The 72,089-nt window shown below is 40.4% G+C and overlaps 2 protein-coding genes across 2 annotated transcripts; one reads left to right on the forward strand and one right to left on the reverse strand.

Moving 5' to 3' along the window:
* The first annotated feature begins 29,223 nt into the window (after nt 1-29,223).
* Nucleotides 29,224-30,978, forward strand: LOC145114229 (uncharacterized). Its single transcript, XM_079050233.1, has one exon. It carries the CDS (start codon nt 29,224-29,226, stop codon nt 30,976-30,978), a length of 1,755 nt encoding a protein of 584 aa, XP_078906359.1.
* Nucleotides 30,979-39,334: 8,356 nt separating this feature from the next.
* LOC145113991 (uncharacterized) lies at nt 39,335-40,656 on the reverse strand. Its single transcript, XM_079050017.1, has one exon. The coding sequence runs from the start codon at nt 40,529-40,531 to the stop codon at nt 39,560-39,562; it is 972 nt and encodes a 323-aa protein (XP_078906143.1). The 5' UTR covers nt 40,532-40,656; the 3' UTR covers nt 39,335-39,559.
* Between the last annotated feature and the right edge of the window lie 31,433 nt (nt 40,657-72,089).

The following is a 72,089-nucleotide window of genomic DNA, read 5'->3' on the forward strand; positions in this document are numbered from 1 at the left end:
GGAATGGATCGACAAGATTATCTTTCGATATGAATCATTGACTATGATGTCTTTACATTTGACTTACTATCAAATGTGTTGGTACTTACTGAGTATGTTTCATGTGAGCTCGTATGACTTGGGATCCATACTCGAGGTAAGTTCACCCAAAGTCACAAGAAACTTCATAAGGACCATCAATGATTGAATTTCAACAAAGATGTCACTAATGAATCTCTTTCAGTCACATTGTCCACTTTGCAATTTAACCAACTACAATATACTCTAAGTATGTTAAATCCACTATGGTGTATTACCTGGTACTCTTTCAAGCTAATATATCACCATTCAGTAAAAGCACGAATTCCGACTGCAAACGGAATTGCCTTTATTAGTGCGGAACTTAGCATCAATGTAACTCTTACAATGATCTCTTCCATACTGTCAAGATCATCTCTTCTGTCCTCCAAGGACACTTAAGAATGTTCTTGATCTTGATTCATTGATTCTTGCCAAATTGATCTAATCAAACTTGTCATGTTCAAGGCATACGAGTCATTAGATCAAGTACATGTCATGGCATTTATAATCGATCCCATAGCAGAAGCATGTGGGACACGACTCATTTGCTTTAGCTCAATAGAAGAACTAGGACATTAGCATTGCTCAATGTCATGCCAGCCTAAACTCCTTTTTGAGTTCTGCATGTCGAGTTTCCTCAACATTCAATGTACTTTGGCTTAATCCAATAAATCACTTTGATCTATCTCCATAGATCCTTATCATAGTGAAACAGTTCTCATACCAAGCCATGCTTTTACACCTGCTAAGTTAGAATATAGTTTCCTATAAATCGTACATTGTCTATGTACAATACAAGGGTGACTACAATGCTCCCACTAGCACTGACATATATATGGCTTATCTATGTTTCTCGAAATTCAAACTCCTTGAACTTTTCTCATTGAAACAAAGATTTCAATTACTCCCACTAGCTTTGACATATATATGACTTATCTTTATTTCTCGAAATTCAAACTCTTTGAACTTTCTCACTGAAATAATGATCCATCTTGCGAGATGCTTATTTCGTTCCATAAATGAACTTGTTAAGCTTACACATCCTTCAAAACCTATCTTAGTTTAATTATGTGTTTGTTCCTATCCATGATTGTCTCTACTTGAAGATCCACTTGCACCTTAGGGTTAAGGTCAAGTGCTAGATCTACCAAATAACAACATACATGGATTGAATCTCGCTTTCCAATTCCTCTTTCTATGTTGTAGCCTTTAGGGCCTACCATAGCTTCCGATAGCTGGTACACTCTGATTTCTATCTACCAGTGACTCAAATACCTTAGCAATATAAACTCTTATATAACTAGGTCCATGAGGTCTTCTATCATATCTATATGGAAAAATGGAAATATGTCAGTTTCCTTAATAGCTCTTTCAATTCCAAATTGAATGCTATGTCCAACTTTAGGCTCTTCGTTGGTTGACTCTTGAATCTTACCAAGATCAATGTGGCTCCCACTAGCCCTTTTAGAAATCAGCTCCCTCTCTTGGAAGACTGCCTTTTGAGCAACATGCACTTTGTTCTCAGAAGGTTGTTAAACAATTATCCAAAATGCTTGATGGGCTCTCCAACGAGATAACACATCTTTAATCAAAGTCCTAGATTGTCGAGCGCTTCACGACAAGCGTAAGCCTCATAATCATAGACTTACATATATGGCAGTGAGGTTAGAATCCCACTTCACATATCATAGAGCGTTTCAGGAACCTACTTAGTTGGCACAAGACCAAAGGACTTCTTGTAACACTATTCATGGTACAATCCACGAATTGTTAGCAAACATAGCGCGACTCACCTGGCACAAAATCAATTAATGATTTGTTTCTCTATCCAACTAACACTTCCTAGCAGTAGTGTTATGGGTGGAGATAGATCGTGAAACTCTTTCACAATTCCTTAGATGATCGATAAAGTTTGGACTGAGATTCTCACTATGAGTGTCTCATCCTATTGCTCAGTTGATTCTTAACCTCGCTTTATGAGAGCTCTGAACACCTGAAAGGTTCTAGACTCACATTCATACGAAGTTGGTCTCACCATGTATTGCAGTTAATCTGAACGGTCGATTAGTGTGAACTAATTCCAACAGATACTCACATCACCCAGTGACGTATTCATCATCTATCTTGATAAATAAGATTTTCATTTATCATAAGACTCGAGGCCAAATGATATCCAAAATCCGATCCAACTGGATACTTGGTAATGCATTTCTCATTTATGTATCCAATACTATGATTCCACAAATACATTTCACCCAAACATTTGGATGTATTTGAATAAGTACTTATTGTGGTCAATCTTAACGATCAATTAGGTAAACTAATTTTAACAGATATTCACAATAATACACCTTATTCAAATATTCGAATCAACTTTGAAATATTGCTATTATACTAGTTTCATAGATTTCATGACTCTCTTTTAACATGTTAGAATGCTCCACATTTAAATAAGTCATAACTATCTCTTGAATCATGGTATAAACAATTTCAATTATAATACCATAGACTAAACATTTGAAGAGAATTGTCCTTTGATCCCATGAATGTAGCAAGGGCTTGGCATTCATGATCAAATTATCTTCTCCATGCATCAATCTTTTTACTTCATTTTAGCAACTGCACATTCTTGCAAATGTCAGTAAAATACTCAAGGCTTAGAAGTAATGTTTTGATGGCATTATAAATCCATATATTTGATTGAATACAAAACATGGAAGAACTAGTCATATTTTGATCCAATGGAAAGTAGCACGGGCTCGTGATCCATGATTAAATTTAACTTCTTCAGTTCCAGTCCTTTCACCTCAAATATACATTTGGGCAAGTTTGATTTCTTAGTCCTTTTCTTGTTATGGAAACGAGCAACTATCAGAACATGTCTTAGAATAAGCCTTCCTTTGTCCTAGGTATTAGGGCCTAGATTAGGTATACCCACACTAATCGCCTTTTAAACCGTGTGCAATTGGCTTTCTTCTTCTTGATACTTCTATTAATGATAGTAAAATATGGGAGTGTTTTGAAGTTTGAGTTTCTATGACTGCCATGTTAATTCCAAAAGGAAACTTTAACATGCTCCACAACTCCTTCATGGTCATTCCAAGTTGTTCATATCAAAATCAAAATGAATTGATTATATGTACATGTCAGCTAGTCGATTAATCCTAGTCAACTCCTAACTCAAGGAAATTCCATTTTACTTCAATATGTCATTTTACAACGTACATTTGACAATTGCTCTTTCTAACACTTTAGAATGCAATGTTTGAAGTAACCAAGGAATAGCTTTAACAAAGGCATGATCTTTCTTTTCGTTTATGAGAACTACTCCCAAACTACGAATTTGACAAGATTGATCATCCTCATAGCTAATCCTTTCAAAGGTTTTATAGCAGTAGATTTTAGTGGATAAGGTTATAGACATCATTCAATAACAAATTCCATTATAGTTTGTTTTACTTATCCTTAGAAAATAATCACCCTAAATAAAATTATTTTATAAGGCTAGGATCCATATTTGGCTCCATGATGTGTAAAGGGATGCCGTAAACACACCATAAAGTTATTTAGGTAGGCAAAGCCCTTTGCCAATTTCGATCACCACGAAATTCCTAGATCTTTGAGATTCATTGACTATCAATGGCATGTTAATCTCGAATTATGTTAATCTCAAATTCAATGACGGGGTCGCCGCGGATCATTGAACAGATGGTGAATCGACCATACAAAACCGCATGGTCCCCGGCTCAAGTTACGCTTGAGATTCGCGAGTTCCACATCATTCTCTACTTATACTCTCCAATTGACGTGCCGGTTAACCACGCGAGCTCCATCAACAAGTTATAAAGAGAATGTGCAACTTTTATGGATAACATAAAATTCACATTAAATAGATTGAGAATTAACCTTGCAAAATTGCATGGTCCCCGACTCTTGCGAGTTCCATATCATTCTCAACTATACCCTATATTGATGTGCCGGTTAACCACACGAGCTCCATCAACAGAATATAAAGAGGATGTGCAATTTTCATGGATAATATAAACTCACATTCTATTAATAAAACGGGATTTTGTTTTATACTTGTATTTAAAATACTTTTAGATTGACCATTATCACTATCAAACCCTTTCGGTAACTTCATTCACAAAATGCAATTGGGCGGTGAGGGTGGTAAGCGCGAAGCATATTAAAAACCGACCTCATTAGGAATCAAAGAGACCTCCTTAAACCCCTACATTAGAACGGGTGAGCCTAGTCGATGTAAGACTGACAATGTCAATATTTAAACACGCGAGGGCGCATGTTGTAACTTTCTTATACATATAATAGACACAATTCTAATATATATAAATATAAGGGGTAAATTTAAAACTCTTTAAATTTAGTTGTCTATTATTAATTCTAATTAATTGCGAGGACGCAATGTAACAATTAATAAATCAGAAGGGGGTAATATTCAAATTTATAAATCTCTTTTATAAATAATATTAAATATTTAAATAATAGATAAATATTCAAATTCAAATAAACACATAAATATTCAAATTCAAATAAACATATTTAAACAATATTTATCTATTAATAAATATTCAAATTCAAATAAACACATAAATATTCAAATTCAAATAAACATATTTAAACAATATTTATCTATTAATAAATATTCAAATTCAAATAAAACATTTAAATAATATTTATCAATTTCCAGATTTAAAACATTTTAAAATTTGGTAATTATCCATATTTGATAAAGCTTCATATTTGAAAAATGGAAAAAATCTGAAAACCCTAATTCTGCTGAGCTCACGTCGTGAGCTCTAAGCTCTCACGTCGTGAGCTGCGACTAAGGTATTATCAATTACGAATTTTTCAATAATCCTTCTACCATTCAATTTCAAATAAAGTTTTACAGAAAACATGGATCTAGGGTGAACATAACCATGAACCAATGGCTCTGATACCACTGTTGGGTTTTCTACGCATCAAATACACTCTAAAACTAGGTAGCGGAAAAATCGAAACAACGATATACCTAAGTGTACATGCAACCTATGGATCTATGGCTTCATGCTAATTACATCAACCCTAGAAAACTAAAACATAAGTAAGAAAACATACCTCTTATGTAGCCCTTGATCTCCATGCTTGAGATCTTGAACCTCCATGAAGTTGCTTGGATGAAAGGATCCAAACCAGAATCCCTCTAATGGTATCACACCCAATGACACCAAAGAGTGGAATAAAAATAACTAGGAGAAGGGTTAATTTCACAAACCCAAAGGGGTTAGAAATCGTCCCTAAGAGGGGGAGGAAGAAGGGATGGCGAAACTTCAAGCCAAGGTGCAAGGAGGAATGAAATCCCTAAGGCCCTATTTATAGCCTTGGATGCCTCCTAGGGTTTAGTACTCCTTCCCATGTGGGATGGAGGCCTAACCACGAAATTTCACTCCTTTCCCATGTGGGATGGAGTGATTTTCATCCAACCCTAATTCCATAAGGTTCTGGAACATTCCTGATTAACCAACTATCGATTAATGAACATTCAACTCTTTAATTAATTAATTCCCAAAATATATTTCCAAAATATATTTCTAATTAGTTTCTAATTAATTATTAACCATAATAATTAATAAACCAATTTCTCCTTTATTTATTCTACTCAATTTGGGTCTTGAGGGCAACCCAAAAGGACCCTGCTATTATTAGAAATATTAGCAATAGTTAATGACCTTGGACACTATTCCAACAAAATGACTCCAAGACTCCAGCCTTTTGGAGTTGGCCTATGTGCTTCTTGTTGACATGTCCAAGATGACAATGCCACAAGGATGCTTTATCCAAAATATTGGAAGAATCGATATGCAACACATTATTTCCTAAGTTGTCTACAACCGACACAGTTTCATATACACCATCACAAGGTAATGCTTTAAAATAAAGAAAATTATTATAAAAAGCATTAATACCACCACATTCATTATCAAATGAAAAAGTAAACCCTTTTTTGTACAAACCGTGAAAAGAAATAATATTTCTCGCCATTTCAGACGAGTAACAACACTTATTCAAATATAACATTAACCCACTACTTAGAAACAAAGAATAAACTCCAATCTTGGTGACAGGTGAAGCTTTCCTATTCCCCATGATCAAGTTTATCTTTCCGTGCTCCACATCCTCACTTCTTCTTAGGCCCTGCAAATCAGAACATATATGAATACCACAACCTGTATCAAGGACCCAAGAATTAGTATGCGGTGAGTTATTAGACAATATAGTGTAAATACCTTCATCGGTAGGTTTGACCTTCCCATCCTTAACATCTTGCAGGTACTTGGGGCAGTTTCGTTTCCAGTGCCCCTTATAATGACAATAGAAGCATTCAGTTTCCTTTGGTTTGGAAGAAGGAGTGACAGAAGCACCTTTGGCTCCACTTGAAGAGGAGCCATCAAGAGACTTTCCCTTGGTACCCTTCGAAGGGGTCTTCCTCTTCTTCCCTCTACTTTGCCCGATTGCCAGAACAGGGGCGGTGTTAGGAATAGGAGTAGTAACAATCGGTTTACCATTGAGACCACTTTCGACGGTCTTCAAAAGTCCTTGAAGCTTGCTGAGTGTGACCTCCTCCTTGTTCATATGATAGGTCATTCGGAACTGATCATAACAAGTAGGTAAGGAGTGCAGTATGATGTCAATAGCCAACTCCTCGGGTAAGTTCACATTCAACTTCAGTAAACGGTCCACAAACCTTTTCATTTTCTGCATGTGGCCCGTGATGGGTTCACCATCCTTCATTCGGGTTGTTATCATGGAAGAGATGATTTCAAACCTCTCTTGACGAGCACTCTGATGGTATTTTTCCATCAGTTCCATGTGCATCTCAAAACGGTAAAAGTCATCATAGGACTTCTGGAGTTCAGTTGTCATTGTGGCCAACATGATACATGCCAATTTGGTGGCATCTCTCTCATGAGTCCTAAAGTCAGCGATCTCCTTTGGAGTAGCAGTAGACTCATCAATTTCTTTCAACTCCTTGTCAAGGACATATTCCTTGTCCTCGTAACGCGTGACCATCCTGATGTTCCTGATCCAATCATTAAAGTTTGAACCATCAAAGATGACTCTCCCACAAAGGTTCATGAGAGAGAAGGATCCTTTTGGGTTTGAGCCAGAAGCAGCATTGTTGGAAGACATCTGAAAAAGAAGAAAGACAAGTTTAGATTAGATATAGAATCCTTAATAAGACACCCAAATGTAATATTAAGGCTAGGACCCAACACAATATTTCATAACTTGGAAGAGGGATGCCGTAATCCAAGCTATAAAATATTTGAAGGTAGGCGAATGACGATTCACCAATTTCCACCATGAAAAACGAAATAAATTATTAGGTTTTAATTGGAATGAAACTCCTAGATTCTTTTGAGATTCATTGAACTTTTCAATGGCATGTTTAAATCTCAATTGTGCCATATCAAGTTTGTGACTGGGATGCCGAGGATCACAAACAAGGTGTGAATAACCATGCAAATTATCTAGGTACCCTTAACATTATCACCTAATCGATGTGCCGGTTAACCACACGCGCTCCACCGATCTATGATAAACATTAAGTTACCCTTTGCCACACTTACTAGTCCATGTTAGTGTGTCGGTTCACCACACACGCTCCACTAACGACTTGGTAAGGTACAAAGTGTAATTTCATGGGTTAGCATCAAATTCACGTTTTCCTAAAGTAACTAAGATTAGGAATTTATAAAAGGTTTAGTTACTTTATCATTATACTTTTAATGATAATTATAGTCCTCATCCTACCCGTTCGGCTAACGACCCTCCACCAGTCAAGGAAGCGGTGGGTGAGAGTGGACACCCATTAAGCTGCCATTTTATAGGCAACAACCTTATACCCCCCTTATAGACCAACTTCATCAATGAGGCCTACTAACGGTAAGACTGACTTGATCTTATACATATATATATATATATATATATATATATATATATATATATATATATATATATATATACATATAGTATAAAGTATAAGGGTTGAATTTTAACTTTTAAAACTTTAGGGTTTGGAATTAAAGTGTGTGTAAGACTTTACAAATTCCAAGACTTGAGGGCAAGTTTTGAAACTATTCAAGACTTTTCATTTCTATAACTTATGAGTTTTAATGGTTTTAAAGAAGAGACTATTGGAATTCCATAACTTGAGGACAAGTTATGGAGTCCATTAATTGACATTTAGATCTAGAATTACACTAACAAACTATTTGCAAATAATTCCTATGATCTACTAAAACTCATAAGCATGAACATTCATCTCAACAATTTCAAGAATCATATAAACATATATAAGACTTGAAACTTTGATAATAACCTTTGAAAATGGATTAACATAATCATTACCACATCAAAAACAGATTTTATAAGTCCAAAACAGTTTAGGGTAATGATTCTAGTCCATTTCCAGTAACAAAACTCGAAAATCAGCACTCTGGGCCTCCTACTCGCCGAGTGCAAGAACCTACTCGACGAGTAGGATGAGTTTTCACTTGGACTCATCGAGTCCCCCATAGACTCGGCGAGTCCACTGAACAGTGAGCAGATTTTCAACTTTTTTTCAGCAATTTGCATCAAGTATAATGAAAACAAGCCTAGGCTCTGATACCACTGATGGGTTTTGAGCATTCTAACACTCCTATGATGTACATGTAACCCTAGAAACCTTGGATCTATGTTCTCTCTAATATACATGCAAATTTGATTTTTCCAAGGTTCTCAACCTAACTAGCATGTTATGGGGTACTTGAAACATAAAATCGAGTAGAAGAACATACCTTTTGCTTGTGGTTGATTGCTTGGATTTTTGAGAGCCTAGCACCAATAATGTGGATGCCTCAAATGGAATCACAAATCACCACACAATTTGGAAAACTTGGGAGAATAGTATGCACTTGTAGAAATCGGCCCACCTTTGTTCTCACACACACACTAGTGCCATTTCATGTGCCAAAGACCTCTTTATATAGTATGGTGGATTAGGGTTACATCCATGTAAACCCTAATACCCATGACCTTTCATTTCCATAGGATCCATGGGTTAAAAGCTCCATGGACTTCCATGCAAGCTTAGCCCATCCTAAATGAACAATTGCCCATTCTATATATATATATATATATATATATATATATATATATATATATATACATATAAGAGTCCATATTTAATTAGTCTCTTTTGATCACTAAATTAATTCCAAATTAATTCTTGATCAATACTAATTAAATAATATGATTTCATATTAATATATTATAACTTATAATATATTAATAAATCATAAATATACTATTCTCAAAAGATTATCCATACAAATTGTTTTGGTGAAGTGCAACCCAAATGGACCATGTCGGGTCGGGTCAAGTACATACCAAATATAGTTACAAACTTAGACACCTTATCCAACAAGGTTGATACATAGGAATATGAGGACCTTTTTCAACAATCTTACACATCTCATAGTCCATGGTTTCAAGAACCGCCATGGCCTTTGTTTTCCACATAGAAAAAGTTGTGTTCATCTAAGGGAGGAATTTTGTTAAGACCAAAGGATTTGGGATTATTGGAATACGACATGATTACTTGAGTGTATCGAAACCTACTCTGATACCAATTGAAGGTTTGTATCGATCAGATACCCTTCAAGTAAAAAGAAAAAAAAGTAAACTAATCTAAGAAAAACAAAGAACAGAAAAGTAAATAACACAGAGAGTTCTCCAAATCGTTCTTTCACCAAGAAAGGGGTTTGTCTTCACCAAGAAGACAGGTTGTCACAAAGATGATAAATGACACCAAGCCGTGTTAACATTAGGTTTTAACCATAATGTTCAATATATACTAATCTATACAATTATATCCCTTAGTTGAAGGGATTGTATCTTCTTTGTATTAAGAACCGATCTTTATAATTAACATACCATATATGCTATCTATTCTATACTTATTTGTATCATTACCTAATATACAAATGATTACATAGAATAAACTATCTTCTTGTTGATGATGATAGTCATGATATGCTGACGCTGATAAACAACATTTAGAGAGTTTGACTAATCAGATCATAAGGTGTGGCCTTATAGTGGTGCTTGCAGTCCTATTGTAAACCATGGCATGATTGTTGACCGAAAAGTCATAGTAGCAGGCTCAGACTTTTCGGTCTAGGAGAATTTTCTTGATAAGAAATCTATGAGGGAGGCTCTTGGAGTTGGAGATCTAGATTTTGTTATTCGTAGTCCTGTTGTAAACCAGGCCCTGATTGTTGACTGGATGAGGAATCTTGAACCTGGTATCCCTATTCTCTTTATAGATGTGTGTAATATCCTAAAAATCAAGACCAAAAATTTCATTTTAATTAATTAATAAAACCATAAGTTATCAAAACATTTCATCAAAACATTGTCATCAGAGTTCCATATCAAAAATCAGAGTAAAACATCCCAGGCTAAACATCATAGTGTTTGCGATGTAGTCATCCCAAGCTCTTCCCTCCACTACCGGAAGTACCTGAAACCAAAACTGAAAATCGTAAGCACGAAGCTTAGTGAGTTCCCCAACCTACCACATACCATACACATAATCACATACTGGGCCCCCGCCCGCTGCATCGGGGCTTGCCCGACATTGGACTCGCTCCGGCATCGGGCCCCGCCCGGCATCAGGCCCCGCCTGGCATCGAGCCCCACTCGGTATACAGATCTGCTTCTCTTAGGCCTCGCATGTCTCCCCCCCCCCCGATATACATATACAATCACATAAACATACTAGCACATACAGAAAACATAAACTACTGAATTCCTGTTCTAAGGGCTCGCCTATCTTGGTCCCCACCCCTGTCCTGCTACTGAAGAGTCATGGAACCCTGTCCACGCTCATGCTAATGGTGAGATACGGGCCCCCGCCCACACTCACCTCTCTCCTATCCCGAGCCCCGCCCCTGCTCTTCTAATAATGAGATACGAAACTCCGTCCGTACTCAGCTAGTGGTGAGATACGAGACCTCGCCCACACTCACCTCCCTACCAAGCACATCCATGTATCACAAAGACAACAAGTATAATCTACTATGCAACATATAACATTCCTCGGGCTTACCCCGACATCGGACCCTAGTCCGGAACATACTACCGACACATGCAAGAATCATAAAGACCTCTAGCATACTAACATACCTCGGGCCTCGCCCGACATCAGATCGTAATCCGGAACATATATCATAAAAATTCCTAGGGCTAACCCCCGGGTCTTCCTACTATAATCAAATATAATGGGTCGGCATTGTGGCCGTAGACCCATGCATACAGTAAGAAGACTCACCTCGCACTGCAGAAATCTCGTAGATAAATCTCTGGCTGCTAACTGGCAATTCCCTGAACTGCTGCTCCTTCGGTTCCTCGAGCTATCAGTACCAAAATAACACTTAGCCCAAAACCAATAATCCTCATTAGTGTAAAATGACCATTTTACCCCTAGTCCAACTTGGTCCATATCTAAGGCCCAAAACCATAATACAAAAATGCCCAACACTAGGTAGGCTTCCCAAGCCCACTAGTGGCCCACTAATGGCCCAATTTGCTAAATTATGCCTAATACCTCTAATGGGCCTTACGCTAAGCCCAAACTATTCTTGGCCCAAGACATCTGACTTCTGATGGCCCACTAAGGCCGAAAGAACTAAAATCCAATGCATGGCCCAATCAGAGGCCCATTAACGCAAAACCCACTCTGACTGAGTACGCGGGGCGTACTCAGCTGCACGTAGGGCGTACTGGGCTTGTGACCTGTACGCTACGCGTACCAGCTTTTACGCCCAGCGTACTCCCCTGTTAAGCCCTTTCTTCTATTAAGCACTTAATGTTTCTATCTAATGGTCCAAATCATAGATCTAAGTTCCTCTTAACGTCTGAATCCATAAAGTCACTAACTTGGTGACTTTGCATGTCCCAAACAAGCCCAAACTCCAAAAATGGTATATTACTTCCATGAAAATGGTCTTAACTCATGCATGAGCCCATTAAGACCACCAAGATGTCAAATTTATGTCTTAGGGACTCTTTTAGAACTAAGAGTAGCAACTCCAAGTCCTAGAAATCAGATTGAACCACAAAGCTTCAACCTTTTGGACCAAAATGGTCAAAAAAACTCTATCTAAGAGATCTAAGGGAGTAATTGTGACAACTGTCAATTTCAAATCAAAGTAAAAGTTAAAGTCAACAAGTGAAACCCGTCAAACTTAACTAGTACTTCTATGTTAAAAGTTATCCTATGTATAAAAAATGTGCATTTGTATGTCAAGAATTCAAGTGTCTCGGACAATTTATGTGTTTAACAATATAAAACCCTAAGAAGGGAGTTAAATGCATCAAAAACACAACTATGGACCCTTTTGGGGACTTAAAATAATCATAAACGAAGCATAACGGGGTTCACGAACCTTGCATTGCGAGACTATACACTAATATTGACTAAAATCAATCTCTCCCAAATCTCTCTCAAAATCTCTCTTAACTTTTTATAGTCATCCGCGTCATCCCGACCCTTAACTTGGCCAAAAACCGCTTGAATCGGGGAATTATATTGAAAAACAACTAAATAGGGCCGAAACCCCTAGGAACCGAACCCATAGGGACCGAACCCTAGGGAACTGAAACTATGAGAACTGAACTGCTTAAGAACCGAGGGTCCCCTTTCAGAACCGAACTTAGCCTCCTCGGACCGAACCTCCCTGAGGACCGAAGTCAGCAGGACCGAAACTCAAATACAACCGAAATGAACCGAGCCTTCGGTCCATTTCGCTTCCATCCCCCTTCGGACCCGAGACCCACTTTCGCTCCTATCACCTTCGGACCTGAGCCCTCCTTCGGTTCCTTCTTCTCACTCTCGGTCCTTAACTCCAAGAACCGAACCCTCGCAGGTTCGCTCCTCTTGTCCGGTTTTCGACTACTTTCGCCTGTTAAGCCCGTTTTTGACGTTTTTGACAGGGATTTTTCACCAAATTCATATTTTTATCATTTTAAACTCCCTAAAATCATATTTTATTCATATCTCAAGGATTTATTAATTATATATCATTATTTCATTAAGAGAATACCTAAGGATATTCTACCCCACAAGTAGGTCAAGTGTCCCCACTTGCCTCCATGTGTCACCTTCTCATTAGTCCAATCCTATCCACATCACACAAACCAAGGCAAACATCCTCTCAACCTTGCAAATTGCTGCAGCAACTTTCTATATAAAGAAATCCCTGGAGGATTTCTTGGTTTGCTTTGATCATTTCCTTCACCATCAAACACTTACACTTTTCTTAACCATCAAGAGAGCCTCTTTTTCTCTCTACTTCCAGCCACTTTTTGAAGGTGTTCTTGAGCTCTTACTTCACTTTTTGGTAAGTATTTCATCTAAAATCAAGTGTTATCCCATGTTTTCATAACATCCTTGAATCATCTACCCACATTTTAACACCAAAAATCGTTCTTAGGATCATCCAAGCTTTCACGTGTTCATCAAGTGTTTTTGACTTGATACTCATCGTCTTCGACCTTCCACTCTTCAAGAAATCACTCAAGGTGAGTTCATACCCCTAAATTTTCCAGTTTTTAGGGGGGAATACAAGTTAAAACACCAAAACATATTTAAAACTTAACTTGACAGCTTACAACAGAAAAGTTGTGACCTGTTCACGAACTGTTTTACCCAACTTAAACTTAATGGAGGTTGGCCTTCATGACATAAAGTCCTTTATATAGGGCTTAACCCTAAAATTAGGGTTTAGTGACTCTGAGTGTACGTTGGGCGTACGTCCCTCCGCACCCGTGACCATTCTCCTTTATACGCTGGGCGTACCCCAGCTGAGGTTGGGAGTACACTCGCGTCTACCACCTTGCATGCATGGTTCTTTCTTGCCATATTTCTCCATTAAGGACCAATAATGCCAATATCTTCAAAGTGCTATAATTCCTTCATTCTAAGTCTGTTTCCAACGAACTTTATATTCATGAAAAGTTTGTGGGAAGCCCTACGCTCCTAGTCACACCCCAAGCCTAAAACCTTACTAATAAACCCGAGACCCATAAAAGACCGAATCGCCCCTACCCTTTGGCCTCTGAGACCACAACCGAGTACTTTCAAAACTGGGTGTTACAACTCTCCCCCATTTAAACTAGACTTCATCCTCGAAGTCTTATGCGGATAATTATCCCGGGTACTTCTCGTGGGTCACAGTAGCCACTCCAAGCTAGGCTGAATGCTCACGACCATTCTTATACACGCTTAACCTTGTTTGCTCAGTCCGATCCCCGAAAGGACCGCTACACTTGACCTCCTGAGGTCCAACCATTACCCCGCACAATCGATGGCCTTCCCAAGGCATTTGTACATAAGCGACAACCTTTCCTGTCTCTGCGAAGGACAGATCCTTCGCTGTAACAGATATCCAGCGACTCCCAGTGCTGGTCTCTTTGCTGTTATTCACAGAATGCTTCCACTTACTATGTCTAGATGCTGAACACTCAACTCAGCATGAAAATCAGATAATCCTTCAAGTAGCAGATTCATCCCTACAACGGTTAGACTCATACGAGAGCTGCGCAACAGAGTCAAACCCTTTACTCTGAGATTATTTAATCTAGCTGTGAGTAACTTAGCACCTCTCGGTCAACTAGCTGCTTCACTCCAGAATTCTCTTATCACTACCTGTCCGAAGATCCTGTTGTCTCTTTTCTGCTTTCTGGATGAACCGGGATCACCCTGGTCCCAACTGGTCTGCCATCATCTGGGTTAACGGACTCCCACCGGTTACTAAACCCAAGCTCAATCTCTCAGTCGCTCCCAGCGACTTCCGAAGAAACTCCAGCTATCTAAACCTGCTCTATCTACCTTGCCACTCTAGCTTTATAAGTCATGGGATCCTCGATCCCCTACCTTGACCCTATGGTCTCTACCAGGTCCCACCTGCGCTGCTATAAGTACACGGGCCTCGCCCACGGGTCCCACCCAAGCTATATCTTGGAGCGGCCTCTCCCACAGGTCTCACCTTTCTAGGGCTATGCAGGATCACTCCTCCTCGAATATCAGCTTGCTATCCTTCCCTGACTCTTATCATGCTGACTAGGAGATACGGGCCTCGCCCACACTCCGCTAACTGGGAGATACGGGCCCTCGCCCACATCCCGCTAACTAGGCTGCTAATGAATGCTACGGCTATCCCGTAGACTTACAACCCTTTTCTCACTGTCTGAATGTTGGTGGATGCTACGGCCATCTCGTAGTCTTACATCTTGGCTAAACCCGCATCCTGTCGGGAATTTTCCGACCTCATTTCCAAAACCAGCTATCTACTATCGTGAATACACGAACCCTACATCGGGAAGTTTCCCAAACTTCCAATTCCTGCACTACTCTATCCACATGGTCAACCAGGCTGCTTCCCTACCCAACAGGATGCAAACTTATCCTTGCTCGTACTTACTTCTGCTCCTGAATATTTGGATGGTTCTCTCCCACTTTGATTCAACTAACTCCTTATAGCTCACAGCCTTGGAAAGGATTTCCCATCCTTCTTACCGTCCAACGATCGATCCGCTCGCAATCCGACACTCACCACTGCTAGTGATCTAACTGACCAGTACCAATCAATACCTCTCTTGATATACTAGCGACACATATCCCGAGTTTTAGTCACGCTTTCTACAGTTACTGCATCCTGATAACCTTCTCTAAAAAGGAACGACCTCTAACTACTTTTCTAAAAGCCAAGGTATGCAAATGGCATATAACTCAATATCGATGCAGTACCATAACAATAAAATCATAAATAAAAGCTGACAGGAAAGCAAAAGATACGCACCTGCAATATCAGAAACTGCTCGTGCCTCCTCTGTGGTCAACTGGAAAGCACTGCTCCTCACCGTAGGTGCCTCTGCCCGGCCCTGACGGCTGTCGGTGATCCTCAACGTCGCAAGGGCAGGTGCTATCATCTGTCCTATGGTAACCAAGCACAGACACTTGGCCTTCTTGTGGCCCCGCTGACTGCAATGGAAACAGATCAGTTTTGATCCCTGGGTGGTGGTAGATGTACAATCTCTGCTAAAATGACCAGTCCGACCGCACTTAAAGTAGCCAGAATCACCACCACTACCACTCCTGCATGCACCCTCGTACATCCTGCCACACTTGCCACGTCGGTTGTGAATCTGATAGTCCCTCGATCTAGAGTCTGACCCCTTGGGTCTCTTGCCTGAACTTGTGACTACTTGAATCTCATTCGGCTTCCTCTTCCTGAGGTACTCTAGGTCGATCTCCCTCTCCCTGGCTCGAGCAATCGTATCCTCCAGTGTCTTGCAGCTGGACCTCCTCACAAACTGCCTGATGCCATCCTTCAACATCTCGTGATATCGGGCCTTCTTCATCTCCTCGTCCGCGACATACTGCGGAACAAGAAGAGCCCTCTCCCTGAACTTGGCAGTAATCTCTGCCACAGTCTCAGTCGTCTGTCGGAGGTCCTGGAATTCTCGTGCTAACTGTTGCACCTCAATCACTGGTGCAAACTCCGCCTTGAACCTGGCCGACAAATCACTCCATGTCATCGCGTCCAACGCGGCATCACTCCCAATAGCATGTCCAACCTCCTCCCAACAATCACGTGCTCTGTCCTTCAGAAGACAGGAGGCAAGTCGGACCTTTTCCCCCTCGGGACATCGGATCGTACGGAAAGCATTGGCAACATCAGCCAACCACCTGATGCTAGCGATGGGGTCCCGATCCCCATGGTAATTTGGAGCTCCACAAGCTCTGAACTCTTGGAACGTCAGGGTACACGCCCCCATCATGGCTATCATCTCAGTACGAAAAGCTCCCAGCTTCTCATCCAAAATCTCTACTATGCCCTCCTTGATCGTACGGAAGATCAAAGGAGTCTGGTCTAAAATACTGCGCGTAATCTCTGCTGAAATAAACTCTCTCATCTGCTCCCTGAGCTGCTCGGCTCCTGAGCCCGAGCCTGATCCCTCATCGGCGTCTGGATCGCTAACCGGTCTACCCCGTAGCGTCACCATTCTGCCATGCAACATAATAACCATCAGAATACTCATTACTACCGAGGGATCACATACGTAGGGGTGTAAACGAGCCGAGCCGAGCCCAAGCCTGATCAAGCTCGAGCTCGGCTCGTTTGATTTTGAGGAAGCTCGAGCTCGATTCGAGCCTTAAAATGAAGCTCGAGCTCGGCTCGTGAACAATTTAGTGGGCTCGCGAGCCTAATCGAGCCTAAACGAGCCTCTATGTGTATATATATATATATATATATATATATATATATATATATATATGTGTGTGTGTGTGTGTATGTATGTATGTATGTATGTATGTATGTATGTATGTATGTATGTGTATATATATATATATATATATATATAGGCTTGTTTAAGCTCGTTTAGGCTCGCGAGCCCATGAATTGAAGCTCGGGTCGAGCTCGTTTAATAAACGAGCCTCATATTTAGGCTCGAGCTCGACTCAGGCTCGTTTAATTCGATCTCGAATCGAGCTTTTAACGAGTCGATCCCGAGTAGCTCACGAGTAGCTCAGCTCACTTACACCCCTACACATACGCACACTACAAGTTTCCTAGTTTTATCTCAGCCCTCCTTGATTCGAATACAGATCCTCTACTTTCAGTAGTATGGGCCCCTACTACCTTCCACATCTATCCGTACTTTCCTCAAATATTTCCTTGACTCCACCAAGTCCCTGGCACTACTACTATTGCTCCCAACACTAATCTCATCCTAGGCTTACCTTAGGGAAATCTATAACCCAACCCAGTCCTCAGCTGCTGAAGAACTCTTCATAATGACAATTAACCACTACGTGAATACCATCACATGTAACGAGGCTCGGATAATCCTTCAAGTAAAGGACGCATCCCTACAACGGTTAGACTCAAACAAGAGCTACGTAATAGGTTCAAATCCAATACTCTGAGATTATTCAACGCTGGTCACATGTGAATTAACGTATTCACCTAGTAGTTAACTCCCATCACTCAAAGTCCCACAAATCAAAAAGCAAGCAACATTCAGACCAACAGAAAATCTAACCAGAAACATAATCAAGCAGTTTTGTCCACATATCAGGAATCTGTACTAGCATGTGATTCTAAGCTCATACACATATAACAGGCACATAAGGCATCCTCCTAGATCCTTAGCCCTAATCTAACATGTAGTTCTCATAAGCATATTGTATCTAAACAAACATGTATGGGTAATTTGGGAGAACTTACTTGAGCTCGGTTGATTACATGCACCACTCCCTTTTCTTTTTCAAAGTTCCTTTGTCTTTTCAAATTCTTTTCTCTTTTCTAGATTCTTTTTATAAAATGATTTCCTTTCGAAAATTTTCATACCAAGTCCTCAGTTTGAGTTCAGACACACCCGAGAGTGTGCCCGAATCTCTCAAACCAAGGCTCTGATACCAACTTGTAACATCCCAAAAATCAAGACTAAAAATTTCATTTTAATTAATTAATAAAACCATAAGTTATCAAAACATTTCATCAAAACATTGTCATCAGAGTTCCATATCAAAAATCAGAGTAAAACATCCCAGGTTAAACATCATGGTGTGTGCGATGCAGTCATCCCGAGCTCTTCCCTCCGCTACCGGAAGTACCTGAAACCAAAACTGAAAACCATAAGCACGAAGCTTAGTGAGTTCCCCAACCTACCACATACCATACACACAATTACATACTAGGCCCCCGCCCGCGGCATCGGGGCTTGCCCGGCATCGGACTCGCTCCGGCATCAGGCCCCGCCCGACATCAGGCCCCGCCCGCTATACATATACAATCACATAAGCATACTAGCGCATACAACAAACATAAACTACTGAATTCCTGTTCTAAGGCATCGCCTATCTTGGGCCTCGCCCCTGTCCTGCTACTGAAGAGTCATGGAACCCCGTCCACGCTCCTGCTAATGGTGACATACGGGCCCCCTCCCACACTCACCTCCCTTCTATCCCGGGCCCCACCCCTTCTCTTCTAATAATAAGATACGGAACCCCGTCCGTACTCAGCTAGTGGTGAAATACAGGACCTCGCCCACACTCACCTCCCTACCAAGCACATACATGTATCACAAAGACAACAAGTATAATCTACTATGCAACATATAAAATCCCTCGGGCATACCCCGGCATCGAACCCTAGTCCAAAACATACTACCGACACATGTAAGAATCACAAAGACCTCTAGCATACTAACATACCTCGGGCCTCGCCCGACATCAGATCGTAATCCGGAACATATATCATAAAAATTCCTAGGGCTAACCCCGGGGTACTCCTACTATACTCAAGCCTAATGGGCCGACATTGTGGCCGTAGAGCCATGCACACTCTGAGGAGACTCACCTCGCACTGCTGAAATCTCGTAGATAAATCTCTGGCTGCTAACTGGCAATTCCCCGAACTGCTGCCCCTTCGGTTCCTCGAGCTATCATTACCAAAATAACACTTAGCCCAAAAACAATAATCCTCATTAGGGTAAAATGACCATTTTACCCCTAGTCCAACTTGGTCCATATTAAAGGCCCAAAACCATATACAAAAAGGCCGAACACTAGGTAGACTTCCCAAGCCCACTAGTGGCCCACTAATGGCCTAATTTTCTAAATTGGGCCCAATCCCTTTAATGGGCCTTACCCTAAGCTCAAACATATTCTTGGCCCAAGACATCTGACTTCTGATGGCCCACTAAGGCCCAAAGAACTAAAATCCAATTCATGGCCCAATCTGAGGCCCATTAACACAAAACCCACTCTGACTGAGTACGCGGGGCGTACTCAGCTGCACGCAGGGTGTACTAGGCTTGTAACATGTACGATGCGCTTACCAGCTTGTACGCCCATCGTACTCCCATGTTAAGCCCTTTCTTCAATTAAGCATTTAATGCTTCTATCTAATGGTCCAAATCATAGATCTAGGTTCCTCTTAACTTCTGAATCCATAAAGTCACTAACTTGGTGACTTTGCATGTCCTAAACAAGCCCAAACTCCAAAAATGGTATTCTACTTCCATGAAAATGGTCTTAACTCATGCATGAGCCCATTAAGACCACCAAGATGACAACTTTCTATCTTAGGAACTCTTTTAGAACTGAGAGTAGCAACTCCAAGTCCTAGAAATCTGATTGAACCACAAAGCTTCAACCTTTTGGACCAAAATGGTCCAAAAACTCTATCTAATAGATCTAAGGGAGTAATCACCAAGTTCAGATCTTTATACATTGAAATGGCCAAAAATGAAGCAACAATCCCAGATCTACAACCTCTCATTTGAACCACCACCTTGCTTTGCTCCTTTCTTGCTTGGAAAATGGATCTACAACGCCAAAATGCTCTCTAGTGGCCTTCTAAGCTCCAAGAACACTCAAATATGGATTAGGGTTTCGTAGCAGCTCTTTTAGGGTGGAAATGGAGGCTGGCCTTCAAGACATAAGGTCCTTTATATAGGGCTTAACCCTAAAATTAGGGTTTAGTGACTCTGAGCGTACGTCTCTCTGCACCCGTGACCATTCTCCTTTATACGCTGGGCGTACCCCAACTTACGTTGGGCGTACACTCGCGTCTACCACCTTGCATGCATGGTTCTTTCTTGCCATCTTTCTCCATTAAGGACCAATAATGCCAATATCTTCAAAGTGCTATAATTCCTTCATTCTAAGTCCGTTTCCGACGAACTTTATATTCATGAAAAGTTTGCTGGAAGCCCTACGCTCCTAGTCACGCCCCTAATCCTAAAAACTTACTAATAAACTCGAGACCCATAAAAGACCGAATCGCCCCTACCCTTTGGCCTCCGGGCCACAACCGAGTACTTTCAAAAGTGGGTGTTACAATGTGATTGGATTGTTGGTATATGCTGGAGAATATGACCTCATCTACAATTGGCTCGGTTAGTTAATAAATCATTTATCGATTCCTTTGAACTTCACATCTCAAATTTTTTATTGATTTATTTTTGTATAAAATAGATAACTCAAGATGGGTTCATGCAATGTAATGGAGTGGTAAGAAAGTGTTTGGTGCATCTCCTAAACTTCTTTTTGAAGTTGATAGGTCTGAAGTTGGTTTATTTAAGACCCACGAGCCACTCACTTTCCTCAAGGTTAGGTACCCTTTACAAATTATTATTATTATTATTATTATTATTATTATTATTATTATTATTATTTTGACATATTATTCATGATTGATGGTTTATGCTGGTTAATGGAAACAGATTTATAATGTGGGGCATATGGTTCCAATGGATCAACCAAAGGCAGCTTTAAGCATGATAAAGAGGTGGATAAGGGGATCATTTTCTAAAACTGCAGCTTTAAGCATGATAAAGAGGTGGATAAGGGGATCATTTTCTAAAACTGTTGCTGAAACTCAATTTGTTGTTGATTCAGATAAAAATAGTTTTATTTAAATAAGCCACATGATTAAATAAAATAAATCATGGGGTGGGTTTACCTTTTAAGTTGGACTCGAAAAGGTTTTAGAAGCGTTGCCCATTAATAAGTGTATTTATAAAGGGAAGATTATGACTAATATGAAATAAACAACATAATCATAAAAAGTTAAAAACTTAATCCTTCCCTCAACCATGTTGAAGACTCCAACACAAGGAAGAAATAAAAGAAGGTTGAGCAACTTTGATTAAGAAGCTATTTGAATATGCTCATGTAGATACACACAGTGGTAATCAGTTGTGCTTTTCATCTCCCACACCAAATGTTTCTTACACCTCAAAGGTATAATATAAAAACACAATATGGTTTTGTTTAATTAGTTTTGATTATCTGATTTGATCCATTTTTGGGTTTGCAAATTTCAAAATAATGTTACTTGTTGCAATTTCATTTTTGTTATTAATTTATAGATTTGATTAAATCTGAACACCTTTTATATCCAATGTAATTGAAGTTTTGATTGATCAAATTATCATAAATATAATCATTACTAATAACCTTAAATTCTTAGCAATGTAACAAGAATCATATATATATATATATATATATATATATATATATATATATATATGATTGTTCCTGGTGGGTCACAATTCACCTGGGAAATCACAGTTTTCTGATTGAAGCCCGATTAAATCACATCCCTCTGAACTCCCTATTTACGGTTACCTTTGTTGAATCTATCATTTTTTGTTCAAGTCTTCAAGACATTATGTCCATTGTCATTGATAAGTCACAAAGGTCATACCATTTCAAAGTTTATCTCCAATCATGTGTGAATCATTAAGAAAAAAGTAATTTTTTGTTAGTTTCATGATTGAAAACTCATAGCTGCGGTATAGTTTTAGAATTGTTTGATAAAGTTTCGAGGTAAATTCGAATCCAAGATACAAATTATTAATTTATTTTATTCATTGTAAATGTGGAATAATTCTTTTCGAATGACTTTTTCCAAATGAAAGCAAATAGAATAAATCTCAATACGGGTCTATAAATATAAAAGAGAGTGAGTTATCATTATATATAATTTGCTTTTAGTTTTTTGTTATCATAAGCTGGAGCATAGAGGGGACTATATGGCAGAGCATGCACAAACTATATGATCTCTCTCTCTCTCTATCTATCTATCTCTCTCTCTCTCTCTCTCCCTTAGACAACCTTTGCAATCCAATTAGTCTACTAGACTTTGTGTTATTGGATGAAGAAGGTTTCTTTTACAATTTAGTGGATTAGCCATGAGCTTAGGGGACACTCATGACCCTTGATACTTGAGCTAACTTTGTATGAGATTCAATCAATCAAGAGTTACACTATAATAAGTAAATTTCTCATTCTGTTAATCCTGGCCGTATTGCATGCATATATGTTGTCTTTAAATGCAATAGATAGATTTATTTCTATTACAATATTGTACTTGGTAATCATTTTTTCCTTTTAACGCATTGTACTTTGAAATTCTACCTAATTTTTAACCTTTTACTTTCAATTATAACAAGCTTCATCATCCTCTTCGGTACAAAATCATTGTTATGGATAGTATTCTTGAAAAACCCTTTTTAGTTGCTTTATCATAAATCTAATCTCTAATAGCCTATATTGATTCATTTTTTTGGATAACTTCGATTACCTAAAGAAACTGATTTTAACAATATGGTTACTTCGGTATAAATTAAAAAGACAAATATTTATTTTGGTAAAAAAAAGCTATTTATGCAAATTTTTAAAATAAGTTTTCTTGACAATATTTAAGTTTATAGTAAGATGGATTATAGTTAATGTCAGTCACATTTTTACTAGGTTAAAGAAACCATTTTATGATATTCCCTCACATTTGTCCAAACAGGTGATTGAAAGTAAGATGTTGTAATTTATTGATAATTGAAACTATGTTGCTAAGTTCGCATTCAGCCTTTTTATTTATCATGCATACAGATGGCATTTAAACCAAATTAGTTATTGCAAACTTCTTAAATGGTCATGATATGAACATATTAATTATGGGATGTCAACTATATATGAATATATGTTTTTATGTTGACTTGGATTTTTGGTAAATGATATTAACACAAGAAGAATGAAAGGAATAAGTGATGATGAAATGGACTTCAACCTATGCATCAAAATTTGTATAGGTAGTGTTTTTGATGACCACCTTCGATTTGTATGAAATAAAGTAGTTTCATTAATAATGAATTTAATGATGTTTATCTGATTACAGTGGTATCCTTAGTTCCCTTGGAGCATTTTACTCTTAAGGTGATGGATAACTTATCATTTTTCTAATTTGGAACCAAAACTTTATAAAGTTGTTATTAAAATCTAAACATGTGGTCAATTTTTTTTCAAGAATATGAAGTTTCTATTGTTAATTATATCTCCATTCAAATGTTATTTTTTGCTTCAGATATTAATTTCACTCACCCAATACTTTTGCAGGTGCATTTGTTCATCAGGACAAACCCAACTAAATCAGTCATATCTTTGTTTATCAACTATATGAAGACTTCAATAACATGCAGTGACTATGGTTTGATAGTAATTCAAATTCTCACACCCTCGATTCTTTTCCATTGATATCATATAAATTTCAGTTAGTTTGACAGCCTCTTAAAACTTAATGAAACACGTATCACGAGTAATAAAATGACTCTCATGCATTATCTTTGTAAGGTAAAGATTTTGATTTATTTGTTTGTGTTTCTTTCACTTTGTTTATGGTATCTACTATGTTGTATATGTTAGGGGTTGCAGACAAAATGCCTAAAGTCTTAGACATTTCCAAGGAACTTGGCAATTTGTAATCTTCATCATAGGTGTTCCTTGTGGGATTTACATTTTCCTTAAATTAAAGTTACGTTGGTTTCGTTTTTGCTGATTAAAATGATATATCTATTACAGATACAACTAAAAATATTGGAATTGGGAGAGATTATCAATTAAATGGAGGCCATAACGCAATTGATACCCAAAACAACAAACGAGGTTTTCAATGACTTCAAAGGAAAAAGAATCGGTTTAATCAAAGCTCTTTCCACTCGTATGTTTTTTTCCGCTAATGTTTGTTGCATGTTGTAGTTAAATATGTTTCTCTTAATTTATGGAATTCATTATCTGGGTTTCGTACTGATCTTTAAGCTTTTTTGCTTAATGTAATAAGAAAGACAAAAAATTAATCTGAAATTTAATTATTAAAAGTTGTTATGTTATTTGCGGATTTATTATTTTTCATTACTGTTTAATATGATGCATTTACAGTTCGTTGAATAAGATTACGAAGGGCAATTTGGTTTGGAATGCAAAACCATTGAATTAGCTTTGCAAAGAGGTAACTATTTATTTTCTTTTGTTTCTTTAAACTTCCTTTTTTCTTAAATGTTCTTGCTTATATTTGTGTTAAAGGTCATCTGGCTTCTGAAAGATGAAGATGCGTTGAACTAGATGTATTTTAAGTATTTGATTAATAACTAAGATATATTTAATTTAGAATTACTATGTATTCATTATGGTGATTTCAGGCGCAAATCTAGGATCTGCAGAAGATATCATCAATGGAATCCATTGAGCAATAAGGAAGTTGTTTCGACTGATGAAAAGCAACTTCCAGGCGGAGGTGGAATTTAGAGATGGATAGCTGAATAAATTGGTGCAATGAGTTCAATATGAAGCATAACATTGCAGAAGATATCATCAATGGAATCCATTGAGCAATAAGGAAGTTGTTTCGACTGATGAAAAGCAACTTCCAGGCGGAGGTGGAATTTAGAGATGGATAGCTGAATAAATTGGTGCAATGAGTTCAATATGAAGCATAACATTTTTCTTTAATGCTATTATTGGTTAAAGATAAAGTAGATTGCTATTTTCTGTGATTTTGGTATGTGGTAAATAAATACTTCCAAGCACAATGTATAATATATTAACGTTACGCTAATCTTATTTCACCCCCACAGCAAATGTTGTGTGGGGCTTTTTGCTGGTTTATATATATATATATATATATATATATATATATATATATATATATATATATATATATATATATATATCCTAAAAATCATAAAAATGTATAAAAAAAATACTTAGAGATCACAAAACTTTTTTTTGAATTTTTTTATGAAAAAAAAAGCATGTTTTTAAATAAATTCGCTGATTTTTTTTTTGAATTTTTTTTTTAAATTGATTTTTTTTCAGCGAATTTATTAAAAAACTTACGATTTTTTTATAAAAAAAGTTAAAAAAAAGTTTTGTAACCTCTAAGTATTTTTTTATGTATTTTTAAATGGAGGCCATAACGCAATATATATATATATATATATATATATTGTTGTGTGGGGCTTTTTGCTATGATTTTTTATTGTGACTATAGTTTGACGCCTATCCTATCATTATTACATAATGTACGTCTAAACATTATTTAATTTTTAAATAGAGACAACAACTAATATAGCCAAAATCCCCAATTATTTCTTATTTAATAGCCAAAAATTTGCAAATAGTCAAAAATAACTTGCAAAAGGTACTTTAAAAAAAAACACCTAGTATTTCGTGGAATCCAACGGCTTCTAGGCTTTGTATAACTTTTTTTATTCATTTTTTGTAACAAAACAATATGTTTCTAAAGTACCTACCGTATGCTCTAGATAAACTACGGTTTCCAAAATAGTAGTTTAGATGGAAACCTAAGGTTTTGAACACTAAACTACAATTTGACGTTTTTTTTAGTTGATTACTGAACTATTATTTCATATGAAACCTACATTTTCCTTTATTTTATTTTTTTCGTTTTTTTTAACAAAAATTAAGACAAAGGTTATTATATTTCATATTGTATAAGCTACAAACAAAAAATAATAAATAAATAATAAATAAATAAATAAATAATTGACTACTATTTAATAGATGTGGTCAACTATTTCTTATGAAGCCTACAGTTTTTTTCTAACTAAAATTAAACTAACGATAGTAGATGTTGTACTAAAAAAAATACAAAGAATCGGAGATATATCTAGTGGTTATTAATTAGAGTCGAGTCTATACTTATACAAAGGGTGTCCATGGACACCCCTAAATTTAAAATTTTATTTACAATATATATGATAATTTTTAAGGGACATGTGTTGGAAAACAAAGCGGACACCCTTTGAATGTAGGTAAAGAAGAAATGATAAGACACAAATTTGATCTTTAGAACTTGTAAACAATTTAGGAGCAAATTTTTAGGAGGTAGTTAATTAAACAATATATTTTCCATAAATACAATAACAAAGAATCTTTCAAACTTGTATAACTGTGAAGGAGAAAATGGGTGAACTAGAAAAACAAAAATCTAGAATAAAATTTACGATTTTGATCGGACGCCTCCTGACTGAGTGCCTTTTCTTCTCAACTTCGAATCCACGTCGACCGCCACCAATTCTTTGGAGTCACTGACGATCACAATTCTGGTTGTATCTGATCTCCGGTGCTTGCAATATGTTCTCGAACCTTCTTGGGGTCACAGTTTTGGCCGTCTCCCAACTCCCACCACTATTTGTTGCTCGCATCGTATACATCTATGTCATTCGGTTACCAAACAACAACAACCGGCCTGAGTTGCGAGTTGTTTTGTTCCTTCTCCTGCACTCTCGATTTATTTTGGGGTAAAAAGTTTTCTCTCTTTTAGGGCTTAGGTTAATTTTTGTTTTGTAAACTTGTGTTGTAGAAAGCTATTAAATGACTGATGATGTCTATGTCTAAAAAGTTAGTCTATATTCTATAATCTATGTTTCCCAACGTGAAATAACATTGATTTAATTAATTTGTTAACGAAAGTACAACTTCATTTTTATGTTTATGTTAGTTTTTGATTAATTTACATATAGGATCATAAATAGTTGGCTAATATAGTAATATGTGACAAAGTTAGGGGTGTCAAAGGAAACTAAAATGTTCTTTGGTTTAATTGGTATGAGTTATTCCGTTTTCGGTTTATTTGGTTTGGTTAGCCGAATAAGTATGGTTGTGTAAATCAAATGAATACATGGGCATTAAGAATCTCACTTTGCTAAGTTCATATCTTTGTTATATGTTTATGATGACGTGCCTAAGCCGGCACGGAAGAGTCACGCTCGCCCAAGATACCTGGCGCCTCGGCCGAGCCAAGAGGAGCGGGCTCAGCGCCCGCCAGCGCCCCTAAGAGCAGGGCGCCCCGGCAAAAGGCTCGCGCCCGCCAGAAACGCTCCCAGCGTCAAGACAAAGGATACGGTCAAGCGACAAGGCAGAGGATCAGAGCATTACCGCCGGAGCCAATGGCAGAACTCTGACATAAAGAGGCGTACAACCCTCCAATCAGCGCCTCTAACCTTGTCCCCTAAAAGGGATCTTGTCACGTACGGACGAGCAGGGTCGCTAGGTATAAAAGGGCGCACTCAGGAGCCCTAAAGGTAAGCCATCTTCTCTAAGTGCAATAACCCTAAAACACCGAATACCCTATCTAACTTGACCGTCGGAGCGTTCTTCCGGGAGCTTCCTCCCGGAAAGCGGCTGACGGCTGTTCTTTCGTGTGGCCTTGCAGATACATCCAAACGTCCAACAGGAGAGAAAATCGAAGACGGATAGCAAGGTCGCATCATTTGGCGCCATTCGTTTTGAGTGACGAAGAACGAAACAAAAACCACTGTTCCAACAACATCAATGGCGTCTGACGGCGGTGATGGGGTTGCGGGAACCCAGAACAGCCCTATACGCCCCATGGCACCGTTAGACGACATATCGCCGCCCATAATGGCCACCAATGAACCCACTGGCGAAGGGAGCTCTATGCTAACTACAATATCTCCGGTAACCCAACAGATAGCTCCACCACCCCTTTCGCTGCCAACAACAAGCATAGGAGCCATCATCCAACCGCCATCCCAACCACCGGGGCCACTTATGGGAACGGTACCACTAGTCACACCTTTGCCGACGCCGTTAACATTCCAGCCAACGGCGACGCAACTTTCGGTAAACCAAACGTCACACTTCGTTACCCCGATGGCACAACGCCAGCTTCCCCTTTTTCCAGCAATGATGCCAGCAAGCCAAGCACAAAACACCCAACCGGCATTTCACGTGTCACTACAGAACCAGATACCAACGAGCACACCCCGATGCTCCCGCCGCTCGCGCAAACATTGGTAGCGCCACCATTTTTCCCCCACCTCTCGACAGGCACGTAGGGTGAGCCTATAGTGACCACCCACACAAGTCAACAACAGCCTGCACCAATGCAGCCTCTGGCTCAACCCCATCTTCTACACCTGGGATACTCGTTGCAGCTGCCGTTCCAGCAACATACATTCTATGGTCCTAACCCAGGATACCAAGCGTTCTACGGTAACCCCGGGGTACAGCCGTGCAACACGCCCCACCAGTATAATTTACAGGGCTCGCTAATCGTCCCCAATCAGGACTGCCTGTCACGAAGTGTCACATCTCCGTTTGCCAAGGAACTGCTGGATTATGAGATCCCAAACACAGCGAAGCTCCCCAACCTGAAAACTTACAACGGTACTACCGATCCGGACAGTCATATTGACACATATGAATGGACAATGACGTCGCTAAAGCTAGACAAGCGCTTCTGGTGCACGTACTTCCCAACGACGCTAGACGGAAATGCAGGCACGTGGTTCAAGACGCTACGCCCGGGTAGCATTTATAATTTTGGTCAACTCAAGTATCTTTTCCTTACCAACTTCATGCAACTGCGAAAGTACAAAGGTGATTCCCATTCCATCATCGGGTGTAAGCAAAAGGAGGGGGAAAGCGTAAGAGAATACTTCACACGGTTTACAAACGCCACGTTAGATGTGTCGGGTCATGACGAGGGTCTTATAGCAGGAGCTTTCACATGGGGACTCCTTCCCGGCCCTCTGTCACAGAAACTCATGGGCAAAAAGCCACAGACAAGAGCTGAACTAAAGGAAAGGGTGGAAAGATATTTAAGACAGGAGGAAGGCGAAGCAGCAAAACAAGCATACTTGAATGCCATGGTAGTCAAGCGTTCCAACCCAACCTACACAGAAACATCCGGGGGAAGCAGGCACTTCGGACGAGGGAAGAGACCACTGGGTCGCTTCAGGCCGTTCGTCAGGGATGACAGGCGGAGTCGCCGCCCAGACGTATACGTGGTCGCGGACAAGCAGCAAGAGAGAGCACCAAAAGGACGATACTGCGAATACCACAAAAGCAAAACGTATGACACTACCAATTGCGCGGTTCTTAAAAAAGAAATGGAGGAGAAAAAGCTGAAGGGAGATCTTGTGGAAATAGCACGCAACCTGCGCGCCAAATTCGACGCAGAAAACACCAAAGGAGCTCCGAAAGAAGGTGCGCAGCCCAAAGAAATATTCATGATACGAGTCAAGAGAAGCAGACACAAGGGAATTACACCCCAGGAGAACCTAACGCCAATGACACAAGAACTCACATTCTCAGCACAAGATCCCAGACCTGAAGGCTGGACAGGTGACAACCCCCTAATAGTACAGGCCTCTATTAAAGATGTGGTCATACATAGAGTGTATATCGACACAGGTAGCTCCGCAGACATCATTTACGAGCACTACTTCCGTTTTCTCCCAAACAAGTGGAAGGACGGCTTGAGACCTACAACAGGGCGATTGGTCGGATTCACGGGGCACAGCCTGTGGCCGCTAGGCGTGATCCACCTACCGCTTACACTGACCAGCCATGACAAGCGACGAAATAAGATAGTCTTGGTTGATTTCGTTGTGATCCGACACCCAGCAAAACATAATATCATTCTGGGAAGGCCAGCCTTGCTCAAATTAAGAGCGATTCCGTCCACGATGCACGGGATAGTGAAGTTCAACACTAGCGAAGGTCCGGCCACCATCTTGGCCACGCCACCAAAACAACTGCAGTGCTTTGCAGTCATGCAGCCAGCCGAGATAACAAGAGAAACCAAGAAAGCACGGGGTGAATCGGCATACGAGAAAGAGGTGGTCAACGAAGAACACCTTGATCAGACAATCAGCATCGGTCGCAACCTACTGGGACACACCAGGCAAGCACTCGTTGATCTCCTCAGGCGATACAAGCACGTATTTGCGTGGACACCCACAGACATGGTAGGTGTCGACCGGCAAATCATCGAACATAAACTCATGATTAAACCGGGTACAAAGGAATTTAAACAGAAAAAGAGGGTCCAAGGGGGAGATCGTAACAGGGCGATCAACGTGGAAATGGCTAAACTAACTAAGGCGAGAATTTTGAGGGAAGCGGTTTTCCCAACTTGGATAGCCAACCCTGTCATGGTACGAAAGCATGACGGATCTTAGCGTATGTGCATCGATTTCTCCGACCTTAACAAGGCATGCCCTAAAGATTGCTACCCTCTCTCGGAAATCGACCAGAAGGTAGAATCACTACAGGGTTTTAGACTAAAATGTTTCTTAGATGCGTATAAAGGGTACCACCAGATCCAGATGAGTAAGGACGACGAGGAGAAAATATCCTTCTACACCGACCATGGCACGTTTTGCTATACCAAAATGCATTTTGGTTTAAAAAACGCGGGGGCAACATACCAACGCCTGGTCGACTCCATATTCTCAAGCCAGATTGGGAGGAACATCGAAGTATATGTCGACAATATGGTCATTAAAAGCAAAAGTGAAGCAAAGATGTTGCAGGATATCGAAGAGACTTTCAAAACATTGGAGAAAGCAAGGATGAAGCAGAACCCGGGAAAGTGCACGTTTGGAGTGGAGGAAGGCCAGTTCTTAGGATACTATGTTACTAGACAAGGCATACATCCCAACCCAGCAAAAGTGGACGAGTTCATGGAAATGCCACCCCCAAGCACTCTAAGGGACGCGCAAGGATTGAATGGGAAGATCACGGCGCTCAGTAGGTTCATCTCAAAGGCAGCAGAAAAGGCGATGCCATTATTTAACACGCTGAAAGGATACATCGAGAGAAGTAATTTCCAGTGGACGACGGAGGCAGAGGTAGCACTCCAAGGATCAAGGAAGCCTTACACAAACTACCCACGTTAGCTAGCCCCATTCCGGGAGAAGTGTTGCAGGTATACCTCTCAACCTCAGCCGAAGCCATATCCTTCGCATTAGTCGTAGAAAGAGAAGGGGAACAGAAGCCAGTGTACTTCGTGAGCAGAGCGTTACAAGGCCCTGAACTTAACTACCCCGCCCTGGAAAAACTGGTGCTAACGCTGATCTATGCCGCGAGACGGTTAAGGCGATACTTTCAGGCCCACCAAATAGAGGTCCTGACGAATTGCCCGATTAAGCAAATCTTGCTCAAGCCCGAAACCTCAGGAAGACTCGCAAAGTGGGCGATCGAATTGGGTGAACATGATATCAACTATCGGCCAAGGGCAAGCATCAAAGGACAGGCGCTGGCATATTTTCTGCTTGAAGTCCCAGGAGAAGGAGATGTAACCAAAGAAGGAATCATAGCGGTAAAAGAAATTCTAGAAGGAAACAGAAAATGGACGTTGTACACCGATGGAGCGTCCAGTAGGGAAGGCTCGGGGGCCGGCTTAATCTTGACCAGCCCGGAAGGAGAAGAGGTTACGTATACCCTCCGTTTCGACTTCCACACCTCAAACAATGAGGCGGAGTACGAGGCATTACTGGCCGGTCTACGCCTAGCCAAACAGATGGGGGCGGAGGCCATAGCCGCGCTAACAGATTCAAGGTTGGCTGCCAACCAGGTTAACGGAAGCTTCGAAACAATAGACAAGAGGATGGAAATATACGTTAAGACAGTACGACAACTCACCAAATCTTTTAAAGAGTTCACTATCAAGCAAATTCCAAGGGGTGAGAACAGGAGAGTAGACGCCCTAAGCAAACTAGCGTCGACATGTTTTGATCACCTATCAAAGAAAGTTTTGGTCGAAGTACTCAAGGAAAGGAGCATAGAGGAACGGCAGGTAGGCGCACTCACAATAGCGGGACCCACCTGGATGACACCACTAATAGATTACCTACAACAGGGCGTCCTACCTGATAGTCATGACGAAGCCAGAAGAATACGCATAAAGGCACCCTCATATGCCCTAATTGAGGGGGAACTATACCGAAAGGGGTTCACCACACCATGGCTAAGATGTGTGGATGAGACCAAGGGAAAAGAGGCGTTGCGAGAAGCACATGCAGGACAGGCAGGCGCGCATGAAGGTGCACGGGCACTAACGGGAAAGGTGCTCCGGATGGGGATCTACTGGCCCACTGTACACCAAGACGCAACAGAGCTGACAAAAGCATGCGGAGAGTGCCAAGAGTTCTCCCCGATCCAGACGAATCCTCCAACGCCCTTATCCAACATATCTAGTCCCTGGCCATTCTATCAGTGGGGAATAGACATTGTGGGACCATTCCCAGAAGCGCCAGGAAGGTTAAAATATATGGTCGTGGCTGTGGATTATTTTACGAAATGGATCGAAGCAGAACCATTGGCGTGCATTACAGGAAGGCACATGATCAAGTTTGTCTGGAAGAATATCATGATTAGGTTCGGTACACCTAAAACGTTGATAAGTGACAATGGGCTTCAGTTTGCCGAAAAGTAGTTTAAGGAGTGGTGCGCCAGCAAGGGGATAAATCAGCGATTCACGTCAGTGGCACACCCATAAGCAAACGAACAGACAGAAGTATCCAATAGAACCATTGTGAATGGGATTAAGAAGCGGTTAGGAAAGGCCAAAGGAAACTGGTTGGAAGAGATACCGACGGTGCTATGGTCGTATAGGACCACCCCGCAAACAGGCACGCGAGAGACACCATTCAGTTTGACGTACGGAGCGGAGGCAATGCTCCCAACGGAGGTGATGATAGGCACGCTAAGGACAAGCCACACCAACGAAGAAACCAATTCTCGAGACCTAAGGCTAAACCTAGAGATCCTAGAAGAAAAGCGATAGAAGGCAAGCATACGCCAGGCAGCATACAAACGCGCGACAGAAAGATACTACAATCAAAGAGTCAAAGAAAAAGCATTTAAGGTGGGGGAATATGTACTAAGAAAGAACGAGGCAAGTCGGGCTCAGCCTCAGGGTAAGCTAGGACCCGTGTGGGAGGGTCCATACAGGTGGTAGAGGCAAGTCAGAATGAGGCGTACATCTTAGAAGCAATGGATGGAAGGCAAATTCCAAGAACGTGGAACGCAAGGAATTTGAGGAAATTCTACTTTTAGAAGAAAGCCCCCACAAGAAAGCGGTGAAGCTAGAGCAAATAATCTAAGCACTAAAAAAGGTTCCGACGACCAACATGTAACGCTTTGTACTCAGTGTACAAATCTAAACAATTAAAATGATGAAATCTGTACTTAGTGTACTGAATTTTTAATGATTAACGCGCGTAATGCTTAGTGCATTTCAGTCTTAGAATTTTGGCAATCGTGATGCTTAGTGCATTCAACGATAATACTTAGTGTATCAAATGCAGTATATTAAAATCAGTGCATCCAGCCTTAATACTTAGAGTATTAAGCCTTATGATCAACGCACATAGGGCTCGACACGCTGGCCCGTGCAGACGCTTAGTGCGTCGAAAATAATCGAGGCATCGCTTAGTGCGAGGCCCTGAACCATTGATAAATTAAGCAACCGACGACATATGAAATAATAAACACATAGCAACTACATATATCATCCAACATCACAGCAAGGGTAATATCACCAATATACAAAAAAACAAAAGTAGCCACATACAAGAGTTCAAGACACAAAACATCAAAATAAAGAGTTTTTCACGCCCCACAGGGGTAGCACACGAAACCTACATCATACCATCACCATCGTCCTCATTCTCTCCAGCGTTAGCAACGTCACCTCCACACACATCAGCATCTTCCAAGTCACCAGCATCCACCACAATGTCATCAACACGATCTGGTTCAGGAACAACATCATTACGCTCATCACCCAAACAAACGTTGGCATCCAAACCATCGCCAGCACCACCACCACCATCACCTCCCACAACCACACCACCGCTAACACCACTCTTGTCAACCCCATTGTCACCATCCACCAAACCTTCAGGAGTACCGTCAAAACCAGAGAAGGCACAAAGATCACGAACCCCCTGCATATCCAATTCGCCCAGGCCCAACAAGGCAGCATGATCCATACTAGCAAACGCTAGGAGAGCCTCATTCACACTGGTAGCAGGGCCGGCAACAGGGGTATCCACAAGACCGAGATGACCAGCAGAGACAAGAGCAGCCCGTACAGATTCCGCTCCGGCAACAAAGGCGGCGTGACGAATTAGGCTCACCGCTCCCGTAAACTTTGGATGCTCGATTAGCTTGTCCAGAACTCGCACAAGCCCCACCTGTAACAACTAGCTCAGATCATGCTGTGCAACACTTACATTTGACTGCAAGTCGGCAACCACCCTATCATGATCGGCTGCATCACGTTCAAGGCTTTCAATCTGGATCATTAAGCCCTCGTTAACCTGAGAGATAAAGTCAACTTTGGCCTCCAAACTAGCCCTGAGTTCCTCCATCGCAGTTTTCTCAGCAGCTAAAAGTTGATACCTTTGCTCGGCACGCTGCAGATCCATAGTAAGCTTTAAAATACGCTGCTCTAACTCAGTTACACGAGCCCCACAGCCGGCATGCACAGTTTCCATCTCATTGAGCATCTGAATGCGCCGAGCCCTGACAACAAGGTAAAACATGGCTTGCGCGGCAACACAGGACATGTTATGGGACAAGGCAGGACTACCCATAGCTTCCATATCAGCAGCAGTGGCAGGAGTAAAGGCATGTCGGGTAAACTCTAGAGCATTAGTGTGAACGGAGAGACGAGACTCGCTATGAATATTCCATGGGGGAACAAAAGGGGAGGGTCCTGAAGAACCTCCACCTGTGTTCTTGCTGGGAGAAACAGGGGTGGGATCCGGGCCACGAAAGTCCTGTGGAGGAGAAGAACTGGTAGCAATAAGGGGAACAACCGAAACAGGATCCATGGGCTGTTTATGCGCCCCATCCATCCCTTCATACTGTTGAACGTCATCATCAGGGATAACAACCACGGGTGCCGGTGACGAAGATATCGAGCTTAGAAGGCGAGAAAAGTTGCTCCTGGTCTGAACTCGCTTGGCGACATTAAGTGCACCGCTCACAGTCTCACCCATGGCCAGAACGACCTTCCGTTTGGCCTGCAGTCGCCGAGCATCAGCAATGACGCCATCTTTGTTGTCCTCGTCACCCTCGGTGGAAGTAGTATGAACACCACCTAAGGGCATAACGGAGGAGAGGGGGCGAACTACAAGATGGTCCGTCCCGGCAGACGGCGGGCCCTCACTTGTCGAAGGAGGGATCGGCATAGAAGCAGTAAGAGCAAGCTGGTCCAAACGGCGAGGGGAAGGAAGATGATCGACTAAATCTATTTCCCGATAATCCAGTTTCCCCCTGTAACGTTTTCGAAGCACTCCATCCATAGACAAAGGAGACTCGTTACCTGGGAAATTTGAGGCACCAAGGAAAATCAAAAAGGGAAGATATTCAGATAATAAAACCCTAAACAAACCAAGTATGCAAACACTTACCATCCACGACAAGGAAGAAAACCGCCATTTTACCACGACGCCTCCAAGACGGACTCATCCCCACACCGGAGAGAAGGGCCTTAGAATAGTCCCCAGGGGACACTTGGATGCTCTTGAGGAAATCAGCCACTCCCTGGTTATGGGGAAAGAGTTTTGGGGTAACATCAGCAAAAGTGTTGGCACGATAACGTCCGCTACCCACTAAGCCCTGATTAACCCAAAGCCACCGATCTTGCCAATTCTTAGGGGTCCGGCCGTCAGGCACTAGGGTATGTCCTCCCCGGTGAACGGAAAACGTGAACTTGTCACCGGTGCAACAGAAGCGGAAGAAATATTTAAACACAAAGTAATCAGGAAGATAACTGTTAGCCCGACAAATCATCTCAAAAGCAACAACTTTGTTTACAGCGTTGGGGGTTAGCATCTGAACGGTGCAACCATCTTTCTGGAGCACCTCCTCTTGGAAATCGGTCAAAGGAAGACGAAGGCCAGCATCTAGGGTTTTCTGGTAGATACCGACTTTTCCGGGAGGGGGGGAAAGGATGGAAGAACCTGGTGAAGGAAACTCCACACCGTCAAGAGAAGTGAGGGCATAAGTGGTTTCGAGAAACGAATACTCAGAGGCAGAGGGCACGATGCCTGGGGGACTCGCCATGGAAAGAAAGGAGAGAAAATGGAGTTAAGGAAGAAGAATAGAAAGAAAGAGGAAACGTAGATAAGAAGACATGATAAGTGCCCTAATAAGGAAATGGAAAGGGCGGGATATTCAAAATGTCTGACACGCTGACGTAACCGCTAGCCATCATGAGCGGTCACGTCGCCATTAAAATCGAAACGGCGAACGAACAGGGAAGCAACACGTGTAAAGTAATCAAGCCCATAACGTCGTATCTAGCAGCACAACGCTACGGCTACTGGACTGGGGGACTTGATGACGTTCCTAAGCCGGCACAGAAGAGTCACGCTCGCCCAAGATACCTGGCACCTCGGCCGAGCCAAGAGGAGCGGGCTCAGCGCCCGCCAGCGCCCCTAAGAGCAGGGCGCCCAGGCAAAACGCTCGCGCCCGCCAGAAACGCTCCCAGCGTCAAGACAAAGGATACGATCAAGCGACAAGGAAGAGGATCAGAGCATTACCGCCGGAGCCAATGGCAGAACTCTGACATAAAGAGGCGCACAACCCTCCAATCAGCGCCTCTGACCTTGTCCCCTAAAAGCGATCTTGTCCCGTACGGACGAGCAGGGTCGCTAGGTATAAAAGGGCGCACTCAGGAGCCCTAAAGGTAAGCCATCTTCTCTAAGTGCAATAACCCTAAAACACCAAATACCCTATCTAACTTGACCGTCGGAGCGTTCTTCCGGGAGCTTCCTCCCGGAAAGCGGCTGACGACTGTTCTTTCATGTGGCCTTGCAGATACATCCAAACGCCCAACAGGAGAGTAAATCGAAGACGGATATAAAGGTCGCATCAATTTAATAATTAATAGTTTTAAGAACATCATTTTGTTAAGTTATATCTTTGTTATATATTTAATAGTTAATGTTTTTTTCTTTAATACATAAAGATTTTTTGGTTATTAATTTATTTGATTTAGTTTTTTTTTAATGTTCCTGTTAATATGTTTACACATAATGACCTTTTTTTATTTAGTTTAAACCGAAACCGAAATCGATTAAACTGAATATTATTTGGTTTGGTTATGGTTAATTTAGAGATGCTAAAAACCCGACAAAACAAAACCGATTAAACCGAAAACCTATAAACAGGGGCGATTCAACCAATTTAAGGGCTCTAAGCAAACAAAAAATTGGGACCATTCGGTTTTATATCTTAAACCAAATCTCACACTATTTCTTAATGCATCTCAAGTAATCACTTATATAAACATGAAGTTTGCTAAAGTTTTGATCTCTCAGCCGATGTGGGACTCTAAGGTAGAGTTAATATGAAACAAGAGGATGGTCGGGCTTATATAAAAGAGGAGAGTTGGTTGAGTTTTATCCATAAGCGATGTGGGATATGTTTAAGTAGCTTCCAAAATAAAATGAATGAAAAGTAAGCAAACATATTCGAACCTGAGACCCTTGGGTAGCGCTTTTACCACCGGGCCAACCTCCAACTTGTCTTTGTAACCCAATATATATATATATATATATATATATATATATATATATATATATATATATATATATATATATATATATATATATATATAATTAACAGAATAAACTTAAAAATTGGGGTCCTTTAAAAATGGGGGCCATAAACCATTGCTTAGTTTTGCAAAGGGTAGAGCCGGCCATGCCTATAAACCAAACCGAACAAACACCCCTAAGCAAACCGCTCTGATTACCAAAATTTATGACTCGTTTATTTAGTCACTTCATTTGATGGGACGAGTTTAAATATTGGATTCGCCACTTTTGTTAAGAACCTTTATTAAGAGAGCTTTTCTTTACTTGAAACACATAAAAAAATAACCTAAGTGAAAATTTTTAATTTTATATATTATAGGATGATAGACCCTAAAAAAATAGATGAGACTACGAAATAGTAGTCCATCCTCCTTAATAAATGAAAATAATTTTGTCACTTGTTAATTAATTTTGACACTTATCATTTTATGATATTTTTTAAATAAATAATATCCACATGTCGATTTATGAGTATTTTCAATTTTTAAAATTAAAAAGCCACATAATACTTTTAGTTATATATGTAAAGTATTAAATGTAATAAATATGATAATAAATTATAATTAATATGTTTATTTATTCCTTATTTTAAAAAATACTTATTATTTAAATTTTATTATTTAATCGACCGGTACAATATACGTGTATTACAAGTAATTGGTATGAAATAGTAGTCAAATTACTGTTAACTGTCGAATATACGTGTATTACAAGTAATTGGTATGAAATAGTAGTCAAATTACTGTTAACTGTAGTCGATTAGCGTTGATGTGCTTGTTAATTTCTAATTTTTGACTAAGTGAAAAGTTAGTAGACAAAACGGTTAGATTAGTAATTTTTTTCATTTAAATAATTTTTATTTTATGTAGTATTAAGGTCCATATACAATCCTCCTTATAATTTTGCTAAGGGTATATAATATAATAATAAATAAATATAATATTGCGTACGTGTTTCTAATTTCCTAGTACATCTACGCGGTTGGTGACTTGGTGTGCTTGTTACGAATGGTAGAAATCATATACACGACACGTGTCAACGTTAGCAGTTGCCTGAAAAACGTGCAGATTCAAATACAAAAATATTGACTCTTTTTATCAAAACCAAAAAGTTATTTACGTAGTTAAGTAAATATTTTAGTTTATCTTGTACGGGTTGCCGCGGGCATTAACGAAGCGTCACTAACGGCGTTAAATCCGATCGACCGGCATTTGACGGGACCAGCCGTCGATATCGCCGGTACCGCAGATGCCGACGAGATGTTCATCGGAGTGTAGTTGATCGTACGACGGTAGGGGCCGAACCACTTGTTCTGCATGAATCGATTTTTCCTCCATGGAGGGAGGAATAATCCTCTGGTTTTCAACGAACGCTTCGCGGCGTCGCTCATCAACTTGACGATCTGTTTTAGATCTTCACTTTTGCCGACGAAAACCGTCGGGAGGTGGTGTGAGAGGCGGCGGAACTGGTTTGTCTCTCTAGCGATCTCGAACTCTCCGGCGAAATTGAGATCGATGTAGTAGCGAGCGCCTGAGTCGGATCTGACTACGTCGATGAACTCGTAATTACCGGCAGTAAGTCCGCCGCAGCCTTCCCACTTCGTCTTACAAATCGCCGCATTGTAGCCAATATTTTGAAGAAACAACATCATGTTTCTATGGAGAATTTGTTGATTAGGTCTCAGAGAGTGAAAAATCTCCATACCTTTCATAACATGAGCCATCAACACAACTCTAAACCTATCAACATTTTGATTCCTCCACATTGAACGCATGATTTCAATAATTGCATCCGTACGATCAGATTCACAATCGGAATCGGAATCGGAATCAACTTCCTTGTCGTTCAACTGACAACCGTCATCATCGGCTTTAGCATTACAGCATCCACCACCACCACCTTCTTCTTCTTCTTCTCGATGCAAGAAGCAAGGAAGCAGATTAGACAGACAAGGAGACGGAGATGAATCGTCATCGTAACCACCACTGTCGGCACTGTGTTCGCTACCGCTGCTTACATACACCGGTTCCAGCCTATCACGGCCGACGATCCGGTCCTTGACCCGGTCATCCAGCGGGTCTGTAACTCGTTTCGTTCTCGAGAAAAACGCCATTTTCAGAAGAAATTTGTACTGTAAGTCTCGCACTTTAATTTGTCCCACAAAAAACAAAGAGGATTTTACTCTAAATTTATAGATGAAAATATACAAGGAATTTTACTCGAGAATATTCGATCCCAAAAACGATTTCAATTTTCAATTAAATAAAAAATAAAAAAACAAATGTATCAGATTACTGAGTAATAAATCAACATTATCTTTGATAGTTGCTTTTTTAAAGTGTCCAAAACAAGTCTTTAATGAACTCAATTTGTATTGCATTAGATTGTTGTACTGTACTAATTTTCTGAGGCAGTAACTCTGGCTTCAATTGGCAATGGAGTATATCCAACGACTCAAGAGTTTATTCCAGCGGTATCGAATAATTCGTTTTCATTAATTCTTAATGTATTACATTTTAAAACAAAAGTAATGTTTTTTATATAGGGAAATATCACAAAAACCATCGAGTTTTCAAACTTTTATCTAAAAAACCACTTATATATTATTATTTTTTTCAGAAAAGCCATTCATATTTTTTTATTTTGACAGAAAAACCATTTATATCAAACAAATTTCAAAAACATCTTTTTTTAGAAAAAATGTATATTTAATATATATATATATATATATATATATATATATATATATATATATTTTCACTTGAAATTTTTAATTTTGGTATTTAGGATAATTTTTTTCGGTTTCGTATATAAAAAAAAAATTAAAACAAAACAATTGACTTTTCAAATAAATGTTTTGGTTTGTTTTTTTCCCGGATTTTATATATAAGAAAGGAAACCAAATCGAAATAATTGGTTTTCCATTTTTTTCGTTTTAGTACTGTTTCTGTTTTTCCATATTTGTTTTTTCTATCGTTTTGGTTTTTTTGCAAACACTGTTGTCCGCCTATAAGTTTTATACGAACGTATATGATATAAGACTGAACGACATAAGATGATGTTGACTCTTTAAATTGTCATCTTTGCCATTTTCAATAGAGGTAAGGATGTGGTGTTGAAGGTAAAAGAAATAGAATAAGGAGATAGAATGATGTTTGAGTGGTAAAATGAGGAGAGAGAAAGCGGTGGAAGTATGCCACCGGTATAATACCGCCGGCAAAAAAGGCTTTTGGGGGAGGTGTTATCGCTGGTAATCTTGTCCCCGTGGGATCGGCATCGGTAAAAATTGTATGATACTATTCAGTCTAATAGCTTGCAAAGATATCCGTGATGTATATTGAAATTTAATCATTATGATGTGAGTTTACTAACGTTGTATATGACCGCAAGAACACAACAATTTTAAAACTTTAAAGAAAAACAAAAAACCGACAATTTTGTATACCCAAATTTTAAAAACCAAAAATTTTGGTTTCCTTTTAATTTTAGTAAAAAAAAATGAACTATTCTCACTTTAGGAGTTAAAAAATTTCGTTCATGGTAAAAAAAAATTGTATTGCACTCTGTGAATAGTTCTTTTTTTTTTTACTAAAAACTAAAACGAAATTTATTTTTATAGGCGTCAAACTATAGTCAAAATAAAAAAATCATAATTGTAACACAATGCAGATGTTTCTATCTACACTCCCAAATCAATGCTTTGCAATACCAATAGGTCAAAGGAAATGATGTCACACTTACCATACTAAAAATGCTGTCACATATAGGTCACGGATTTGTCATCCCATTTATTTTCATGTCATTTAGAGGATGTGATTTGTAGAGTTTTTAAAAGAAAGAAAAAATAGTCTTTTTGATTGGCTGGTCAAAAAGATCAAAGAGGCAAGAGCTCGGCACACTACTGCCAAGAGGGCTTGTTGAACTTGCCATGTTGCAGTGATGGCGCCATGTCCCAAGTGCTGAGTAGGCAAATATCGAGCCATTCGGCATAGCCTTATAAACATTTTTAAGTAAAAAATAAGATAAAACAAGATCAAAATAAGATCTTTTTGTTATAAAACTGATTATTATAATTTCAATTTAAAGTTGGAGGATGTACAGAACGTTGAAAGTTCAAAGTCCTTTTTCTATATATTAAATAAGATAAGATGAGAAAATCTTATGTATCAGGAGTGGATCACGAAGGATTGTAAGGTGATGTGGAGAATCGATGGAGAAGCACGTGTTGTTTGTAGAAGGATTGAGATGAGCACGTGTAGGAGAGAGAAAACATGGGTGGAGCCCTGTACTGGGCCGCGGCTCTTGGGTTCACCAAGGGTGGTCAGTGGTGTATTCTGGTGGCTTGGGTTGCAAGAAAGGGGTCACCGGTAACCTCGACTTAGAACCCTAGTGGGACTTAAAATTAGATTTTAGACCAGGTATGTATAGTTGTTTCAAAGAAAATAAAATATTAAAAAATATAAATAAAGTATGTAACTACAAAGTCTAAGAAATACACCCACTAATAGATATATTAAAATAATCATCAAATTTTTATTCGTTGCATTTAACTTGAATTTACTGGGAGATGGGAGCTAAAATATAAACACTATAACCTTGGCTTTTAGGCTTTTTGCAACAAAATTAAAATGTAGAAGTGACCTTGTTATGAACGCTTAGCCTTTCTTTTCTACGTTTCTAGAAACCTTAAGATTTTGATCCACACCTGAGTATCACAAGATATTGCTAATTCTTCACTGTCGATTGATCCAAATTATAGCCAATGCTTTGTGATTTATGCTTCGTGTAAGCCTTAGCCGAACCGATGGTGATGTATAAAATTTACAGCTACGGAAAATATCAGTATATCTCATATCGATGTGACACGAGGATTTTCAGGAGGTCATCCATCTTATAACTATTCTTGCACAAACACGTTTAATTACCGAGTTTTTTAAGCAAAGTAGTATTAGAATGGATGATCTCTGAAAAGTTTTTGTGTGACATCGATATAAGTTATACTAACAGAAAAAATCTGATTCAATGTCCTTTTTTTTTGAATTCCATACATATTACCTTGAAAAAATTGACCTACTCATGAGGGCTTTTTAGTTTTAGTTAATTAACTTTAAAAAAAAAATTTAGAGACAAAACACATAAATTACTCCAAACCATAGGGACCGTTCGTGTAATTGACTCTATATTTAAAGATTTAAAACTTTGAATTTCTAGTTTTGAGTAATCGGTGACGTGCCATGGCCTATAAATTTGATGGTGATGTGGCGATGACCTTTTTTGGTAGAAGTTGTCGACCAAAATTGAGAAAAAAAAAACAAAAGAAAAAAGAAACTGAAAGTTCGTGACATTAAATGAGAAAGTAATGAAATCTTTATATTTTTTCTGGAAGAAAATGATTTTATATGTTACTTTAAAAGTTTAAACAGTAAAAACAACAAAGTTGGTTATAAATTTATACTGTACAAATTTTTATTAAAAATATATAAAAGTTGGCAATGTTATGTGCCTAATAAGCAATGTAATATATAAAATGAAAAAAAAAAAGATATTGTTATATAGTGTTCTTTTTATTTCATTAAAAGCGTAAACTTAAAAACAATCAAAGTAAGTTCTTGTGTGGATCATGTCATCTTCTTAAGAATATGAATGTTGAACTTAAAGTTTCTAACATATTTTATCAAATAAAGATAACATGATAAGAAAAAGTTAGATTACCTTTATCCATATAATTTTACAAAAGTAATATAGTATTAAGTTTGTGTTTTAATTTAAGCATGGAGCTCTTGTTAATTTCTTATGGATCCACATCTTTTGAAATTAAACCAAACAACACCATTATGTCCTCATCTTGCCAACATCTGACGTCCCCTGTCCCACAAACACTTGATAGTAAAGGAAGTGTTTTCAAGATAATCAATTATAGGTATAATATTTTTGATTTATTTATATGTCAATTAGGCGAATGTGTATAAAATTATATAATTGAAAAGCTGCTAAAGGGTTAAACGAGAGAAGAGAGAAAGCTTCAAATGTTCCTGTTTCAAAGGGGCAATGATTAAAGTGGTATTGTGGGTAGGTCCATATTTTCACTTAAATTATGATTAAATTATAATTAAAACAAATGATAAGAAAATCAAAAAAGAAATTAATAAGCGCGATATAATCGATTTGATTCTTATAGGGATTATAACCGCAACAAAATCAAACCATAGAGACCATCGAGTTAAAAAAGGTTAATGACCAAATGTGTAAACTACCACAAACCACAGGGACTATTTATATAATTTACTCTATTATTAACCAGAATATGAGGCGAACAAGGTTTAATAAAGCACTTTGAAGCCAACGGCTTGGGAATGGTTGAAATTCCTCACTTATTACTTTGGCTCCCAAAGTTAATGACCCGTTGACCTTGAATGACTTCCGACCAATAAGCCTTGTCGGATCATTATATAAAATCATTGCCAAAGCCTTAATCTCTTGAATCAAGAAGGTAATCGGGTCAATCATTAGTGAGGCTCAATCGACGTTTATAGAAGGAAGGAATATTATTGACGGACCTATCATCATCAATGAAGTATGTTCTTGGGTGAAGAAGGTTAAAGGAAGATGTTCTTACTTAAGATCGATTTTAAAAAGGTTCTCGACTCGGTCAACTGGGGTTACCTTGACTTCATTATGGTGCAAATGGAGTTTGGATGTAAATGGAGGTCTTGGATCTCGAGGGTGTCTGACTTCATCTCGAGCTTAGGTTCTGATAAACGGTTTCCCCATTATAGAATTTCCTCTTTCCAAAGGAGTTCGACAAGACGATCCATTATTCTCATTACTTTTTATTATTACAATGGAAAGGCTCAACATTTCCATGCAGGAAGCGAGTAAAAACTCCATATTTCATGGTATTCGCATTCTAAATAGTGACTCTTGCCTTTCACACCTCTTTTATGCAGATGATGCGCTATTTATAGGTGAATGGTCGAGAAGCAATCTTAAAAACTTGGCAAGAATACTCGATTGTTTCCATACAGCCTTTGGATTGAAAGTTAATTTTTATAAATCGAAGATGTTTGGCATTGGAGTCTTTGATAGGGAATTGGCTTGTAACGCTAGGGTACTTGGCTGTGACACGAGCTTCCTTCCTTTCACCTATCTTGGGGTTCCGGTTGGAGAAAATATGAATCTCATAAAGAATAGGAAGGCCATAATCGACCGAGTACAACCAAGGCTTTCTACTTGGAAAGCTAGCACTCTGTCTATAGGGGTAAAATCACCCTTGTGAAGTCGGTCTTGGGAAGCCTACCCCTATACTTTTTCTCAATCTTCAAGGTTCCTATCGACATTCTTGATTCTCTTGAGAAAATCTGTAGAAGATTTCTGTGGGGTGGAACTGATGAGAAAATTAAAATATGATGGGTTGCTTGGCCTAAAGTACTTGCTAATAAAGAAAATGAAGGCCTTGGTGTAGGATCATTAGGTGCACTTAATAATCCAGTTTTGGTTAAATGGATTTGAAGATTCAAAGTTGAACAAAACTCCATTTGGAAAAACATTATCACGGGTATTCGTAACCTACATATAGATCCAATGAAGTTGTTGGCAAAAAGATTGATAAATGGCATGTGAAACAACATTTTAAAGGTGTAACGGCATGATGGTGCGGAATCCCAATCAAGTGAATGATGCAAAATATAATATGGAATAAGAACACGATGATTAACCTTCAATGCACAATATATTCAAGATAGTTTGGTACATAAGATTCTTCATTACACACGGTTCTCTCTTGTTTCTCTCTTGAACGTGTTCTTGGCTTATGGAGAACCCCAAAAACGTCCCTCACCCTTTACAAGGCTCAAATAACACTATTTATACCTAGACCTAATAACAAAGGCCCAACCCAAAACCCAAACAAAACAAAATTAAGCCCAACCGAAATCACATGTGATTTCGGTCCAAACAACACCAAAACATGGTGTTTTCGGTCCTAGACCGAGAACTCTAATAGCTTATGAAAAGCAAAGTATAAACCACAATTAATGACCTAACAATCTTCCCTTTGGTTTATAGCTTTCTTTTATTTTCAATATTCTCTTCGTTCTTGAATTCAACTTTTATCTTAGATTTCTTCACAAATTCAAGATGAACATATGAATTTCTACATGAATGGCTTCATGTTGAACAGTCGGACTTCCTTCAAAGATTTGACCTTGAACGCACATTGGGTGTAGAGGCTTCTTGTAAAGGTTCTTGAAAATTAGCACTTTCAGTTTTGAAATACTTCAGAGAAAATAATTACAGAGAGACCAATTCTTCTGGATCACTTCAGCAAGTTCATATATAGCAGCAAATTGATTGAGGAGACTTCAATGCAATGCGTCACATAACTTCAAAAATAGCTTCACCTTGCTTCTGGGGTTGAAAAATTGTATGTTGAAAAATAATCTTCACTTCTTGTTCCTTCGAATGAAAGTTCTTTAATGATTACCGTTGCTCCTTGAAAAGTAACCATGACTAGAAAGTCCATGTGGATCACAGAGTCATAAAAAACCCTTCTCACCATAATTGTTCAAGGACCCAGCCTTGGCTCAGAAGGAGACTACTCGCAGTATATGTGTGAACACGGAGGAACGCATTGCGATTTGTTGAGTATCGGAGAGCTACTCATGGCCTTTTTGATGTTAGCCCCTGTATATCCTAGATCAAAGATCTCAATACAGTTTTTCAAGTTAAACAAGTTAACTTGGCACTTGGCGAGACGTTCAACGATAATCGTGCATTGCGAGGTGCATCGCCCTGGTACCATGACATAATTTGTACAATTTCAATCCTTCAATTCCTTGTGAAAATAGAGTGAAGTGTAATGACCATCAACTCCTTTCCAAGTTTCTTCTCCTTGCTCAGAAAATTCCGATACAGTCTCCTTGAGTCTCTTCTTCTTTTTGAAATCTCCTTGAGTCTCTTCTTCCTTTCGAATTCGCTTTTTAAGACAAATGAAATTTTGAAATAAAAACAAAAGTAAAAATATACTTAGCACACAGTAGAAATAACTAAAAAATAAAATTAAAATTAAAAATACACTCAAATGTAAAAAATAAAATATTTTTGGATTTTTAGTTTTCTGAAAAGGAAATAAAACGGAAATAAACATATTTGGAATTTTTAAATTTTATGATTTTTTGTTTGATTTTTTTTAATTCTCCCCCTTTAAATTTGTGCATAGAGGAAAATATGAACAATTTAACAAAAACAAAAATAATAACTAAATTTAAAACTTTTTGGGATCAAAGTTGTCAAGCAATTCAATATCGTTTATCAGCACACACCTGCATGAATAGCTCTGATCAATCACCAATATTGTGGTCCACTTAAACACAAAGGATATTGACAAGTTGGACAGATTATAAATGATAAGACATTGTGATTATATTCCTAAATAATATTCCTAAATAGACCATTTTGCTGACGACGACCAAGGATATTGTTGTCCACTTAAATTCAGCAGCGAGATCTACAGTCAACCTTTAATCATGAACCAATTCAATTTTAAGCTCACTAGAACATGTTCCCCAGTTCACGACATACCCTAGCAATCAAGGAATTCCAAAGAGCTCTTTACTTTAGGTGAGGGCTCAATTATTTGAGAGAGAAGATAGATATAAAGATGCATATGTTGTATCCCAGGTCGGATGTCTTACAATCACGCAGAGGGGACAACATATGACTAACATAGATAGAGGGTTAGAGAGATAAAAAGGTGCATATGATGTGTCCCAGGTCGGATCTCTTCCAATCATGCAGAGGGAACATCATATGACTAACATAGATAGATAGAGAGAAGCATAGATAGAGATGCATAGAAGTAGAGATGCATATGTTGCGTCCCAGGTCGGATCTTCCGATCACGCAAAGGGGGGCAACATATGACTGGCAGAGAGGATAAGAAAGAAAAACAATTTCATGCCGACCTACTTTATCAGAACCCCCTAGTCACCCTATCAGTACCAGAATTAAGGACATGAGTCCGTACATCGAAGAAGTGTTGAGCCACAGTTCTAGATGATAAGTAACTTTAATGTATCTCGTAGGCTCCCTTGTTTATCTCACTGCTCAATCTATCCAAGCATCGTATGGTCAGTCCAAATGTAACTATCTAAGTCCAGATGAGTTAACATTGTCAGGTCCTTTCATTGTCAACAGTGTCTAGTCCTTTCATTTTGAATCCTTCGTGCCTACCAGCACATTGAATACAGAGTTTAAACAATTAAGCTTCAGTGCATTACACGTATTTTAGATTGCCCTTTAACACTAAACTTCATATCACTTCCCAAAAATACTTACGAAAGAAAACATATTTTTTTATTTTTTTTTATTTATATATTTTTTTGTATTTTGATCCCCCCCCCCCTTAATTTGTGCATGGGGAAGAAAGAAAATAAAATAAATGCGCAAATTTAAAAAATTGTCTTCAAAACGAATCATTTTAAGAAAAACTCAGAAGTATCGAGAAGAAAACTTAAACCGTAATTCAACAATTGAAGATGCATCCAGATGATCTAAGAATAGCACGCAAATATATCAACGTATTCATCCTCAATTGTGTTTCAATTCCGGAACGAAGTTAACAAACTCAAGATTCATCACTCCGTTAAGTACGATCCCCATTTGTGATCCTTTCATTCTTCTTTCCCGCAAAGGACACATACTCTCAGTTAAAGTTCTGAATGTTGTGCAGTTGAGAGATGTCTCCTGTCAAGTGCCTGGAACAACCACTATCAACCTATCGAAGTCTAATGATATTCTTCCATAGCTGCTCCAACATAAAGTGCGAGATTAGTTGGTCTTTAGAACCCAATCCATTTTGAATTTGGGTCTACCATCACTATCAACACAAGATACTCTTTCCCATAACATATCCTATTTATCACACACAGAAGACGAAGAAATGTTAGAATCATTAGATGATTTTGGAGTGTGAACTTTTGGTACCCATATGTAGTCTGGTTTAACCTATTTCTTGTTTGATCGGATGGATGCCTCAACACTCGTTTTAGAACTTGAAACCGACCTCCGAGATGACTTCGACCTAACCGATCTTGATCTAACAGAACCATCTCTTGAATTTGGCATCTTGTCATACATTCCCTTCTTGTCCTTGGGAGGTTGATTCTTGCCCTTTTTAGCATTCCAATCACCATTGTGTGAACGTGACCTCGAAAGGTTTCTTTTGTAGGATCTCCCTCTTGGTATATTCTCCCAACCTTGTTTGTAGTAGGGAACATACGCATGATTTGGACATTTCTGGCAATGTGTCCAAGTGTTCCATAGTGGAAACATGTTTGTTTCTTCACGTAGAAGTTGTTTCTACCTGTCGCTGGTAGCGTGCCCATGCCTTGTCTCTGATTGTTCCCACAAGCACACTTACAGCAAGCAGTCTGTTTCGCTTGTTTTGGTGGCTCGTATTTACTAACACCAGGTTTATTAGAAGTAACAGAATTAAAAGAAACAGATTCAGAGTTCAATGAGACATTGGTTAGACAATCAACAAAATTAAGAGAACTATAATTATTTATGTTCTCCTTGTTCTCATCTTCCACTACTTTACCTGCACATGAAGTAAAGGCATTAGTATCGCTCACCTCAATACTCTCAGTTAGACCGGATTGTTCAGTCTTATCTGAAGCTGGCACAGGGGGCTGGCCAAACTGAGCAGGTATATCTACCTCATGGGTTTCAATGGGCGGGGTATAGTTATCATTGAAGGGAGGTGGAACACTGTGATACCCTAGACCCTTATTCTGATTATCTTTAAATTTTAATTGTTTTTCTATCATGGACTCAACTTTCTTACTTGATTTGGTGGCCTGTATTTACCAACACCAGGTTTATTAGAAGTAACAGAACTAGAAGCAACAAATTCAGAGTTCAAGGAGACATTGGTTAGACAATCAACAAAATTAACAGAACTAGAATTATTTATGTTCTCCTTGTTCTCATCTTCCACTACTTTACCTGCACATGAAGTAGAGGCATTAGTATCACTCACCTCAATACTCTCAGTTGCACCAGATTGTTCAGTCTTAACAGAAGCTGGCACAGGGGGCTGGCCAAACTGAGAAGGTATATCTACCTCATTGGTTTCAATGGGCGGGGTATAGTTATCATTGAAGGGAGGTGGAACACTGTGATACCCTAGACCCATATTCTGATTATCTTTAAATTTTAATTGTTTTTCTATCATGGACTCAACTTTCTTACTTGACACATCAAAAATTTTAAAATTAAAGTCTGTATTTTCAAACTTAATTTTCAATGTGTTTAGCTCGACAGTTAGACTGACAATCTTTTCTTAAGCATAATCATAGTATTCGCATTTTATGCTTTATTCTTCCTTAATTCTTTTTAAATATTTTGTTTGGGCCTCTAATTTTTCTTTTAATGGTTTTTGGGCCTTTCTGAGAGTGTATCCTTCATATTTAAGGTCCTCAATTTCCCTAATTAATAATTCATGTTGATCACGATAATGTTTAATTTTAGCTTCACAGGACTGAGCATGAGTTTTCACTTACTTTGGTGATTGAAGAATTCATTATTCACCAAAAAGAATAATTTACCAAAAATAGAACTGATTGTGAAACCAAGAAAAAATGCCCTTTGATTTGAAACCTCGAAAGTCAAACTTGAAAATCAAACTTGAAGGTCAAACTTGAAAGTCAAACTTGAATGTCAACCATGAAAGTCAAACTTGGAAGTCAAACTTAAAAGTCAAACTTTTTGTCCAAAAAAAATAACCTTGACCGAAAACAAAAGTTTCTAGGCCGAAAACGAGGGTTTTGTACCAAAAACGAGACTTTTGGACCGAAAAATGAGTTTTTGGACCGAAAATGCGAGGCTTCTAATTCTAACCAAGAAGTCTCGCACCGAATATTGTAGCTAACCGAGATCTCGCACCGAGAACTCAGACCGAAAACGCAAGTCGAGAACTGCGAGGCCGAGAACTGCGGACCGAGAACGTGCGCACCGAGAACCTTTGCACCGTAATCCGAGAAAACGCGTTGGCCGAAATCGCTGCTGACCTAACCGAAAACACTCGCAGCCGCTGAAAATTGTTGAAGCCTTAACCGAAAACGAGGCTGTCGCCGAAGACTCCGAAGGTTGTGACCGAAGATGTAATGCCCCGATTCTCAGGTATTGATTTAATGTGTGAGTTTCTTGATTTCAAGGGCTACTCGACGAGTTGATTGCCCTACTCGTCGAGTAGCAGCGGGTTGGTCCACGTATTTTAATGACCTACTCGCCGAGTCCAAGAAGGGACTCGACGAGTAGGAGCTGGCAGATGAAACCCTAAATCTCGGGGTTTTGCACCCTATTTAAAGGATCATTGGCCTCCCCCAGCCTCCCCTTTTACTGTTTCTTGTCCCTCTCAAACCCTAATCGAGTGTGTGTGTTCCATTTGTGTATTTTGAGCTTGGAAGAGGTTTTGTAGAGAAGGGAGCTTGGAGAGCAAGTATTCAGAAGCAAGGAGCTTGTGGGATCTGAAATCTACCTTATTGGGCATCATCTGGAAGGTATAATCGTTACCCTGACCTCATTTCATTCTAGATCCCATCTTTGGACAATTCTAGGGTTTTCATGGTATGATTGGAAGCTATTCTTGTGTGCAAGCTAAGATCTGAAGTTGTAACTTCAGAACTGAGCTCCCTTGGGCTTCTTAGTCCATAAAGTTTCCAGCTTGTGCAAGAATGAGACTCTCCCAAGGTGCAAAGCTCCATTGGAAGCTTAGATTGGTCATTTAGGGCCTTTAGAGCCTTGCATGTGCGTAAAGTTTGCAACTTTACGTGATAAACATGCCTTACAAGCTTGGATCTGTAATCTGGAACCTTGCCATGGCTTAAAAAGCGTCTGCATGGATGAAGGTCTGCAAGGACTCGGCGAGTTGGAGGAACAACTCGGCGGGCCCGTTGAAGATGACCATGAACTCGACGAGTTAGATGAACAACTCGGCGAGTCCGTTGAAGATTGCCTTGAACTCGGCGAGTCGTTCGAAGACTCGGCGAGTCGGCTAGGGTTTCTCCCAATTCTTGGACACGTATGAACTCGGCGAGTTAAAGGGGAACTCGACGAGCCAATCAAGGATTTCACGACTTCTTGAGTTCAGGAAGGACTCGACGAGTCGGCGAACTGCACTCGACGAGTCGAGTCAACATGGACTGTTGACTTTGACTGTGGACTTTGACTTGGACCAAGGGTTGATCAGTTGACTTCTGAGGGTATTCTGGTAAATTGGGAGATTTATGAAAAAGGGTTTTATGGTAACTATAGGTGGTGGAGCTCGTGTTGGTGATCCGGGAGTTGAGCTTTCTAGTTTCAGACGACAGTTGCAAGGTGAGTTATCCTCACTATACTAAGGGGTCTAAGGCACCAAGGCCGGCCCATTGGATATGATATCCTAGTAGTTGTATTATGTTGAGTATGAGTTGGTTACGCATGCTAGATTGATATGCTAGAGGGTAGGTCTGTAGGACTACCTGTGATACTGATTGATTACCTGTATGTGCATTTATCTGTTACATGTCGACATGTTAAGTGGGATGGGTTGAGGTTGTACTGCTCCGTGCGGTAGCCAACAAACCCCATAGTATTCCAGATATGAGCTGAGGGCCCGGTAGGCATTCCAGACTCATACTGAGGACTTGGGAGCATTCCAGATACGAGCTGAGGGCCCGGTAGGCATTCCAGACTCGTACTGAGGGATCGGTGGCAATCTCGTTGTGAGCTGAGGGCCCGGTAGGCATTCCAGACTCACACTGTGGGCCCAGGGGTATTCCAGTCTGTAAGTTGTGGACCGTTATGTGCTGTTCTGTTCAGTTTGTTATGATATGTTATTGCTGACATGGTTATGTGGACTGTATGTGTATCGGTATTTTGGGGGTAACTCACTAAGCTTTCCGGCTTACAGTTTCAGTTTATTGTTTCAGGTACATCAGGGGATCGCGGCAAGGCGAAGGCATGATCGTACAGCTCCTCATATTATGTTTATGTTTCTGGGAATACTCTGATAAATAATATTTTGAAAACAAAGTTGTAATGTTTTGATGAACTTGACATGTTTTTAAATGTTTAAATTTGTTTGAATTTTTTGGGTGTTACAGAAGACCTCGCAGCAATTGCCAAAAACACGAAAATTTTCCAATTTTAAAGCAAAACTTGATCAAAAACTCAAAAATATGAAGAACACGAAGAACAAACATCCAATATTTCATCCAAAATACTTCAAAAATGCCAGAACTGTCTAAGCTTCCATACAAGTGATTTGATTATGTGATATGTTAGAACAGCATGTTAGTACTAGGCTAGGGATCTTCAGAAATTGCACGATAGAACTGTCTGATTTCATGATGCATGCTAGCCTAGGGTTTCCTTTATATGAAATTGACATCATTACTGTAGTTGCTTAGTGTATGCATCACAGTTATACATAATTAAGATCTTATAGCCTGAGAATGTTTGATTTGGCCTTATGTTCTGTTCTTGTTTGATTGGGAGCTTAGGGTAGGATTGGATATTCGAAAGTCTATAGGGTCCGGCGTTATGTATGGCTAGCATACACTAGTGCTACAGGGTTGGTGGAAGTTTCATGGATAGGTGGGTTGAGTGAGGCTGGGAGGCCAGTTATGAGATGTTTATCATTCCTCTAGGGTGAGGAATGAGTGCTCGCCATGTTGTGTATTCAGTTAGGGCATTGTGATGATGCTTGAGACAAATATGGGTAGGTGTGGAAGGTAGTATGGGCCCGTACTATTGAAAGCACAGGACCTATACGCGTGTCAAGTAAGTCACAATCCCTAGGGTTAGTAGGGAGTTGGCTCCCAATTATTTATATGGATTATCTGATATCTTGTGGTATGTTTCAGAATGGTGATGAAGAGGCGCTTTGTGGCTGGATCCGGTTCAGGATCATGATCAGGGGACAGAGGCCAGGAGGGGCCGACAGAACCTGAGCCGGTGGTGCAGATGGGTACAGAGGAGTTGGATGCCAGGATTCGAGAGATCCTGCATGATGAGGTTGCTGCTGCGTTCCGGGCTCAGTTACCGGAGATGTTCGGGTCGATTAAGACCGCCATGGTGGAGTATTTTGATGAGCGCTACGTAGCCCTTGCAGAGACAGCCGCCGCAGCAGCTGCATCAGCTGTATCAGCGGCAGGGGGAGGAGTTGGTAGAGGTTTTCAGTACAGGGACTTCGATAGCACGAAGCCCCCTAATTTTGATGGAACGCAGGATCCCATCAAGGCTATGAGATGGATTTCAGATGTGGAGGGGTGTTTCTTCACCTGCTCGTGTCCTGCTGACCAGAAGGTCAGGTGTACTCTGAACCTGCTTAGGTCTGGGGCCAAGGACTGGTGGAGACTTGCGACTGGGTCGTATACTGATTATCAGAGAGCTGCTGTTACTTGGGAGCAGTTCAGGGACATGTTCCGCGCCCGCTACATTCCGTGGGTTGAGCGGGAACGTTTGGCATAGGAGTTTTTGAGTTTGAGATAGGATGGGGAGTCGGTGACGGAGATCACCCGGATGTTCACTGAGAGGGCGATGTTTTTCCCGGAGTTTTCTTCAGAGCATGCTCAGATGACCCGTTATCTGAGCATGCTCAAGACGGATATCCGTCAGTTTGTGTCTACCCAGCGATGTGATACTCTTCTAGAGTTGCAGGAGGCCGCCAGTCGGCGTGAGTTGGAGATTCAGCAGCAGTTGAGAGAGCAGCGGCAGGCCCCGGCACATTCTCAGCCGGCGCCGAAGCGGTCTAAGACCGCTGATACTAGGACCGGGGGTCAGCAGAGCCGCACTTATGGGAAGTGTGGCAAGGGTCATTCTGGTGAGTGTCGAGTTGGTAGTGGGTGCCACAAGTGTGGCAAGGAGGGGCATTACGTGAGGGACTGTCGCCAGGCCGCCCCAGTTTAGGGTATGAGGTTATGTTATCACTGCGATCAGGTTGGTCACATGAGGGCCAACTGTCCACTACTTGCCGCCAAGCCGGCATAGGCTCCTGCGCCGACTACGTTAGGGATTACCGATGGGAGGCAGGGCAGAGCAGAGCCTCCGAAGGCTCAGGGACATGCATTTCAGCTTACGGCCGAGGAGGCCAAGGCAGCACCGGATGTGGTTGCTGGTATGTTTCTATCCTTTATCTCATTTACTATATCTGTTGTATGCTTATCTGTTGTACCTGTGTTTAGGTACGTTTCTAGTGAACTCCTTGCCTGCTTTGGTTTTGTTTAACTCGGGGCGAGTCGGTCTTTTGTATCTCAGACTTTTAGTATGGAGTTCAAAGTGCCAATAGGCGAGCTAGAGTGTCCGTTGCGAGTTTCTATCACCAACGAACACGGGGTTTCTGCTTCTTCAGTTTATCGAGGGTGTGACTTGGAGATTTTTAGGGTCTCCTTTCCGATAGATTTGATTCCGATCCCCATGGGGGAGGTGTGCGTGATTGTGGGCATGGATTGGCTTAGTCGGTTCGGTGCAATGATTGATTGCGAGGGCCAGCGAGTGGTAGTTCGAACCCCAAGTGGGGGAGAACTGATTGTATATGGCGAGGGCACCAGAGTAGGATCAGGGTTTTGTTCAGCTGCCAGGGTTCGGCAGTACATTCAGAACGGGTGTGCGGGTTATCTAGCGTATGTGGTAGATACGCGAGTCAGGGATCAGATTTCGGTTTCCGATGTATCGGTGGTCAGGGAGTTTGCAGATGTGTTTCCGGAGGAGTTGCCAGGGATACCTCCGGAGAGGCAGGTCGAGTTCAGGATCGACCTGGTGCCAGGTGCGGCCCCTATCGCTAAGGCGTCGTACCGATTGGCACCACCAGAGATGCAGGAGCTGTCGTCGCAGCTACAGGAACTGTTGGGCAAGCAGTTCATTCGACCTAGCAGTTCTCCATGGGGAGCGCCGATACTTTTTGTCCGGAAGAAGGACGGTTCGCACCGGATGTGTATTGATTACCGGGAATTGAATAAGTTAACGGTGAAGAACCGTTACCCACTCCCGAGGATAGACGATCTCTTCGATCAGTTGCAGGGCGCATCTTGGTTTTCCAAGATAGACTTGAGGTCTGGGTATCATCAGGTCAGTGTCAGAGAGGAGGACATGGAGAAGACCGCGTTCCGAACTCGTTATGGACATTACGAGTTCGTGGTGATGCCGTTTGGGCTCACCAACGCGCCAGCAGTGTTCATGGACCTGATGAATCGGGTCTGCAGACCGATGCTTGATCGCTCGGTCATAGTGTTTATAGATGATATCTTGGTGTATTCCAAGACCCGAGAGCAGCATGAGGAGCATCTGCGAGAGCTGTTGGGAGTTTTGAGACGAGAACGTCTGTACGCCAAGTTCTCGAAGTGTGAGTTTTGGTTACGAGAGGTCCAGTTCCTCGGACATCTCGTTAACCAGGAGGGGATTTTGGTCGATCCGGCCAAAATCGAGGCGGTTATGCAGTGGGAGATTCTGAAATCTCCCTTAGATATTAGGAGTTTTCTGGGTTTGGCAGGGTACTACCGGAGGTTCATACGGGATTTCTCCAAGATTGCAGTACCCCTCACTCGTCTGACGAGGAAGGGGGTGGATTTCTGGTGGGGCCCCGAGCAGTAGAGGGCGTTTGAGACCCTCCGTCAGCGTTTGTGTGAGGCACCAGTCTTGACACTCCCGGAGGGAGTTGAGGATTTTGTGGTGTTCTGTGATGCATCCATCACAGGTTTAGGGGCAGTCCTCATGCAGAGGGGACGAGTGATAGCCTACGCATCGCGGCAGCTGAAGCCGCATGATACGAGATACCCTATGCATGACTTGGATCTGGGGGCGGTGGTGTTCGCCCTCAAGATATGGAGACATTACCTCTATGGGGTCCGCTATACCATTTACACAGATCACAAGAGCTTGAGACATATCATGGATCAGCCGAACCTGAACATGAGGCAGCGCAGGTGGCTGGATGTGGTCAAGGACTACGATTGCGAGATCCTTTACCACCCTGGTAAAGCGAATGTGGTTGCGGATGCTTTGAGCCGCAAGTCAGCTGGGTCTTCCACCCCCGCGGTATGTATGAGGATAGCGGTGGATTCTACGCTTGTGAGTTTGATCAGAGATGCCCAGGTAGAGGGCATGCGACCAGAGAATTGGAAGTTGGAGAGGATCAAGGGTGAGAATACCCGGTTCGTGCAGGATAGTCGGGGACTATTGACCCGATGTGGTCGGGTCTGGGTTCTGATGTCTGGTGGGGTTAGGCAGACGGTTATGGAGGAGGCTCATAAGTCTCATTTCTCTATTCACTCGGGGGCCACCAAGATGTACCAGGATTTGAGTTTGAGCTATTGGTGGCTGTGCATGAAGCGAGAAATCGCTTGGTACGTCGAGAGGTGCTTGACCTGTAGGATGGTCAAGGCCGAGCATCAGAAGCCGCATGGAAAGCTGCAGCCTCTAGAGATTCCCATATGGAAATGGTAACAGATCACGATGGATTTTATTACCAAGTTGCCGAGGAAGGCGAAGGGGTTTGATGCTATATGGGTCATCGTGGATCGATTGACCAAGAGTGCCCATTTCTTGGCTATACGGGAGAGCTCATCGGCCGAGAAATTGGCCGAAGTGTACGTTCGCGAGATCGTGTCTCGCCATGGGGTTCCCGTTTCCATTGTCTCTGATCGGGATGTCAGGTTTACCTCCCGCTTCTGGCAAAAGTTTCACGAGGAGCTGGGCACGCGGTTGCACTACAGCACGACATTCCACCCGTAGACAGACGGCCAGAGCGAGCGGACTATTCAGACCCTCGAGGACATGTTGAGGGCGTGTGTCATTGATTTCGGTGGGAGTTGGGATTCTCACCTACCACTTGCGGAGTTCGCCTACAACAACAACTATCATTCTAGCCTTGGCACCCCGCCATTCGAGCTGTTGTACGGGCGGAGATGTCGCACCCCGGTTTGTTGGGGCGAGGTTGGCCATAGGGTGATGGGTAGGACGGAGGTAGTCTTGCAGACTACCGAGAAGATTCAGTAGATTAGGCAGCGGCTGCAGACTGCTCAGAGTCGGCAGAAGAGTTACGCCGACCGGCGCCGCTCCGAGTTAGAGTTTCAGGTCGGTGACATGGTACTCCTGAAGGTCTCGCCCTGGAAAGGCGTGATCCGCTTCAGGAAGAGGGGAAAGTTGGGTCCCCGATATATTGGGCCGTTCAGGATCATTGCCAGGGTTGGCAAGGTGGCTTACAGACTAGAGCTGCCGGAGGAGCTTAGTCGGATACACATCACTTTCCACGTTTCGCAGCTGCGAAAGTGCATTATGGATCAAGAGGAGGTGGTGCCGCAGGATGATATTCAGGTTGATGAACGCCTGAATTACGTACAGAGGCCTGCGGCCATACTGGAGAAGAAGATGAAGATCCTGAGGAATAAGGAGATACCTTTGGTGAAAGTACAGTGGGAGCATCGGAGGGGGTCCGAGTGGACGTGGGAGTCGGAGGCTGAAATGCAGGAGCATTACCCGGAGTTATTCGCTGCAGCAAACTTCGAGGACGAAGTCTAGTTCAAGTGGGGGAGAATTGTAACGCCCCGATTCTCAGGTATTGATTTAATGTGTGAGTTTCTTGATTTCAAGGGCTACTCGACGAGTTGATTGCCATGCTCGTCGAGTAGCAGCGGGTTGGTCCACGTATTTTAATGACCTACTCGCCGTGTCCAAGAAGGGACTCGACGAGTAGGAGCTGGCAGATGAAACCCTAAATCTTGGGGTTTTGCACCCTATTTAAAGGATCATTGGCCTCCCCCAGCCTCCCCTTTTACTGTTTCTTGTACTTCTCAAACCCTAATCGAGTGTGTGTGTTCCATTTGTGTATTTTGAGCTTGGAAGAGGTTTTGTGGAGAAGGGAGCTTGGAGAGCAAGTATTCAGAAGCAAGGAGCTTGTGGGATCTGAAATCTACCTTATTGGGCATCATCTGGAAGGTATAATCGTTACCCTGACCTCATTTCATTCTAGATCCCATCTTTGGACAATTCTAGGGTTTTCATGGTATGATTGGAAGCTATTCTTGTGTGCAAGCTAAGATCTGAAGTTGTAACTTCAGAACTGAGCTCCCTTGGGCTTCTTAGTCCATAAAGTTTCCAGCTTGTGCAAGAATGAGACTCTCCTAAGGTGCAAAGCTCCATTGGAAGCTTAGATTGGTCATTTAGGGCCTTTAGAGCCTTGCATATGCGTAAAGTTTGCAACTTTACGTGATAAACATGCCTTAGAAGCTTGGATCTGTAATCTGGAACCTTTCCATGGCTTGAAAAGCGTCTGCATGGATGAAGGTCTGCAAGGACTCGGCGAGTTGGAGGAACAACTCGGCGAGCCCGTTGAAGATGGCCATGAACTCGACGAGTTGGATGAACAACTCGACGAGTCTGTTGAAGATTTCCTTGAACTCGGCGATTCGTTCGAAGACTCGGCGAGTCGGCTAGGGTTTCTCCCAATTCTTGGACACGTATGAACTCGGCGAGTTAAAGGGGAACTCGACGAGCCAATCAAGGATTTCACGACTTCTCGAGTTCAGGAAGGACTCGACGAGTCGGCGAACTGCACTCGACGAGTCGAGTCAACATGGACTGTTGACTTTGACTGTGGACTTTGACTTGGACCAAGGGTTGACCAGTTGACTTCTGAGGGTATTCTGGTAAATTGGGAGATTTATGAAAAAGGGTTTTATGGTAACTATAGGTGGTGGAGCTCGTGTTGGTGATCCGGGAGTTGAGCTTTCTAGTTTCAGACGACAGTTGCAAGGTGAGTTATCCTCACTATACTAAGGGGTCTAAGGCACCAAGGTCGGCCCATTGGATATGATATCCTAGTAGTTGTATTATGTTGAGTATGAGTTGGTTACGCATGCTAGATTGATATGCTAGAGGGTTGGTCTGTAGGACTACCTGTGATACTGATTGATTACCTGTATGTGCATTTATCTGTTACATGTCGACATGTTAAGTGGGATGGGTTGAGGTTGTACTGCTCCGTGCGGTAGCCAACAAACCCCATAGTATTCCAGATATGAGCTGAGGGCCCGGTAGGCATTCCAGACTCATACTGAGGACTTGAGAGCATTCCAGATACGAGCTGAGGGCCCGGTAGGCATTCCAGACTCGTACTGAGGGATCGGTGGCAATCCAGTTGTGAGCTGAGGGCCCGGTAGGCATTCCAGACTCACACTGTGGGCCCAGGGGTATTCCAGTCTGTAAGTTGTGGACCATTATGTGCTGTTCTGTTCAGTTTGTTATGATATGTTATTGCTGACATGGTTATGTGGACTGTATGTGTATCGGTATTTTGGGGGTAACTCACTAAGTTTTCGGGCTTACAGTTTCAGTTTATTGTTTCAGGTACATCAGGGGATCGCGGCAAGGCGAAGGCATGATCGTACAACTCCTCATATTATGTTTATGTTTCTGGGAATACTCTGATAAATAATATTTTGAAAACAAAGTTGTAATGTTTTGATGAACTTGACATGTTTTTAAATGTTTAAATTTTTTTGAAATTTTTGGGTGTTACAGAAGACCTCGCATCAATTGCCAAAAACACGAAAATTTTCCAATTTTAAAGCAAAACTTGATCAAAAACTCAAAAATATGAAGAACACGAAGAACAAACATCCAATATTTCATCCAAAATACTTCAAAATGCCAGAAACTCCAAGAAAAACTCCAATAAAAGTTTAAAATCTTGCCAATTCGATTGATACCGATCCAAGCTCTGATACCAATTGTAAATCCCAAAATCGCTATGTATCAATCGGATTCACTCTGATGGTGCGGAATCCCAATCAAGTGAATGATGCAAAATATAATATGGAATAAGAACACGATGATTAACCTTCAATGCACACTATATTCAAGATAGTATGGTACATAAGATTCTTGATTACACATGGTTCTCTCTTGTTTCTCTCTTGAACGCGTTCTTGGCTTATGGAGAACCCCAAAAACTTCCTTCACCCTTTACAAGGCTCAAATAACACTATTTATAGCTAGACCTAATAACAAAGGCCCAACCCAAAACCCAAACAAAACAACATTAAGCCCAACCGAAATCACATGTGATTTCGGTCCAAACAACACCAAAACATGGTGTTTTCGGTCCTAGACCGAGAACTCTAATAGCTTATGAAAAGAAAAGTATAAACCACAATTTATGACCTAACAGTCTCAGTTGTCTGTCGCATATCCAGGAACTCCCTCGCTAGCTGTTGCACCTCAACAGCTGGTGCAAACTATGATCTGAATCGGGTCAAAAAATATGGATAAGACATGGCCTCAATGGTTGGTGCTCCTAGAGTATAGCCAACCTCCTCCCACCAATCTTGATCTCACTCCATCAGACATCTCACAACGAATCGAACCTTCAACCCCTCGGGGCAGAAACTCGTCATCTGGGTACACTCAATGTCTACTATCCAATGCCTGACAACAATGGGGTCCTTCACCCCAAAGAAATCTGGTTCCCCAATTCCCTTGAAATCCTTGAAGGAGAGAGTGCGGGCCCCTGAATGGCTATCGGTCAGATCGACCCTGAAGATCTGAAGTTGATCCTCCATCAGCTCGATGATACCCTCCTTGATCGACCCAAACATCACCAGGATCGCATCAAGGATGCCTTTAGTAACCTATGACGCAATGAACTCACGTAAACCATCATCAATTGGTTCAGTGCCTGTGCCCGAACAGGATCCAGATCCTAAACATCCCACTCCACCGCGTGTCATCACCATGCTAAAACATAACACATAAACAATCAGTATACACACACGAAGAGGTTCACACTCTCGAGCTTCCTAGATTCGTCGTGGTCTTCCTAGTCTCGAGTATAAATCTTGTTCTTCCAGTAGTACGGACCCAATACTACCTTCTACGCCTACTTATACCATCCTCAAGCACTACCCCGATTCCTCAAAGTCACTCTCTTCTCATCAAATACTCTGTAACGCTCGTAGATTCGGGCTAGTCAATTTAGAGACGATAAGCGTCAAAAATGACTTTTTAATAGAAGATTATTTAGAATGAATAATCTTAACCAAGTCATAGTATATGTTACAAGGGTTCCGTACATATAAAGAACGCCGAAATCCGAGTTATAATGAAAAAGTTATGGCTCGTCGAAGTTTTTCGGCAAAACCGGCACGGCACCGGGACACGTAAATAGTGAATTTACGATGGAGGACTTTTTAGCCTTATAAATCTAAACAAAAGTTATAGTATACGTTAAACCGAGAACGTACAAAAAAAGAACACCCAAATCTGACTTCGTATGAGGAAGTTATGAATTTTCTAAGATTTGGCATAACGGTGCACGACCCAAAACTCGAATTTTAGATCGAGCAGCTTTTGGCCTACGCGACCTAAATGAGAGTTGAAGATCTCATTAATAGGAACTCAACAGTAAAAAGACAGACAAAAACGGAGTCCGTATGTAGAAGTTATGAATTTTACGCGGACATTTAACAGTATAATCTCCTTGTACTGTTAAATTTAAGATCGATCGAGAATTAGCCAACGGAGTCAAAATGAAACTTGTAGATCTTATTTTTACCTACGCGTGGATATAAAAAACGTCGAAAACGGAGGTCGTATGCGAAAGTTACGGGGCTTAGAAGTCGGCAGGGTGCTGCTGCAAAAGGGGTGACGTGGCACAATCTTGGCCATTGCTTTCTCCCCAACGCTTGCCACTAGATGGTGACATGTGACACTAATTTCAACCATATTTCACTCTATAAATACAACCCCTTCCACCATCATTTCTTCACACCTCCACCCTTCTCTCTCTACTCTCTCTCTAAACCTCCCAAAACTCCCCTAGCGCTAGAAGAAAGCCCCGGAGCGCTCGACGGCTCCGAGAAGAAGAGCTTTCGGCTCGGAAGTTCTGCCCCTGCAGAGCGCGGCTTCTAGCCAAACCCCCTCGTAGGTAAGATACGCCTACCTAGTTTTTAATATAACTTTTATTTAAAATTAGTATTCTTATTATGAACTTATAATAAATATTTGAGCTATTATTATGACTTATATAAGTGTCGTTATAATATCTTTTTAACTACTCGCGGTATGGGGAATCTGGTTTAAAGGGCCGCATAGGGTTGTTGGATTTCAGAAGTGCTATTTGCCAAAATGATCCTGCCCTCCGGTGTTTTATGTCTGCCCCTGTCTGTACATAGTGGTTGGAAAATATTGTTTAAACGCTTATATAATAATAATAAGACTAATAATTAGTCACGGTAAATATTAGACTAAAATCTAGTGGTAATAATACTAGGTTTCGTCGAAGGAAATTATTTTAAAGTAAACGAAGCGATGTCCGAGTACCGAGTCACCACCTTATCAAGTGAGTGCATAGTCCCTTTCATCTTACACATAGATATGAAGTATTTAATATAAATTACGTGCTATGTGTGCATATTGTCTGTATACTTGCCGTCTGTGCTGGGTGAAAGATTTGTATTCATGTTTTAAATGATTTAAACTGTATATGTATTTTATATCTACAAAATGTGTTGGGTAAAACATGGGTAGATGAAATAGTTGTTGTGTGACAAAAACAAAATGATGAGAGGTGATATAGACCATGAGATAAGGATGAGAGGTAAACCATGAGAGAAGCCTTTTACCCATGTGTTGGCCCCGTCATTCAGCAGAGTATGGATGACAACCACAGACTATTCTAGACAGTCTAGTGGACACTAGCAGGCTCGCAACCTGTAGGTGTTTTGATCTGTGTGCTCACCTACTGTACTCTAAAAACCCCTTGACATGTGTTGTGAGAGGAGTCTCGAAACCGATACTGTCGATAAAATAGAATAACCCTGACGACTATGAGACTTAGTGCCTATTGAGTAAACCATGGCATCGATGGACTTCGTGTTGATTCCCTAGGATAATCCTTAGGAATGAATGAACGATGAATAGCTGATTCTTAGGGTAGATCCTTAAGAGTAAATAAGATAATGGGGATGGGTAATTGGGTTGATTGATTGTTTGATGATTAAACATAATGATTATATTATTGTGGTTTAAAAACCCTATGTACTCACCAGGTTTCCCAACCTGACCCACTCAAGCTTATTTGTATCACAGGTGTCGATATGAAGCTACTTTACACTGAGAGATTTAAAAGAGATGTAGATCACTAGTGTAAATGAATGTAAGTTCTGTTTATGCTTATGTTTCTGTATTGACGATGACATCCCAAGGTTTTGAAAATGAATAAAAATACATTTCTTCGGAAATGCTTTGATAATGTATTTATCATGTTTTTCTGGGAACAAATTCCACAACATTTTTATTAAAAGAGGTACTCTGATTTTTATAAAGCATAAACAAAATCGGTCTTTTCTGGCTGTGAAAATAGGGATGTCACATACTCCTCCCCTACTACCAAACGTCCTAGGCGCCAAGACATAAACCAGGAACTCCCTAGGGTTCCTTTCCTCACCACTCTCTGTTATCAACTGCAAAAGGAGTTCTCACTAATACCATCCAACTACCACACGAATACAACTACATAATATCGGTACTACATAATTCTTTGAACGATAGGTCCCACATTACAACAGTTGGACTCAAACAAGAGTTGCACAATAGAGTTATACCTACCTTTCTAAATTATCTAATCCCGATAATATGTAATCAAACGCATTCGTACACTAGTCAGCTGGTACTAATAAAGTCTCCTAAAAGCACAAAGCATGCAACATTCGAGCATCAAGCAATTCAAGTCAACACATAACCTAAACATGTCATCCTATCAGATAACTGGTCTCATACTAGCATGCAGATCTATAAGCTCATACAATAGGAACATAAAGGCATCTCTACTAGCATACTATTGTTGGATTTAGTGTCTAAGCCCATAACTATAACTGGTATGAACTTGACCCGATTGTAGCATGATCCTTTTGGGTTGCCTTCACCAGTGCAATTTGATAAGATGGATTTTGAGAATAAGGTTATTTATAGTTTATTAATATATTACAAGTATAATATATTAATACGAAATTATTTAATTAGTATTGATCAATAATTAATTTGGAATTAATTTTGTGGTCAAAAGAGACTAATTAAATATATGGGGATTGATTATGTAAATCAATGATTCTTGTAGTGTGGGCTAATGATCCATGATTATGGGCTACACTAATCCATGGATAGTCCATGGAGGTTAAACCCACGAAATATGAGAATGTGGAAAGTCATGGGTTATTAGGGTTTACCAAGTATAACCCTAGCATGTGCAACACTATAAATAGAATCCTCCATGAGCCAAAATCGGTTACACCTTCTCATTGAGATAAGTAGCTTATTCTCTTAAATCATCCTCTTGCATATTGGTGTTTGTGAACCATTAGAGGCATCACACTTGAGGTGCTCAAGCTTTCAAAGGTCAAGAACTACAAGTCCTTCTAAAAGGTATGTCATCTATCTAGATGTATTATTCATTTGGCAATTTGTATGCTAGTTAGGACAATGCTTTGGAAAAATTGAAAATATGCATGTATAATGGAGAAAACATAGATCCAAAGCATTTAGGGTTGCATGTGCACCATAGGAGTGTTATAGTGCTCAAAACCTAACAGTGGTATCAGAGCCTAGGGTTGTTTTCTATTATATTTGATGCTTACTAGTTTTTTAAAGCCGAAAAATTTGAAATTTTGGCCTCTGACTGGTGAACTCGCCGAGTACATGAACAGACTCGACGAGTCCACTCAGTAACAGAGCAACTCGCCGAGTCCAATTCATGTACTCGACGAGTTGAAGGCTCTGTGTGCAGAATTTCGAGTTTTTTTGCCCTGGTTTGGATTGGGAACACTACCACAAACTGTTTTGAATCTTTGGAAATGTTTTTTATGATATGGTAGTGCTTGTACTCATCTAACCACAAGATAATTGTCAAAGTTTTTTAAATAGTTGTTTTTATATGATAAACAAAATTGCTTTCAAATTGTTGACTAGAAATTATCTTGATTATGAGTTTAGTTACATCATAGATTATGTGATAATTTTAGTTGTTATAAAAATAATCTAAATGATTTTTAATGACCTCCATAACTTGTCCTCAAGTTATGGAAAATGAAAGGCCTCATACATTAAAATCCAATTAAACTCATAAGTTATGAATGTGAAGAGTTTTGACAAGTTTCAAAACTTGCCCTCAAGTTTTGGAATTTATAAAGTCACACTAATGAAACTTTAATTCCAAGCCCTAGAGTTCTAAAAGTTAATATTCAACCCTTATACTTCATAATATTATAAGTTTAATAATATATATATATATATATATATATATATATATATATATATATATATATATATATATATATATATATATATATATATATATATAAGACAAAGTCGGTCTTACCGTTAGTAGGCCTCATTCACGAAGCCGGTCTATAAAGGGGGTATAAGGTTACTGCCTATAAAATGGTAGTTTAATGGGTGTCCACTCTCACCCACCGCTTCCTTGACTGGTGGAGGGTTGTTAACCGAACGGGTAGGACAGGACATTAATTCTCCTTCATTAAAAGTATAATGATTAAAAATATAAAGTAACTAAACTTTTATTAAAATTCCCAATCTTAGTTACTTTAGGAAAAATGTGAAATGGTGTTAATCCATGAAATTACACTTTGCACCTTGTTAAGTCGTTAGTGGAGCGTGTTTGGTTAACCGGCACACTAATATGGGACTGGCAATGTGTGGCAAAGGGTAACTTGATGTTAATTATAGATCAATGGAGCGTGTATGGTTAACTGGCACATTGATTAGGTGATTTGTAACATTGGGTGTACCAATTTGCATGGTTATTCACTCCTTGTTTGTGATCCTCGGCATCCCAGTCACAAAATTGAAGGGCACAATCGAGATTTAAACATGCCATTTAAAAGTTCAATGAATCTCATAGATCTAGGAATTTCAAATCCAATTAAAACTTAATAATCTATTTCGTTTTTCATGGTGGAAATTGGTAAATCGTCATTTACCTACCTTCAAATATTTTACAATTGGATTATGACATCCCTTTTCGCAATTGTATAATATTGTGTTAGGTCCTAGCCTTAATATTTCATATTGGGTGTAATATTAAGGATTATCATCTAATCTAAACTTTGTTCTTCTTCTTTTACAAATTTCGATCCCAAACAATGCTTCCAACCCAATCCCTTCAGGATCTTTCTCCGTCATGAACCTATGTAGGAGGGTCATTTTCGATGGCTCCAACTTCAATGACTGGATTCGAAACATCAGGATGGCTATTCGCTATGAGGACAAAGAATATGTCCTAGATAAGGAGCTCAAAGAGATTGATGTCACCACTGCTACTCCTGAACACACTACTCATGAGAGGGATGCGACAAAGGTGTCGTGTCTTATGATTGCTACCATGACTGCTGAGCTGAAGAAGTCCTATGAGGACTACTACCCTTATGAAATGTATCATGATTTGATGGAAAGATACCATCAAAGTGCTCGACGGGAGAGGTATGAGATCATTGCCTCCATGATCACAACCAAAATGAAGGATGGTGAACCCATCACGACCCACTTGCAAATGATGCAGAGATTTGTGGACCGCTCGTTTAAATTGAATGTCAATTTTTTGATGAAGAGTTGGCCATAGATATTATTCTACACTCTTTACCTTCTTGTTATTATCATTTTCGTATGACCTATCATATGAAGAAGGAGGAGGTCACTCTTATCAAGTTTCAAGGCCTTCTTAGGACTGCAGAAAGCAACCTGAAAGGCAAGTCAGTTGAGTCTACTTCTACTATTACTACTTCTGCCCCTGTTCTGGCAATCGGACATGGGAAGGGAAAGAAGAGGAAGACTCCCTCCAAGAGCCGTAAGGGAAAGTCTCTTGATGGATCCTCTTCAAGTGGCACCAAAGTTGGTTCTGTTAATCCCTCTTCCAATCTGAAGGAAGCAGAGTGCTTCCACTGTCATGATAAAGGGCACTGGAAACAAAGCTGCCCCAAGTACTTGCAGGACATAAAGGATGACAAGATCAAGCCCTCCTTTGCAGGTATTTACACTATTCAATCTAATAACTCATCACATGCTAATTCTTGGGTCCTTGATACAGGTTGTGGTATTCACATTTGTTCTGATTTACATGGACTAAAAAGAAGTAGGGATTTGGAGCACAAGAAGATAAACTTAATCATGGGAAATAGGAAAGTGTCGCCTGTGACCAAGATTGGAATTTATTCTTTGTTGCTTAGTAATGGTTTAAATTTAGATTTGAATAATTATTGTAACTCGGCCGATATGGCGAGAAATGTTATTTCCTTTTACAGTTTGTATAAACAAGGTTTTACCTTTTCCTTTATTTTGAATCATTACCTTGCAATGGTATATATGAAAATGTGATGATTGTAGATAACTTAGGAAATAATGTGTTGAATATTGATTCTTCCAATGATTTGGATAAGGCATGCTTGTGGCATTGTCGTATTGGACATGTCAACAAGAAGCGCATAGCCCAACTCCAAAAGGATGGAGTTTTGGAGTCATTCGACTTAAAGTCGGATGACACTTGCGAATCTTGTTTACTTGGAAAGATGACCAAGTCACTGTTCACTAGTACTTGTGAAAGGGGTAAAGGTCTATTGGATCTCATACACACTGATGTGTGTAGACCATCCAGAACCGCCACAAGGGATGCTAACCGCTTCTATGTGACTTTTACTGATGATTATAGTAGATATGGGTATATTTACTTAATCAAGCACAAGTCGGAGACTTTTGAAAAGTTCAAGGAGTTTAAGCAAGAAGTGGAGAATCAATTGGGCAGGAAGATAAAGATGTTGCGATCCGATCGAGGAGGAGAGTACCTTAGTATCAAGTTCCTTGACTATTTTAAGGAATGTGAAATTGTTTCACAATTGACGCCACCTAGGACACCACAACTTAATGGTGTGGTTGAGAGGTGCAATAGAACCTTGCTAGACATGGTTCGTTCCATGATGAGTCGATCTTCATTACCTATTTCATTCTGGGGGTATGCCTTAGAGACTGCCGCCCATATCCTTAATCTAGTCCCTACCAAAAAGGTTTCCAAAACACCTCACGAGATGTGGACGGGGAAAGTTCCCACATTAGACCACATCAAAGTTTGGGGCTGTGAGGCTTTTGTGAGAAAAGAAACTCACGAAAAGCTCAAACCTCGGAGTGAGCGATGTAATTTCATCGGCTACCCACAGAAATCCTTTGGATATCTATTCTACAGACCGAGTGACAATGGTGTCTTCGTTGCGAGGAGAGGAGTCTTTCGTGAGAGAGAACTCATAGGCCAAGGAAACAGTGGGAGGCAAATTGACCTTGAAGAGCTTCAAGAGTCAAGCGGTGAAGGAACCTCAAACACTAGCAATCTACCTGAGGAGGAAACTCCGGCTGATCCAATTGACGAGTCCTTACCTCTGAGGCGTTCCAGTAGAGTTAGAAATACACCTGAGTTTTATGGTTTCCATATTACTACTGAAGGTGATACATTTATCAGTGACAGCACACTGGTAAATTTGGATGAACCTAACAACTACAAGGAAGCCATGGCAGGCCCTGGGTATGCTAAATGGAAAGAGGCTATGGACAGCGAGATTCAGTCCATGTATGACAATCAAGTTTGGAACTTGGTTGACAATGTATCGGGTCGTAAGATAGTCGGGTTCAAATAGATCTTCAAGAAGAAAACCGACATGGATGGGAAAGTACACACATATAAGGCGCGACTGGTTGCGAAGGGCTTTACTCAAACTCCGGAAGTTGACTATGACGAGACCTTCTCACCAGTAGCAAAGATTAAATCTATAAGGGTTATGTTAGCCATAGCTGCATTTCATGACTATGAAATATGGAAAATGGATGTCAAAACCGCTTTCCTTAATGGAAAGTTGGCTGAAGATGTTTACATGAGTCAGTCAGAGGGTTTTATCAATGCAAAGTACCCTAATAGAGTGTGTAAGCTTGAAAGTTCCATTTATGGTTTGAAGCAAGCATCTCGCAGATGGAATCTTTGTTTTGATGAGAAAGTCAAGAGTTTGGATTTTCAAGAAGCGAGGATGAGTCATGTGTATATGTCAAAGCTAGTGGGAGTATAGTGAGCTTTCTGGTATTGTATGTAGATGACATACTACTCATAGGAAACGACATCCCAACCTTGCAGGAGGTTAAGTCCTAGCTTGGGAAGTGTTTCGCTATGAAGGACCTCAGAGAAGCTGCCTATATCCCAGGGATAAGGATATTGAGATACAGGAGTAAAAGGCTAATAGGACTTAGTCAAAGTACATACTAGGACAAGGTGTTGAAGCGTTTCAGCATGGATAACTCCAAGAAAGGTGACTTACCTATCCAAGGCAATGCCAAACTGAGTAAGACTCAGATTCTGAGTATAGAGGCTGAAATAGCATAAATGAGTCATATACCATATGCTTCCGCAGTTGGTTCGATCATGTATGCTATGACTTGTACTCGCCCTGATTTGGCCTTTGCTTTGAGAATGGTCAGCAGATATCAAGGGAATCCTGGTAAATCTCATTGGATTGGAGTTAAGAACATTCTTAAGTACCTACGTAGGACTAAGGATTGGGTCCTTACCCTCGGTGGGAGTGATGACTTGAGAGTGACAGAGTATAGTGACGCCAGCTTCCAAACCGACAGAGATAATTTCCGCTCTCATTCGGGCTCGGTGTTTACCCTGAATGGAGGAGCAGTAACATGGAAAAGTTCCAAGCAGGAGACTGTAGCTGATTCAACGTGTGAATCAGAGTACATAACAGTAAGCGAAGCATCGAAGGTGGCTATATGTTTGAAAAACTTCATCGAAGACCTTGGAGTCATTCCATCCATAAAGGAGCCTATGGAGATTTTCTGCGATAATGAAGGGGCGGTTGCCTTAACCAAGGAACCGAGAGATCATGGTAGATCCAGGCATATCAATAGAAAGTACCACTTCATAAGACATCAAGTAGAAGAAGGGCACCTCGTGGTAAAGGGGATATCGTCAGAGGACAACCCAGCAGATCCCCTTACAAAGGGTCTGACTAGGGTTAAGCACTTGCAGCATGCGAGGGGCATTGGGCTAAAGGACGATATTAGTTTTAGTAATTAGATAAATCGAAACTTGTAATAGCTAAATTGTAATTGACATTTTATGATTGAATAAAAGGAGTTTTATTTATAAGTAAAGTTATTGTCTTGTGTCAATTATTTACTATTGTTTCACTTTGCATGTTTTGACTTCCAGAATAATAAAATTATTATTATTATTATTATTATTCAAACTATCCACAGTCGATCATTCGTTGGAAGTAAGTATGAAATAAGACTGTCATGAGTTGGCTTTTAGATTGTCTAAGGAGTTAGACATAGAAAAAGTGTGCTACACCATTCATGAGTGCTCCTGAAATAAGATTTGAGTATTGGACTTAACCCGTGCTCACCTGAATTACTTCATGGAATTTATCACGAGTAATTTTGAGACGATAATATCATATAATCTTCAAACCAAGATATATGAGTTGTTGAATACGAGTTGGTTGTGCATTGATGACATGAAAACGCATCAGTAACTTGATGTTATAAAACGTGTCATTGTGCATGATTTGATGAGTAGTTAGTAC

Source organism: Lactuca virosa, chromosome 5 (assembly GCF_052849685.1).
Source record: "Lactuca virosa cultivar CGN04683 chromosome 5, Lactuca_virosa_CGN04683_v6, whole genome shotgun sequence".
In the NCBI taxonomy this organism is placed as follows: Eukaryota; Viridiplantae; Streptophyta; class Magnoliopsida; order Asterales; family Asteraceae; genus Lactuca; species Lactuca virosa.

Coding starts and splice junctions, on each gene's coding strand:
- LOC145114229 (XM_079050233.1), top strand. CDS start 29,224: ATGACGTCGCTAAAGCTAGACAAGCGCTTCTGGTGCACGTACTTCCCA.
- LOC145113991 (XM_079050017.1), bottom strand. CDS start 40,531: ATGGCGTTTTTCTCGAGAACGAAACGAGTTACAGACCCGCTGGATGAC.